The 72,089-nt window shown below is 43.8% G+C and overlaps 1 protein-coding gene across 1 annotated transcript; it reads left to right on the top strand.

Moving 5' to 3' along the window:
- The first annotated feature begins 16,714 nt into the window (after positions 1–16,714).
- LOC121693636 lies at positions 16,715–71,251 on the top strand. Its single transcript, XM_042073182.1, has 8 exons — positions 16,715–16,856; positions 16,944–17,069; positions 17,179–17,297; positions 18,600–18,804; positions 19,129–19,205; positions 19,375–19,509; positions 25,556–25,617; positions 71,110–71,251. The coding sequence occupies exons 1-8, from the start codon at positions 16,715–16,717 to the stop codon at positions 71,249–71,251; spliced, it is 1,008 nt and encodes a 335-aa protein (XP_041929116.1).
- Positions 71,252–72,089: the final 838 nt, after the last annotated feature.

The raw sequence follows: 72,089 nt of genomic DNA, 5'->3' as shown, positions 1-72,089 counted from the left end.
AGATCCGATTAATCGATTAATTGATCGATAAAGTGCTAGATTAATCGATTACAAAAAGAATCGATAGCTGCAGCCCTACTGTCATGGTAACTCTTGCCAGAACATCAACCAGCCAGAAGATAACAGGAGTGAGGAAGTGCAGGGGAGTTGAGGGATGAGGTTTGTTAAATTTTAAACTGATTAGGAAAGTTTTGTTTTGTAATTGTTCAATAAAACCACTTGTTATGGATTTTTTATGGACTTGGAGAAATTTTTACTCAAAACTAATGGCTGGGATAGATTCAGCACCCCTAAAAAACACTAGTTAGACATCTCAAAAGCTAATATTGGTCAACAAAATGTTTTCATTATTTTCGACCAGTCTCTCTGGGCACCCAAACTTGATAAATTGGGAGGTGTTACTAGACACTTATAGGAACACATAGTAAAAAAAGATTTTTTTTTGCAGATTGGCGGAAAAAAAGCCTAACTTTCCCTAACTATATGTGTTAGGGAGGATTAATAGCTTGCGGAATGTCTGAAATTAGTTGAAATAATTAAATTGCCTATTTTGAGTTCATAAAAAGGCCTACAGATGCAACACAATTCAGAAGTGGGCATATAGATTACAGTAATAAGGATAATTGAATGTTTAAGTAGCCCCCGTAGACTGATTTAGTGTATGCCTAATCCTGTGAACATTTCAGATGCAACAACATTGCCAAACGCACATGGCAGCAGGTGAAAATGAAACACAAAAACATTATTCAGAATATAGGTTTATATAGTTATAGCTTATTAATATTTCTTAATTATGAAATCATGTAGGCTAGGCCTAGTATGCTTATAGCCTTCACTTGGCCTCTGTTTTACAGCTAACAAGAAAAAGGTGTCTTTGAACACTACTGTAAGGCACCAGAGTGGTTTACAGTAGCAGAGGAATCGCAAATAATAGTGGAAGGCCGATTATGGAGGGGGTTGAGGGAGGGATTCGGTCGGATTCTGGTGCTGTGGAAATGTGTAGCCTTTATGTGCAGTGTACAAGTAATATGACATTCAATTCAACAAGTTTGTTAAAATGGTGATTTTAATTTATTAGGCCTACTGTAGGCTATGTCTGATTTATTTTCGGACAGTAGGCCTAGGCTATTCTTGCTCAGATGTTCAGCATATGTAGGCCTATGTCCGATTTATTTTCGGACATACAGTATTCTTGCTCAGATGTTCAGCATCACCGATGGAATACATGAATTGTCCACGTAAGGGCATTGCTATGACTGGTGTCTCATATCTGACAAAGATAACGAATTCCCTCAGCTGACAATCTATATCAGGGGTATTCAATTAATCTTCAGCGAGGTCCAGTTACGGAAAATCTCCTCAAGCAAAGGTCCGGAGCATCATAATATTTAACGCGCGTGTTTAGGCTATGTATGTATGTATGCATATATATATATATTAGGATGGATGGATGGAGCCTAGTTGTAGGCCCATTAAATAAGTAGCCTAAAGGCAACATTTCAAATGAGGAGAAATAAAGCAAGATAGAGTAATTGGGGAGAAAAACTGAGTAGCCTTGGCTTGAGCTGAGGCATGATATTCCACAGCTGGTTCCTTGAACCCATTAATCAGCTAGTTTAAATGCCCCAGTGGTGGCGCGACTGGCTGGGGCACGTGCGCCGGCGACCCGGGTTCAATTCCCGCTCCGAGGTCCTTTCCGGATCCCACCCCGACTCTCTCTCCCACTCGCTTCCTGTCGGTCTCCACTGTCCTATCTAGTTAAAGGCATAAAAAAAAAAAATCAGCAAGTTTAATTTTATTAAAAATTATCAGATTTCACTGGCTGAGTAGCAGCAAGCAAAATGATGGTTCCTGAAGCTCCTGAAGTAAATGCTGTTATCCTAACTGTAGAATTCTGGGGTATTCTTACTGTATTCTGATGTGTTCATATGTTACTTCTGTGTGTAGTATACAACAGGGAGAGGTCCATATTATTGTACATAACTGTGCCTTAGGCCTGTGTACCAGCAGGAAGGTCATACAGGCCGATGTTTAGGAACATCCGAGGAACATCAGTGATAACATGGGCCGAGGGAGACAGCATGTCTGCCTATTCGGGCTAGTATCTCCATCTGGCCAGGGCCGGGTTTTGTACACTGGTTGGCACCTGCCACGTTGCCATGATTGACATTTGTATGTTTTAGTATAACAGGCTTAGGTTTTGACACGGAGACGGATCGAGGAAGCAACCCAAGGAGCATCTTCTGTCGGAAGGCTCAGCAGCCGCTTCTAATAACAACCACAACTGTTAGACTCTGCACAGTTTTACTGTTTGAGACTTAGCCTGTGTTCTGTTATTCATTGTTGTACCATCTACAATAAATCATCATCTAATTGCCGATCCTGATCCCGCCGTCAAGCTTTATTGACCATCTTCAATACAGACATTAGAACTAAAACACTACGCAACAACCAGAGAATCCAACATTTGGTGCCGTGACCCTTCTCGCAAAAGGAGAAGAAAGACGACAACATTTGGTGCCGTGACCCTTCTCGCAAAAGGAGAAGAAAGACGACAACATTTGGTTATTGTGACCCGACTGCAAGGGTAGAGGAAAGACGAGAACATCCAACGGGTTTAAAGAGACTTCGGGGGCAGATCTTAGCAGCTGGAAGCCTGCTAAGAGGGGAAACACTGCTGCACTGTGCACCCTAGGGCTTTGACACCGAACTTCGTTATTCGAATATAATTCGATTATTTTAAAAATTAAAGATATTCGAACGAATTTTAGGGATCTCTTAATATTCGAACCTGTAGCCTATGGAAATATTTTTTTGTAAAAGTATTTGGTTGTAGCCTAAACGTTGTTTTCAATTCAGATTCCGAGGTTTTTTTCACGCTTTCTGAAGTGAAATCGCGAGCTCATTAGCAAGGCTATTGTTGGCCATCTGGGCTCCTGTAGGTTAGCATCCTGGCTGGTTCGCGCTTAGTGAGCAGCTCCCACATAGACATTTTTATTTTAAACTTAACCTTCCTCTGATTTTAATCACCTTAGTTATCAATCAAAGCAAATAGGGAAAAGAAATGGCAACACAATCATTAAAAACACTCAAATAAATAAATGTGCAGATAATTCTGAATGAAAAGCAGCACTGGTTGAAGCCTGGAAATATTGTAAGCAAAGTAACGTTAGCTTAATTTGCTAGTTTATCATAGTCTATGGTTAGACTGTTCAGTTTCCCCATGTGTGTTTAAGTTTCAATTGAATACTTTTTCTCCTTGGGACAGCCCGTTTGAGTCTTGGAAAATACTTTTCCATTTGCATTGGGATTGAGATGATTAGAATTTAGCAGTCAATTTGAATGCAGTAGTTTTGAACAAATTCGTGCAGCGTGCTAATGATGCTAACCGGATTTAATAGCAATTCAGCCAGTCGTCTTGCACGATTAATGTTTGGATTACATGTGCATGCTGAGGAGGGATGCGCCTGTTGAGACGGAGAGAGAGAGTGCACGGGGCAAGGAGAGTCTGTGTTGAGGTAATGTTAGGCCTACTTCTACCGCCTACTCTGGTAGAGTTTGACATACTACAATGCAAGATATATTTAGCCTATTTTATTTATGGACAACATAAGGCAGGAGGTGTGTGTTGCTTTTAATTATGAATGTTCTATCGAACTTATTTTTTATTGATATCGATTACATGTGCTATACATATCGCTATCGTTGTATCGCCCAGCCCTATGCTCAATAATAACAATTTTGACACACGCATTTACTCAGCCTTTCGTGCACGTAGTCTATTGACATTGACTGATACACTGCCCTCTGGTGGACAGAACAAATAGAACTTAAGTTTGATACCAATATCGGTCTTACGGAAGACATTTAATGGTTAAAATATTATTAATACATATTCGAATATATTCGAATTTTAATATTAATAATCAAACGAACTTCGAATATGATTTTTGGGCAAAAGTCAAAGCCCTAGCGCACCCTGCATGCAGTAGGCCTACCTACATTCTGACCAGGTGAATGCAAATCCTGATCCCGCCTTCAAGCTTTATTGACCATCTTCAATACAGACATTAGAACTAAAACACAACGCAACAACCAGAGAATCCAACATAACCAACGAAACATTTAGCGCAGCTTTGAAATCTTACGTGACAATCTAAATTAGGCTATTATGGTCCGGGTCCGGATAGGATCACGTCAGGGTCCGGACTCGGACCGCGGTCCGCCATTTGGTGACCCCTGATCTATATCTTCATAGATATCGTCCGGGTATCTCTGGCGGTCTCTAACCCCTCGCCCTGCGAATAGAGCCCCTCACGGTTTGCGCTCCAATATCGTATGGATCATCCAGGTATACGCCGACATTCTCGGGAGAAATTGTTAGTAGAGGGGTGGTACTTATAAAGGGTGTGGTTAACGGAAACCTCGGGTTAACCAAGAACATTGCCGGTTCGAGCCCCGACCAGTGGGCCGCGGCTGAAGTGCCCTTGAGCAAGGCACCTAACCCCTCATTGCTCCCCGAGCGCCGCCGTTGAAGCAGGCAGCTCACTGCGCCGGGATTAGTGTGTGCTTCACCTCACTGTGTGTTCACTGTGTGCTGTTTGTGTTTCACTAATTCACCGATTGGGTTAAATGCAGAGACCAAATTTCCCTCACGGGATCAAAAAAGTAAAAATAATAAAATAAAAAATAATGTAGCCCGTCATCTTCTAAGAGCTGTTACAACAGAGCTCGCACTTTTCTCACTGTGCAGATTTTTGACACTTCCAGATGCCGCCGTGGTGGGACGCAGCAGACGGGTTGAAAATCCATTGCACACCCTTTCTCATCATAACTTCATTGATACGAGACTGATCCAGCTCTGCTAATGCCGTAGGCAGCTCTCTTTCAGTGCTACTTCTATATAACCTGACTCTCACCAGATGAATTTTGTTCCGCCCAGCTCCACTCACATCCATCTGGGATCGCTTCCGTTGCCTAAATGCCTTGTCGGCCCGCCGCTTATCCGGTTCAACCCCTTTCCATACGTGAGGTCATGGATTGCAAAAGGACATAGAACTGTATTGGACATGAGGTGTAGAGCAGGGGTCGGCAAGTAACATTGTCCGCAGACCAGTATTTTTCATTGCCAATAGCAGGCCAGAGTAGCCTAATATTTGGTCCACACGCATCTACACGAGAAGAGATAAAAAATAATTCGTGAAAAAAATAAACCATGGATGGTCTATTGACGGCCTACTTGAGTAGGCCTAATTAAATGGTCTTGATTAACTCTGTTTTATCTCCCCGTTCAATATTGGTAATAGTAAATGCCCCAAATTAGACTAGGCTACAATTATTTTGGTGATGGACTGTTCAACATGGAGCCATAGGCTATAACTTAACCTAGCCTATTGTAATTATTTCTTTGGATAAAGTATGTTACCTTTATTCTTAAATACTTGGTTGACTAATCTTCTGACACTGACAATGTCAATGTTTATTGTTTGCCTACAAGAAGGATATTAACGTGCAGAGTGAGGAGCATAGGGGAGACCGGGGTTGGTTGCCACAATTGTTACCCATGCATGAATTGCTCATCTTCAAAAAATCTTTCAGCAGTAATTACATGAAATGAAAACTTGGGGTCTTGGCTTTAAATGTGTATATTATTTAGGCCTACTTTTAGAATGTATTGTAGGGCAATTCCACGCAAAACTGTCACATCCATAACGGCATTGAATTGTGTTGGCGTTATGGATGTGACAGTTTTGCGCGAATTGCCCTGTAATAGGAAGTCATTAACCATCAAAGACACATTTTCAGTGTTAAAACCTCTATATTATCATTTTATTATGCAAGTTGCCTAACAGCAAACAAACACAAACACAGTCTTAAAAGGTCTACATGTCCAATATTCTTAACAATCTACTATTTGCTAACATTTGGCCATAATATCTGAACTTATTTTCCTATAGCAATTATAGTTATGGTTGTAATTTATTAATCATATGTAATAGCCTACTATTAGAGACTAGACACGCTTTGGACAAAGGCCTCTGGCAAATTCCATTACCATAACCATAAAAAGAAAACATACAATAATAAGACGACCCTAAATATAGGACTACCACCGTTTTTAGGACTAATGTTTGAATTACGAGTGCATGAAAATGGAAAAATGGCTGCTGAATAAAATATTGTTGAATATTGTTTAAAATATAATCCAAGTAAAAAGATGGAGGTCAGATAGAGAAAAAAGTTTGGTGGGGAGTCATAGTTGATGACAACTGACAGTTGGAATTGCTGAACAGTTAAATAGTTGAGTAGTTTAAATAGTTAAATTATTTAATAGTGAATTATTGTATTGAGGACTTTTATTTTGAAACAGTTGTGGGCAGAGGAAACAGTTGGCAGGAGTCATAGTTGATTACAACTGAGAGTTGGAATGGCTGAACAGTTAAATAGTTGGATAGTTAAAATGGTTAAATTATTTAATATAGAATTATTGTGGTGAGGACTTTTATTTTTGGAGGGAGTCATAGTTGATGGCAACTGACAGTTCAGTTGGAATAATTAAATAGTTAGATAGTTTAAATTGTTAAATTATCCATTAGGAACTATTTGTAGTGAGGACTTTTATTTTGAAACATTTGTAGGCAGAGGAAACAGTTGGCGGGAGACATAGTTGATGACAAGTGACTGTTGTAATAGCTAAACAGTTAAATAGTTGAGTAGTTTAAACGGTTAAATTATTTAATAGGGAATAATTGTAGTGAGGAATTTTGAAACAGCTGTGAGCAGAGGAAACAGATGGTGGGAGTCATAGTTGATGACAACTGACAGTTGGAATGGTTGAACAGTTAAATAGTTGGTTAAATTATTTAATAGGGAATTATTGTAGTGGGGACTTTTATTTTGAAAGAGTTGTGGACAGAGGAAACAGTTGAACAGGATCTGTAGTCTTAAGAGAGCCAGATAAGCCTATTTCACGCCGCCATTTTGAATATCGATAAGGCGTATACTCACTTCCGGTTGACAATGGCTTATGGAGAAACTAACGTTATCGGATCTATCTACAAGATTACAAGGAATTTGCGGCATCTGCCAAAAATTAGTCTATCACAGGTGGCAGAAATTGTGGAACTTCACACGAAAACTAAGCGATCCAAACTGGATCGGGGATATAAATTGTTCCATGAACAATTTATATATAATTATGAAGGTAAAGTCAGTCAGTTAGCTAACGTTAGCAGATAGACACAACAGCTTATAATGCACTTCAATAAAGCAGTGTAACGAAATTCTGTACTTCATGTAAAAAAAGTATCCTGTATCTGAATGTATCCTGTCTGTAATTTAATTTCTAAATATAGCTGCAAGCAGCAATGAGGGGGCCAAGCAGTGAGATCAGCAGGCCAGATTTGCCATGTAAGTCAATGCCGTTGCATCAGACATATAGCCTTAAGCAGTCACAGCAAGTTCCATGCCATACAACCCAAGATTGGCTGAGTTACAAGGTCAAGTTTCACATCAAAACATAACTGATTTTGTGGGGCTGAACCAGGGCTGAGTGTCGCCGCCCCCTCCCCCAGCCAGCCCACCGCCGCAACCGCCCCTGCCCATCCCACCCCGCCCCACCCTTGCACGCACACATTAGAATGAACTAGATGGAACTTGCTGTCATCAGTTTCACATCAAAAATAAAAGATTGACTGAGATATGATCACACTTGCTGTGATTTAAACACAGAGGTCAAAAATTGACGTCATAGGGTGTGTTGAACTCGGCTTGGCCCAAGGATTCCAATGATACCTCATTTTGCCATTCGAGTCAACAGGTCAAAAGTTACGTCCGTGAACACAAGTCCAACTTTGGCCTGTTGGTGGCGCTAGAGCGCTTGAGGTGCCGGCATGAAACTTGGTGAAATGAATTATTGGACTGTCCCCAATTAGTGTGCCAAATTGTATAACTTTTTACCAGACGGTTCTATGGGCTGCCATTGACTTCCATTGCAAAATAATGCGCATCAGCAACTACTGGCCAAAATGCATTTTTGTCAATTACGGAGCCCCCTAGAGGTCAAATGTCACCAAATTTCTTGAGCGTCCTCCCGATGTGGTCTGAGGTACATGTACTAAGTTTGGTTTTGATATATGAAAGCGTTGCTGAGATATGAAATCACTTCCTGTTTGGCGGCTTCGCTGCAAATTTTGATTGGCTGGTACAGGCCAAAGCTTCTGTCAATTGTTCCAGAAAGCAATGCACTCATCAGGCATGGTCTGAAGATGGTCTCTGCCAATTTTGGTGAGGAACAGATGAAATTTGTGACCTGCCAAAACTTTTTTGTGTTTTTGATTTAATCCAATATGGCGGCCGAATCAATTACGATGACATCACAAGTTGGCTTGGGTCGGCCTAAGGACCTTCAACAGTAGTACCAGACACCACTAATGGGTTTTAATTCTAAGCACAACTGCTGCTACAGGCCAAAAGGCATGTTTCTTAATTACAGCGCCCCCTAGAGGTCAAAGGTCACCAGATTTCTTGAGCGTCCCCCTGATTGGGTCCTGAGTCCATGGACTAAGTTTGGTTATGATAGATGAATGGGTTGCTGAGATATGAGCTCACTTCCTGTTTGGCGGCTTCGCCGCAAATTTCGATTGGCTGTTACGCGCGAACGGTTTTAGTTCCGAAGACAAAAAGGAATAACTTTTGTGCGGCTTGGTCTGAAGAGCATGTGTGTCAAGTTTGGTGACGATCGGACAAAATTTGTGACCTGTGAAGTTTTAGTTTCACTTTCACTAAAATCCAATATGGCGGAAAATCCATCATGGCGGAAAATGACGTCATAGGGTGCGTTGAACTTGGCTTGGTCCAAGGATTCCAACGATACCTCATTTTTGACAATCGGGTCAACAGGTCAGAAGTTACGTGCGTGAACGCAAGTCCAACTTTGGCCTGTTGGTGGCGCTAGAGCGCTCAAGGTGCCGGTATTAAACTTGGTGAAATTAATTATGGGACTATCCCTAATCAGTGTGCCAAATTTCACAACTTTTCACCAGACGGTTCTATGGGCTGCCTTTGACTTCCATTGCAAAATAATGCGCATCAGCAACTACTGGCCAAAATGCATTTTTGTCAATTACGGTGCCCCCTAGAGGTCAAATGGCATCAAATTTCTTGAGCGTCCTCCCGATGGGGTCTGAGGTACATGTACTAAATTTGGTTTTGATACATGAAAGCATTGCTGAGATATGAAATCACTTCCTGTTTGGCGGCTTCGCCGCAAATTTCGATTGGCTGGTACAGGTCAATGCTTCTGTCAATTGTTCCAGAAAGCAATGCACTCATCAGGCATGGTCTGAAGATGGTCTCTGCCAATTTTGGTGAAGAACAGATGAAATTTGTGACCTGCGAAAACTTGTACGTGTTTTTGATTAAATCCAATATGGCGGCCGAATCAATTACGATGACATCACAAGTTGGCTTGGGTCGGCCTAAGGACCTCCAACAGTATTACCAGACACCACTAGTGCGTTTTAATTCTAAGCACAACTGCAGCTACAGGCCAAAAAGCATGTTTCTTAATTACAGCGCCCCCTAGAGGTCAAAGGTCACCAAATTTCTTGTGTGTCCTCCTGATGGGGTCATAAGTCTACCTACCAAGTTTGGTTTTGATAAATGCAAGGGTTGCTGAGATATGAGCTCACTTCCTGTTTGGCGGCTTCGCCGCAAATTTCGATAGGCTGTTACGGGAGAACGGTAATAGTTCCGAAGACGAAAAGCACGAGCTGAATGAGGCTTTGTCTGAGAATGATCTGTGTCAAATTTGGTGGGAATCAGAGAAAATATGTGACCCCTGATACATTTTAAGTGTTTTTGATGAAATCCAAAATGGCGGTTCTATGGGCTGCCATTGACTTCCATTGGCGGAAGCGTAATAATAATAAGAAAAGGTAGAAACACAATGGGTGCCTTCGCAGCTTCGCTGCTTGGCCCCCAATTATTACCTGCATGTTCTGTTCTTATAGTCTCCAATGTAGTAGATGGTAGTGTCGTTGTGAGAGCACAATGCTACCGATCTCTAAGAAAGAATGAGGAGCCTCACAAACTGGAGGTAAAAGGAAACAAGAGCGCCGAAATAACTCCAAAATAACTCTGGTTTGTATTAGTCTTTTTTTAAGAGGATACATTGGTCAAGTGGCTATGGGTTGTCTTCAAAAAACGTAGCTAGAGTATACATCAATATTCGACCAAAACAAACGCTACCTACCCTGTGTTTCGTCCTAAACGCCTCTTCCTGGCAACAGTGACTGACCTGAGCAATTTTTGTGCATCCTCCAATGTTATTAACAAACAAATGCACCGTCCTGTGTGGACTAAATCAGCGTTTCTCAAACTATGAGCTGCGGACCGGCACCGTGACGAGGAGACTGCTGGAGCCGTGGAGTAAAGTCATGCCCGGTGCTTCCGTCACTCAGTCGTCTGATAATTTGGTGCGCAATTGATCAAGGAATCGTGGACTGACAGAAAAATAATAAAATAAAATAAAACAAACGTTTCTGCAATCAGGAGGAAATACTTGCTAATTTGGTGCCATCAAACATAGAAGCACACAATTAAGTGGTAGTGGTATGAGCGTTCAATTAATGCATGCGTGTGCACCTCTGCACTGAAACCACTCGAGCAAAGCTCAGCTTAAACCCAGAGCTCTTATTTCTTTTTCCCGAAGTTCTAGTTGTTGTTTCATGAGTTCAGGTTCACTAACTTCATTGTGGACTCAGCACCATCATGTTAATGTTTTAGATGACCATACAACCTGCTTAGCCAGCTAGACTGCTGGGGTATGGCTGTTCCTGTGCTGCTGGTAGAGGATTCTGCAATCACATTGTTGCACTCCTCTACCAGACAGCACACTACAGCACCATGGGGACAGCTACCATTCCCTTACCTGTGGCTTGCACCAGCAAACCACAAGCCTGGCACAAGCCGCGTACTCAGGTAAACATAACTTAACAGCAGACTATAATGGAATAAACAGACAAAAAAGACCTCAATAAAAATAACATTTAGAGCCCTCTATAAGTAAACTTTTGCATAAGCAACATTTATTATTGTAAAAATATATTTCTTTGACACTTACCTTTATATGGCATATACAAGGTAGATTTCACTCCGCAGCTGCCTAAAGCTTTTGGATTTTTAATGACCAACAGGTCAACAGGTGTTGGTCATTAAAAATCCAAAAGCTTTAGGCAGCTGCGGAGTGAAATCTACCTTGTATATGCCATATAAAGGTAAGTGTCAAAGAAATATATTTTATTTTAAAGAAATACATATCATAGAAAATATAAATACAAAAACATAAACCAATACAATACAACACCCAAAACGCAATGAATAAACTGTAAATGAATAATTTGCTATAATATACTACATGTTTTAATCTTTGTAGGGCCCTTTCCGGTGGAGAAAGTCCAGACCCTCCACTATGGGCTACAGCAGGAGAACCCAGAGCTGCTGATTTGCCAAGCATTGTCTGGTTTGGCCACAATGTCCCTGGTGGACAGCCAATTTGGGCCAGTCCCCTTCGTCATACCAATGCCCTCCAACAAAGTCAGCAAGCCGGGAGATCTGGCATGGAGAGGGTCCAATCTTCCCCGATCGTACTCTGGCAGGGTACCGGTTTCCCCAGAGGCTTGCGGTTGTCCCCATGCTGCACCACCAGCTTCACCTCGAGTGTCTGCTGATGACCCCTGGCCTCTCTGCTCTTTTAGAAAGGGACACCAGAGAGCAGAGCAGGAGCCAGCTGTGGAGTGCTGCTTGGGAGAGCAGGCTCACAGCAAGCCGGTTCCATGATGTCTATGTGGCCAGGGGAGATGAAATCCGGCAGCGGTTGGCAGAGAGGATCCTCAAGGGAACCTGGCAATCCGCAGCTATGCGGCGGGGGTTGGAGCTGGAGCCAGAAGTGCTCCAGCGCTACGCAGAGCAATGGGAGGTCAACATGCTCCCCTGTGGCTTCATTGTGCACCCAGATGCTCCCCATCTGGGTGCAAGACCAGATGGCCGGGTGGTTGATCCTTTGCAGGATCCCCCCTTTGGACTGGTGGAGGTGAAATGTCCGGACATCAACAGCATCACCGAGGCACCTCATGTTAAGTTTGTTGGGGGGGAAACCTGTACCGAGAAGGGGTCACCACTACTTCACTCAGGTGCAAGGCCAGCTTGCGGTCACTGGCCTTCCCTGGTGTGACTTTGTCACTGACACCAGGTCAGACATGTCTGTGTAGAGGATCTGGCGGGAATGAATCTTTCATCGCAGGTCTGAAAGACAAGTTATATTTGTTTTATTATTCCACATTTATGGACGTTTTTCTAAAATAGTGTGTGATGTTATACATGTTGCTGATTGGATCATAAACGGCCACAGCAACGAAGAGGAGTGACTATAGAACTTGCCAAAGCAATTAAGAATCTCTTTTTACTAGTAGTTCAGTTGTGCTAAAGAGTTGTGCTATTTTCCCAATGTATTGCCAGTGGTAAGTATAGTTGCTAAGTGGTAAGTATAGTTACACACATAGTAAATATTCCTTTTTAGAATGTCCTGTGAAAACCGCCTTTACGGATCCCAGGTACAGCATTCGGTGCATGTTGCAGCTGTCACCAGCCAGTTGTGAGTGGTGGTTGGATCAGAATGGCAATATGCTTTTGTTTTGAATAGATGTATGTAGTAATGTTTAATTGTTAATTGAATTGTTAATCAGTTGTGAATTGTTTTCTGATATGTGTCTGTGGCGTCTGAGTTTGTCTTGTATGTTTGTCTAGTCTTCCCACTCAAGACCTGCACTTTGCTGTGGTGGGTGGGCTTTCAACAAAGACAGGTCACTTAGGTTCCTGACAGGCTCCGTGGGGGCACCCGTGATAAACCAGTCAAACGAACAAGGCTTGTGAGGACATGTGAGTATTTTCACTTTCAGCCCATGGATTTAAAAAGCTGAAAACACTCGCATACATTGGATTTCTTACGTTTTAGTACAACTGAAGCATTCATCCTCATTCATCCTCATTGACAGCGATGACAACGACCAAGAAACAGGTTCACCAGAGAGCAGAGCTGGAGCCAGCTGTGGAGTGCTGCCCGGGAGGATCCGGTGGGATGAGTCATTCATTGTATGTCTGAAAGACAAATTAGATTTGTTTTATTATTCCACATTTATGGACGTTTTTCTTAAGGAGTATGTATACTGTCTGTGTGTGTGTGCGTGCCTGTGTACCTTGTTAATCAGTGGCGCAAAAAGTGGGTATGCGCTATATGCGGCGCATAGGGGCGCAGCTCCATTGGGGCGCCAAAGCGATGGTAAAATATTTATTTATATAGATATATTTGGTATTTTCTATATGTAGCTACTGCTGTCCGTTTCTAAATCATTTCAACATTTTCTCAATGTTCTATAACATTTTAGAGGACTAACAGGCTAGAGGCGCCCTATCTCATAAGATTCCATCTAGAATTTTGACATAGAAGAGGGAGTGGGGGCGCCGTGAGCGCTGGGCGAGCAGATAGGCCTACGAGTAGTGAGTTGCCGTCTATGGAAAAAGATGGATACAGCAAAAAAAAGCTGTTGGCGACTAAAATAGAAAAAGAAAGAGGGAAAAGGAGATGGCATGTCAAGGGATGCAACAGCAGTTAAATAAGTGGACGGTGAAAGGCAACAGGTAGGATTTAAAGTGATGACGTCTGTGCTTGGAGGCTTGCAAATACGAATGTTAACAGACTAACTAGCGTTTGTTAAGCATAATGCCGATTGAAACATAGCCTATTCCATTCAGATAGCTAGGTGGCTACCATGCTCATACTGCACTTTTAATGGCCAACTGCAAACATAAATGTTACGCTAGCAGCAACTCATTACATGTTTCCATATCCTAACAATGAAGGCTCCTTGTAATAAGAGAGTAAAAAAATAAATAGAGTAGGCCTATCAGCCTTATCCATTGTGAGCAATAGCAGGCAAAAGGGCGTTATGAGAACCGTTTAGACTCCTTTAAAGTGACAATGCACCATTTATCAATACTTATCAAGTATAACATCAAGTTAAACATCAAATTGGCAGCATTTCTTTAAAAACAGATTCAATAGACACTAATGCTTTATTGGCCTTTTGTTTTGCTTTAGTTGTTTGTGTGTGTTTTTTTTGGGGGGGGGGGGGGGGGGGGGCGCCAATATTGTTGTTGCATACCCCTCAAAAATGGGTAGCTGCGCCCCTGTTGTTAATCTGTTCAAAAATTACATAAATCAGCGTGTGCATGTGCATGTGTGCCTTCTTCAAGTTGTTGTTCTGTGTGTAATTTTCTAATCAAATGAAATAAAAATAAAAAAAAACATGAGAACTAGATTTGGATTAAGTGATATTACTAACAACCTCATTGTATCTATGTCAATGTATGGAGGTGTGTGTGCACGCAGAAGAGCAGGAAAGTAAAAATTCTCACGCGTCCTCACAAGCGTTCGTTTGACTGGTCTACCAATGCACCGTAATAATAAGACTTCGGATAACAGAACAGTGCATTTTCATGCACTGTAATAATGTCCAATATAAGTATAAGTACTCTTTGATCCCGTGAGGGAAATTTGGTCTCTGCATTTATCCCAATCCGTTGAATTAGTGAAACACACTCAGCACACAATGAACACACAGTGAGGTGAAGCACACACTAATCCCGACGCAGTGAGCTGCCTGCTACAGCCGGGCTCAAGGAGCAGTGAGGGGTTAGGTGCCTTGCTCAAGGGCACTTTAGCCATTCCTACTGGTCGGGGTTTGAACCAGCAACCCTTCGGTCACAAGTCTGAAGCGCTAACCGCCACGGCTGCCACAATATATGAATATGTGTGAGAAAGATTTGTTAACCTGAGATGTGTTCGGATGTGTTTACAGTCATGAAAAAGTAAATATCTTGATAACTGAGGCAACCTTTCATATTTTTTGGAAGAGGGTACTTGAATGTGAAATTAACTGTTTTGGACAGATTCAACTAAATGTCAGCAAAATTAGCTGTAGCCGTACTAGGATACACACTAAGCCAATGTAATTCTTTGAAAGCAGCAATGAGATATTAGGTCACACAATGACAGTATCATTGTTTATACTGACACTGCTGTGGATAGAGTGGACTGCTAGAGTGTCAGTCTCCGTCAGAATATATTTTTTATCATGAATGTTCTGATAGTCTCAGGACTTTCTTTATCTGTAAGACAACGGATGCAAAGGTCTCAGCTCAAAATGTTTTTAAAAAACTGTGGCGCATGCAATGGCAGACTTGCAGAAGATTGAAGAATCACTGTACAAAGAACAGTAGGCGCCCCCTACAACAAAAACAGCAGATATGGCTGTCGCCAGAAACATTCAATCCCCATGATAAGTGATAATCCTGACGTCTTACTGTGGCTTAGGAATGTTCTGATTGACATTATGCTGTTGTCTGAAGAATGTCTGACAGATCTGGTTCTCTCCCACATAACAGGTGCATCTCAAAAAACTAGAATATTGTGTAAAAGTCCATTGGCCTGGCCAGACTGAGAGATTAAAGGCTCAGGAAACCATTGCCAGTGTTATACTCTGTTCCTTTTCACTCACTAGGACGACAGAATATCTGTTTTGAGGCCAACTGGGCAACACTTTATTAACACTGACACAGGCATGACACATACAGCATCCTAACGTGTTCAGTTTCAAATGTAACACCCAAACAAATTCCCATTGTTACAGCCAGTGCTTTGACTTAATTAGCTAATTAGAGCTCTTTTCATGTCAACATTTTTGTATTATCAGTTCTTTATTTGTTTCTAATATTTTGAGATACTGGATTTTTGATTTCCATGAGCTGTAAACTGTAATCAATCATAACAATTAGAATAATCAAGATTAAAACAAACAAAAAAAGCTTGACATTTTTCAATTTATGTGTAATGAATCTAGATTATATGGAAGATTCTCCTTGGAATTAATTTTGTTTGACACATTCAGGTCCAAATGTCCATTGTGATGCTGGTTCAACTCTGACCTATGCTCATTTCCTGATTCCATCTCATGTATCCTGGTCACTCCTCACTGTCCTATCTGAATAAAGGTTAAAAGCCCCTCAAAATATACTCCAAAAAAGCTGAAACCAACCTAATCTAAGAATCGTTTGGCACCACAGTAAGTTTTTTTTAAGGCAATGTTGCATAGAGATGTAATACACAAAGTGATTCATGACTTCTCTGTCCCCCCCAAGAAGTTAGTCCAACTAAAGAAGTTTAGTTCTGTTCCTTATCATGCAAAATGTTTGTATGTCATATGACGTTTGTGTTCTGATTACAACCCTATAGCCCTAGCTGCTCATTAGGTGGGAGTTTATCAAGCCTGGCGTTTCTGATATGAGAGTGCACTGGGTGTCTCTCCTATCTGTAGCAGATTCACTCACACTTCTCCACTGCTTCTTCTGGAACTGCAGAACAACAGAGTCTAACCTTTTATTGTTGGAAAGATATATGGGATGCTACAGTGAACACTGAGCTATCAGAGGACTTCTCTTTCGAGGAGAGCACATTCTTTGAATGAAAATGGCTGCCCGTGTTTTGTTGATCCTACCAACGCTAGTGGGTGTTTTTGGCGGAGTACTTCTGCAAGTGTTTGATGTCAATGCAACAGGAAAGGTGAGAGCACTTGAAACAGAAGAGACACCAGAGGAAATGAACCGCCACTATGCGTCATCAGATTCATCCCATCACTTCAATATCTCCAGCAAAACAGTGGTTCCTGAAGCTAACAAGAGGCAGAATTATATGATTAATGCACTTTTGAAGAAACAGCATACATGGAGGCACCTTTTGTGTAAGTATGATCCACTATATTACCAATAGTATTGGGTCACCTGCCTTGACTCGCTATTGATAAGTCTAGACTATGTTCTCTTCTCAGTGTCTTCCAAGAGTTTGGACAGTATGAAAATCAGCAACGATTCAATGCCACAGTTTCACTGTGACAACGAGTCTCTCGTCCTGAGGTTTACTGTGGCCAAGCACACCCATCAGTTCTTGTTCAACGGTCAGTAGAATATCAAAGTAAAATAGTTATGAAAGCTCTATTTAATAGAGCATTTTAGCACAGTATGTAAATATAATCCTCACAGGTGACATGTCTCTTGGTTCCACAGAGAACTTCTCACCCATCAACATCCAGCATCTCCCAGCCCACTGCAGGCACACTACAGAGAAACGTGGATCATGGATGCTACTTAAGGTCTTCTTTAAAGGCTGCTACCTTCATCATAAGGTGAGCAGCTCATAGACCAGTTTTCCCAGGCATGGTTTAAGCTACAAGAAACCTTCAAAGAAAATCTCTGTCTAAACCTTTGAGCCTAACAACAACAATTTGCATTTTATATAGCCATTATAGACATACTAAGCGCTTCACAATAAAGGGGGACACTCACTAACCACCACCAATAGCACCCACCTGGCTGATGCACAGCAGCCATTATTCACCAGACACTCACACTCGCCACACACCAGCTTGAAGTGGAGAGTGAGGGAATGAATGAATGAACCAATTGGCCTGGCCAGACTGAGAGATTAAAGGCTCAGGAAACCATTGCCAGTGTTATACTCTGTTCCTTTTCACTCACTAGGACGACAGAATATCTGTTTTGAGGCCAACTGGGCAACACTTTATTAACACTGACACAGGCATGACACATACAGCATCCTAACGTGTTCAGTTTCAAATGTAACACCCAAACAAATTCCCATTGTTACAGCCAGTGCTTTGACTTAATTAGCAAATTAGAGCTCTTCTCATGTCAATTACACTGGGGGATTAGGGGGTCAGGTTGAATGAGCCAGGTTTGGAATTTGACCAGGACAATGGGGAACCCCCTACTCTTTGCCATGGGATCTTTAATGATCACAGTGAGTCAGGACCTCGATTTAACATTTCATCCGAAGGACGGCATCTACTGCTGTACATTGTCCCTGTAACTGCACTCGAGCATTGAGATAGATTTTACGGCCAGAGAGAAGAGTGCCACCTACTGGCCACCCACAAACACCACTTCCAGCAGCAACTTCCAAGGAGTTCTCCCATTCAAGTAATAACCAAGCCCACACCTGCTTAGCTTCAGTGATTCAGCAGAGACTGGGTATCCGTTGGTCTGGCTGCTGGCATACCCTAAGAGGCCTGATGGATGAAGTATATTGGTCTGTGTGCATCACAGGTGTTCTGACCTCTAATTATTTGTTTAAGAAATTAATATAAAATCGTGGAAATAAAGCCTGATTTTCAGACACTACTTTGTGAAGAGAGTCTGGCCTCTCATGATTGGGAACTCTTTCATAACAGGTATAAACGTTGCATTCACCTTGAAATCATTGGTCCAGGATAACCAATCATGTTGATCAGGGATTTCTAATGTTACTTCTTACTTAGATTTGAGTTTTTCTTAATAGTATTGGGTCATATAACCATTCCAATGACTCTGAAGCTGTTAAATGAAGGTAAATTAAGTTAAAAAAATTGCATATTAAGCTAAAAAACCTGCATAGTGTGCCTTTAAGTCTTGTAACATTTCTTCTCCAGGTGATGGAGTGGATGCAGCTCCACTCGGTGACAGTGCAGTACTTTGACCGCGAGCTGATGCGCAATGTAACAGCGGCGGCGTCGTGCCTCGAGCTCACGCCATCACGCGCAGCTTCAAGGACTGTAGCTCCCGTGGTGAAGTGTGAGAAGAATGAAATGACAGTGAAGCTGCTTGGACGCACTCTGAAGCACGTTTTAGTGTCTGGTGAGTGTACTGCAAATAACCTCCACTAGGCCCAAAGCAAGGTTGTCAACCTCACACATTTGCCATATCACACACTTATGTTCTGTCACACTAGCAAGGAAAAAGTCTGACTTTCAAGCCAGCCTTGAAAGTCATCAACTCTTCTTTTCTACTTCTTTTCTGTATTTTTCTATTTATTTGTTAGACAACATGATGAGATACATGATTTTGAATGTGTCGATACCAGCAGCTCAGCAAAATTTGAGGGTTTATCAGAAGATCTGATGGAAATTTTAGATATTACAGTGTCATTCTAAATTGAATATTACAATTTTACCATTCAAGATCTCCATGTTGATCAAGGAAAGGATGTCAAACAATGGACAAACAATTGGTTTCTGTATGTCAAAATGAATATTGAGGTAAGATCCCTTTCAATTAATGACTCTCCATTTTAATAGAATAAACCATGCACAAATGTAAAATATTCAGTGTGGTATTCATTACCATGTCATTTTTATATTCATTACCATGAAGTTATACCATTTTTATTACATGGTTTTAACTGTATCTCTTTATTTCTCTCTGCAGAAAGAGCAAGCGTTAACTCTGATTTATCTTGATCTTTTTGGAAAACTTAAAAAAGTGAAAGTCTCTTGCACCCAGAAAAATAGGTCACGTTTACCTAGAGCCACCTTTGACATTTACTGGGAAGATATTTCTGAAGTTCCATTTGAACCATACATGCCCGCAGACATCTCTACAGAAACAGCTCCAGCAGACACAGAGACAGACACAGCAGACACAGACACAGACACAGAGACAGACACAGGCTCAGGCACAGGCACAGACATGGAGACATTGTCAACAAGCCCCCTTGAGGAGTTTGGGCGCTTTGGGGAGTTTTGGGGATTCCCAGACATTCCATCAGGGCCCTACAGACCACCTGGAGTTACGGAAGCAACTGAGTTAACTACAGAGTCTCCTGCAACAGAGCCTGTGACAACAGCACAGGATCCCACTACTAGCATCACAACTACTGTAACTACTGTAGCTGACACTACAACATTGGCTGCTACAACTACAGCTGTAACTACTACCACCATAGCTGATACTACAACATTGGCTGCTACAACTACAGCTGTTCTTACCACCACCATAGCTGATACTACAACAATGGCTGCTACAACTACAACTGCTACCACCCTAGCTGATACTACAACATTGGCTGCTACAACTACAGCTATTCTTACCACCACCATAGCTGATACCACAACAATGGCTGCTACAACTACAGCTGCTACCACCCTAGCTGATACTACAACATTTGCTGCTACAACTACAGCTGTTCCTACCACCACCATAGCTGATACTACAACATTGGCTGCTACAACTACAGCTGTTCTTACCACCACCATAGCTGATACTACAACATTGGCTGCTACAACTACAGCTGCTACCACCCTAGCTGATACTACAACATTGGCTGCTACAACTACGGCTGTTCCTACCACCACCATAGCTGATACTACAACACTGGCTGTTACAACTACACCTGTTCTTACCACCACCCTAGCTGATACTACAACATTGGCTGCTACAACTACAGCTGTTCCTACCACAACACTGGCTGCTACAAATACAGCTCTTCCTACCACCACCCTAGCTGATACTACAACATTGGCTGCTACAACTACAGCTGTTCCTACAACCACCCTAGCTGATACTACAACACTGGCTGTTACAACTACACCTGTTCTTACCACCACCCTAGCTGATACTACAACATTGGCTGCTACAACTACAGCTGTTCCTACCACAACACTGGCTGCTACAACTACAGCTGTTCCTACCACCACCCTAGCTGATACTACAACATTGGCTGCTACAACTACACCTGTTCCAACCACCACCATAGCTGATACTACAACACTGGCTGCTACAACTACACCTGTTCCTACCACCACCCTAGCTGATACTACAACACTGGCTGCTACAACTACAGCTGTTCCTACCACCACCCTAGCTGATACTACAACACTGGCTGTTACAACTACACCTGTTCCTACTACAACTACACCTGTTCCTACCACCACCATAGCTGATACTACAACACTGGCTGCTACAACTACAGCTGTTCCTACCACCACCCTAGCTGATACTACAACACTGGCTGCTACAACTACAGCTGTTCCTACCATCACCATTGCTGATACTACAACACTGGCTGTTACCACTACACCTGTTCCTACTACAACTACAGCTGTTCCTACCACCACCGTAGCTGATACTACAACACTGGCTGCTACAACTACAGCTGTTCCTACCACCACCCTAGCTGATACTACAACACTGGCTGTTACAACTACACCTGTTCCTACTACAACTACACCTGTTCCTACCACCACCACAGCTGATACTACAACTCTGGCTGCTACAACTACAGCTGTTCCTACCACCACCCTAGCTGATACTATAACACTGGCTGCTACAACTACAGCTGTTCCTACCATCACCATTGCTGATACTACAACACTGGCTGTTACAACTACACCTGTTCCTACTACAACTACAGCTGTTCCTACCACCACCGTAGCTGATACTACAACACTGGCTGCTACAAATACACCTGTTCCTACCACCACCGTAGCTGATATTACAACACTGGCTGTTACAACTACACCTGTTCCTACATCCACCCTAGCTGATACTACAACACTGGCTGCTACAACTACAGCTGTTCCTACCACCACCATAGCTGATACTACAACATTAGCTGCTACAACTACAGCTGTTCCTACCACCACCCTAGCTGATACTACAACACTGGCTGTTACAACTACACCTGTTCCTACCACCACCGTAGCTGATACTACAACACTGGCTGCTACAACTACACCTGTTCCTACCACCACCGTAGCTGATATTACAACACTGGCTGTTACAACTACACCTGTTCCTACATCCACCCTAGCTGATACTACAACACTGGCTGCTACAACTACAGCTGTTCCTACCACCACCATAGCTGATACTACAACATTAGCTGCTACAACTACAGCTGTTCCTACCACCACCCTAGCTGATACTACAACACTGGCTGTTACAACTACACCTGTTCCTACCACCACCGTACCTGATACTACAACAATGGCTGCTACAACTACACCTGTTCCTACCACCACCGTAGCTGATACTACAACACTGGCTGTTACAACTACACCTGTTCTTACCACCACCCTAGCTGATACTACAACACTGGCTGTTACAACTACACCTGTTCTTACCACCACCCTAGCTGATACTACAACATTGGCTGTTACAACTACACCTGTTCTTATCACCACCCTAGCTGATACTACAACATTGGCTGCTACAACTACAGCTGTTCCTACCACCACCCTAGCTGATACTACAACATTAGCTGCTACAACTACAGCTGTTACAACTACACCTGTTCCTACCACCACCCTAGCTGATACTACAACACTGGCTGCTACAACTACAGCTGTTCCTACCACAACCCTAACTGATACTACGACACTGGCTGTTACAACTACACCTGTTCTTACCACCACCCTAGCTGATACTACAACATTGGCTGCTACAACTACAGCTGTTCCTACCACCACCATAGCTGATACTACAACACTGGCTGCTACAACTACACCTGTTCCTACCACCACCCTAGCTGATACTACAACACTGGCTGCTACAACTACACCTGTTCCTACCACCACCCTAGCTGATACTACAACATTGGCTGCTACAACTACAGCTGTTCCTACCACCACCATAGCTGATACTACAACACTGGCTGTTAAAACTACACCTGTTCTTACCACCACCATAGCTGATACTACAACACTGGCAGCTGTTCTTACCACCACCATAGCTGATACTACAACACTGGCTGCTACAACTACACCTGTTCCTACCACCACCGTAGCTGATACTACAACACTGGCTGTTACAACTACACCTGTTCCTACTACAACTACAGCTGTTCTTACCACCACCGTAGCTGATACTACAACACTGGCTGCTACAACTACACCTGTTCCTACCACCACCCTAGCTGATACTACAACACTGGCTGCTACAACTATAGCTGTTCCTACCACCACCCTAGCAGATACTGCAACATTGGCTGCTACAACTACAGCTGTTCCTACCACCACCCTAGCTGATACTGCAACACTGGCTGCTACAACTACGGCTGTTCCTACCACCACCCTAGCTGATACTATAACACTCGCTGCTACAACTACAGCTGTTCCTACCACCACCGTAGCTGATACTACAACATTGGCTGCTACAACTACACCTGTTCCTACCACCACCATAGCTGATACTACAACACTGGCTGCTACAACTACACCTGTTCCTACCACCACCCTAGCTGATACTACAACACTGGCTGCTACAACTACAGCTGTTCCTACCACCACCCTAGCTGATACTACAACACTGGCTGCTACAACTACAGCTGTTCCTATCACCACCATAGCTGATACTACAACACTGGCTGCTACAACTACAGCTGTTCCTACCACCACCCTAGCTGATACTACAACACTGGCTGCTACAACTACAGCTGTTCCTACCATCACCATTGCTGATACTACAACATTGGCTGTTACAACTACACCTGTTCTTACCACCACCATAGCTGATACTACAACACTGGCTGTTACAACTACACCTGTTCCTACTACAACTACAGCTGTTCCTACCACCACCGTAGCTGATACTACAACACGGGCTGTTACAACTACACCTGTTCCTACCACCACCCTAGCTGATACTACAACACGGGCTGTTACAACTACACCTGTTCTTACCACCACCCTAGCTGATACTACAACATTGGCTGTTACAACTACACCTGTTCTTACCACCACCCTAGCTGATACTACAACATTGGCTGCTACAACTACAGCTGTTCCTACCACCACTGTAGCTGATACTACAACATTGGCTGCTACAACTACAGCTGTTCCTATCACCACCCTAGCTGATACTACAACACTGGCTGTTACAACTACACCTGTTCCTACTACAACTACACCTATTCCTACCACCACCATAGCTGATACTACAACACTGGCTGCTACAACTACACCTGTTCCTACCACCACCGTAGCTGATACTACAACACTGGCTGCTACAACTACACCTGTTCCTACCACCACCGTAGCTGATATTACAACACTGGCTGTTACAACTACACCTGTTCCTACCACCACCATAGCTGATACTACAACATTGGCTGTTACAACTACACCTGTTCTTACCACCACCATAGCTGATACTACAACACTGGCTGTTACAACTACACCTGTTCGTACTACAACTACAGCTGTTCCTACCACCACCGTAGCTGATACTACAACACTGGCTGCTACAACTACACCTGTTCCTACCACCACCGTAGCTGATACTACAACACTGGCTGCTACAACTACACCTGTTCCTACCACCACCGTAGCTGATATTACAACACTGGCTGTTACAACTACACCTGTTCTTACCACCACCATAGCTGATACTACAACATTGGCTGTTACAACTACACCTGTTCTTACCATCACCATTGCTGATACTACAACATTGGCTGCTACAACTACAGCTGTTTCTACGAACACCCTAGCTGATACTACAACATTGGCTGCTACAACTACACCTGTTCCTACCACCACCGTAGCTGATATTACAACACTGGCTGTTACAACTACACCTGTTCCTACCACCACCCTAGCTGATACTACAACACTGGCTGCTACAACTACAGCTGTTACTACCACCACCATAGCTGATACTACAACATTGGCTGCTACAACTATAGCTGTTCCTACCACCACCCTAGCTGATACTACAACATTAGCTGCTAAAACTACAGCTGTTCCTACCACCACCCTAGCTGATACTAAAACACTGGCTGTTACAACTACACCTGTTCCTACCACCACCATAGCTGATACTACAACACTGGCTGCTACAACTACAGCTGTTCCTACCACCACCCTAGCTGATACTACAACACTGGCTGTTACAACTACACCTGTTCTTACCACCACCCTAGCTGATACTACAACATTGGCTGCTACAACTACAGCTGTTCCTACCACCACCATAGCTAATACTACAACACAGGCTGCTACAACTACGCTTGTTCCTACTACAACATCAATTGATACAACTACAAACATTCATTCAACTTCAGCAAGTACTGCAGTTACCACAACTACAGGTATAACACAACTAACAAAGTACAAACATAATTGCTTAAAAATGTTTTCAACAAATTTTGTTTAAATTGAAAAATCCAGTCCTAACAATAATGGACTGAAACAAATGCACTTTTCTGGCCCCATCTCTGGCAGCAGACTGATTCCTTATACTACCTTTGTTTCATTAGTTATTAAATTCTGTTTCATTTGTGCCCCTTAGTCATGACATTATATAATTGCAGGTAGTATCTCCTCAACTATGATTAGGGTGAATCTGAACGCCACTTTCAATGACAGCCTGTCAAACTCATCATCTCCGGAGTATAGACAGTTGGCTCAACAAGTTGAGACGGAGGTAAGACTTGTCTTGACTCTGATCAAACAAAATCACTAACTAATGCATGACAATAAATAACAATGACCCTCAAATTGTTATATTTGGCCTATTAAGTTTATTGTTATATTTGGCCTTTTTAAGTTTTACTATTTTTCTTATGTATTGTCAGGTTTGCTTATATTTTTTTATCTTGTTCCTACAGCTCTCACCATTTTTTGACCAAGCTTTTCCAACATTTCTTGGATTGGAGGTGGAAAGGTTCAGGTTAGTGTCATCCTTACACACTTCCTCTATACGTGTCTTCAATGAGTTTGAAAATTAAATTCTGTCATTTCTTTGTATTCCTCCCATTTTTTGGTGGACAGCTCAGGATCAGTCATCGCAGATATCAAAATCACCTTCAGTTCTACCTCACCACCTGATGTTGCCGACATTGGCAGAGTTATTCAAACTGCAATAGATACTGACAATTTAGTAGTCGACATTATATCCTTTGCATTTCCCGGTATGTGACAAACTTTCTGAAATTGGTTTGATGGATATGAAAGAAGTGAATGACTACTGCTAAAAGACAAAGTACATATATTTGTATATGTCCATAGATACAGAAAATCATAATCATTATCATAATAATACATAGAATTAAATGTTGTAAAATATCAGTAGAGGAGTGGTACTGTTCAGCAAAAGTTTGACAGCAAAGGCACATTCCCATTTGTTTCATACAAAATGATTTTTAATTTGCATATTGCGTCCGTACTAACTACCTTCTTTCTTCTTTTGTACTCATACTACTACTTCATAAAGTGTGTGTTTGTGTGTGTGTTTTGTTGTAGCAGCCACACACTGGTTGAACAGTACCACAACTACTACTACTGATAATAATAAAATAATTAAATAAAATAATAATAATAATAAATAATAATAAAATAATAATAATAATCATAATTATTATCATGATTCTTACCACCACCATAGCTGATACTACAACATTGGCAACTACAACTACAGCTGTTCCTACCACCACCGTAGCTGATACTACAACACTGGCTGCTACAACTACACCTGTTCCTACCACCACCCTAGCTGATACTACAACATTGGCTGCTACAACTACACCTGTTCCTACCACCACCCTAGCTGATACTACAACATTGGCTGCTACAACTACAGCTGTTCCTACCACCACCCTAGCTGATACTACAACACTGGCTGCTACAACTACAGCTGTTCCTACCACACCTGTTCCTACCACCACCATAGCTGATACTACAACATTTGCTGCTACAACTACAGCTGTTCCTACCACCACCCTAGTTGATACTACAACACTGGCTGTTACAACTACACCTGTTGCTACCACTACCATAGCTGATACTACAACACTGGCTGCTACAACTACAGCTGTTCCTACCACCACCCTAGCTGATACTACAACACTGGCTGCTACAACTACAGCTGTTCCTACCATCACCATTGCTGATACTACAACATTGGCTGTTACAACTACACCTGTTCTTACCACCACCATAGCTGATACTACAACACTGGCTATTACAACTACACCTGTTCCTACTACAACTACAGCTGTTCCTACCACCACCGTAGCTGATACTACAACACTGGCTGTTACAACTACACCTGTTCCTACCACCACCCTAGCTGATACTACAACACTGGCTGTTACAACTACACCTGTTCTTACCACCACCCTAACTGATACTACAACATTGGCTGTTACAACTACACCTGTTCTTATCACCACCCTACCTGATACTACAACATCAGCTGCTACAACTACAGCTGTTCCTACCACCACCATAGCTGATACTACAACACTGGCTGCTACAACTACACCTGTTCCTACCACCACCGTAGCTGATACTACAACACTGGCTGTTACAACTACACCTGTTCCTACCACCACCCTAGCTGATACTACAACACTGGCTGCTACAACTACAGCTACAGCTGTTCCTACCACCACCCTAGCTGATACTACAACATTGGCTGCTACAACTACAGCTGTTCCTATCACCACCCTAGCTGATACTACAACACTGGCTGTTACAACTACACCTGTTCCTACTACAACTACACCTATTCCTACCACCACCATAGCTGATACTACAACTCTGGCTGCTACAACTACAGCTGTTCCTACCACCACCCTAGCTGATAATACAACACTGGCTGCTACAACTACAGCTGTTCCTACCATCACCATTGCTGATACTACAACACTGGCTGTTACAACTACACCTGTTCCTACTACAACTACAGCTGTTCCTACCACCACCCTAGCTGATACTACAACACTGGCTGTTACAACTACACCTGTTCCTACCACCACCGTAGCTGATACTACAACACTGGCTGCTACAACTACACCTGTTCCTACCACCACCGTAGCTGATACTACAACACTGGCTGTTACAACTACACCTTTTCTTACCACCACCCTAGCTGATACTACAACATTGGCTGTTACAACTACAGCTGTTACAACTACACCTGTTCCTACCACCACCCTAGCTGATACTACAACACTGGCTGCTACAACTGCTGCTACAACTACAGCTGTTCCTACCACAACCCTAGCTGATACTACAACACTGGCTGCTACAACTACACCTGTTCCTACCACCACCCTAGCTGATACTACAACACTGGCTGCTACAACTACACGTGTTCCTACCACCACCCTAGCTGATACTACAACATTGGCTGTTACAACTACACCTTTTCTTACCACCACCCTAGCTGATACTACAACATTGGCTGCTACAACTACAGCTGTTCCTACCACCACCATAGCTGATACTACAACACTGGCTGCTACAACTACACCTGTTCCTACCACCACCCTAGCTGATACTACAACACTGGCTGCTACAACTATACCTGTTCCTACCACCACCCTAGCTGATACTACAACATTGGCTGCTACAACTACAGCTGTTCCTACCACCACCCTAGCTGATACTACAACACTGGCTGCTAAAACTACACCTGTTCTTACCATCACCATTGCTGATACTACAACATTGGCTGCTACAACTACAGCTGTTCCTACCACCACCATAGCTGATACTACAACACTGGCTGTTACAACTACACCTGTTCTTACCACCACCATAGCTGATACTACAACACTGGCAGCTACAACTACAGCTGTTCTTACCACCACCATAGCTGATACTACAACACTGGCTGTTACAACTACACCTGTTCCTACTACAACTACACCTGTTCCTACCACCACCGTAGCTGATATTACAACACTGGCTGCTACAACTACAGCTGTTCTTACCACCACCATAGCTGATACTACAACATTGGCTGTTACAACTACACCTGTTCTTACCACCACCATAGCTGATACTACAACACTGGCTGTTACAACTACACCTGTTCGTACTAAAACTACAGCTGTTCCTACCACCACCGTAGCTGATACTACAACACTGGCTGCTACAACTACACCTGTTCCTACCACCACCCTAGCTGATACTACAACACTGACTGCTACAACTACAGCTGTTCCTACCACCACCATAGCTGATACTACAACATTGGCTGCTACAACTACAGCTGTTCCTACCACCACCCTAGCTGATACTACAACAGTAGCTGCTACAACTACACCTGTTCCTACCACCACCATAGCTGATACTACAACACTGGCTGCTACAACTACAGCTGTTCCTACCACAACCCTAGCTGATACTACAACACTGGCTGTTACAACTACACCTGTTCTTACCACCACCCTAGCTGATACTACAACACTGGCTGCTACAACTACACCTGTTCCTACCACCACCCTAGCTGATACTACAACATTGGCTGCTACAACTACAGCTGTTCCTTCCACCACCCTAGCTGATACTACAACACTGGCTGCTACAACTACACCTGTTCTTACCACCACCATTGCTGATACTACAACATTGGCTGCTACAACTACAGCTGTTCCTAACACCACCATAGCTGATACTACAACACTGGCTGTTACAACTACACCTGTTCCTACCACCACCATAGCTGATACTACAACACTGGCTGTTACAACTACAGCTGTTCTTACCACCACCATAGCTGATACTACAACATTGGCTGTTACAACTACACCTGTTCTTACCACCACCATAGCTAATACTACAACACTGGCTGTTACAACTACACCTGTTCCTACTACAACTACAGCTGTTCCTACCACCACCGTAGCTGATACTACAACACTGGCTGCTACAACTACACCTGTTCCTATCACCACCATAGCTGATACTACAACATTGGCTGCTACAACTACAGCTGTTCCTACCACCACCCTAGCTGATACTACAACACTGGCTGCTACAACTACAGCTGTTCCTACCACCACCGTAGCTGATACTACAACACTGGCTGTTACAACTACACCTGTTCCTACCACTACCATAGCTGATACTACAACACTGGCTGCTACAACTACAGCTGTTCCTACCACCACCCTAGCTGATACTACAACACTGGCTGCTACAACTACAGCTGTTCCTACCATCACCATTGCTGATACTACAACATTGGCTGTTACAACTACACCTGTTCTTACCACCACCATAGCTGATACTACAACACTGGCTGTTACAACTACACCTGTTCCTACTACAACTACAGCTGTTCCTACCACCACCGTAGCTGATACTACAACACGGGCTGTTACAACTACACCTGTTCCTACCACCACCCTAGCTGATACCACAACACGGGCTGTTACAACTACACCTGTTCTTACCACCACCCTAGCTGATACTACAACATTGGCTGTTACAACTACACCTGTTCTTACCACCACCCTAGCTGATACTACAACATTGGCTGCTACAACTACAGCTGTTCCTACCACCACTGTAGCTGACACTACAACACTGGCTGCTACAACTACACCTGTTCCTACCACCACCGTAGCTGATACTACAACACTGGCTGCTACAACTACACCTGTTCCTACCACCACCATAGCTGATACTACAACATTGGCAGCTACAACTACAGCTGTTCTTACCACCGCCATAGCTGATACTACAACATTGGCTGTTACAACTACACCTGTTCTTACCACCACCATAGCTGATACTACAACACTGGCTGTTACAACTACACCTGTTCGTACTACAACTACAGCTGTTCCTACCACCACCGTAGCTGATACTACAACACTGGCTGCTACAACTACACCTGTTCCTACCACCACCGTAGCTGATACTACAACACTGGCTGCTACAACTACACCTGTTCCTACCACCACCGTAGCTGATATTACAACACTGGCTGTTACAACTACACCTGTTCTTACCACCACCATAGCTGATACTACAACATTGGCTGTTACAACTACACCTGTTCTTACCATCACCATTGCTGATACTACAACATTGGCTGCTACAACTACAGCTGTTTCTACGAACACCCTAGCTGATACTACAACATTGGCTGCTACAACTACACCTGTTCCTACCACCACCGTAGCTGATATTACAACACTGGCTGTTACAACTACACCTGTTCCTACCACCACCCTAGCTGATACTACAACACTGGCTGCTACAACTACAGCTGTTACTACCACCACCATAGCTGATACTACAACATTGGCTGCTACAACTATAGCTGTTCCTACCACCACCCTAGCTGATACTACAACATTAGCTGCTAAAACTACAGCTGTTCCTACCACCACCCTAGCTGATACTACAACACTGGCTGTTACAACTACACCTGTTCTTACCACCACCCTAGCTGATACTACAACATTGGCTGCTACAACTACAGCTGTTCCTACCACCACCATAGCTAATACTACAACACAGGCTGCTACAACTACGCTTGTTCCTACTACAACATCAATTGATACAACTACAAACATTCATTCAACTTCAGCAAGTACTGCAGTTACCACAACTACAGGTATAACACAACTAACAAAGTACAAACATAATTGCTTAAAAATGTTTTCAACAAATTTTGTTTAAATTGAAAAATCCAGTCCTAACAATAATGGACTGAAACAAATGCACTTTTCTGGCCCCATCTCTGGCAGCAGACTGATTCCTTATACTACCTTTGTTTCATTAGTTATTAAATTCTGTTTCATTTGTGCCCCTTAGTCATGACATTATATAATTGCAGGTAGTATCTCCTCAACTATGATTAGGGTGAATCTGAACGCCACTTTCAATGACAGCCTGTCAAACTCATCATCTCCGGAGTATAGACAGTTGGCTCAACAAGTTGAGACGGAGGTAAGACTTGTCTTGACTCTGATCAAACAAAATCACTAACTAATGCATGACAATAAATAACAATGACCCTCAAATTGTTATATTTGGCCTATTAAGTTTATTGTTATATTTGGCCTTTTTAAGTTTTACTATTTTTCTTATGTATTGTCAGGTTTGCTTATATTTTTTTATCTTGTTCCTACAGCTCTCACCATTTTTTGACCAAGCTTTTCCAACATTTCTTGGATTGGAGGTGGAAAGGTTCAGGTTAGTGTCATCCTTACACACTTGCTCTATACGTGTCTTCAATGAGTTTGAAAATTAAATTCTGTCATTTCTTTGTATTCCTCCCATTTTTTGGTGGACAGCTCAGGATCAGTCATCGCAGATATCAAAATCACCTTCAGTTCTACCTCACCACCTGATGTTGCCGACATTGGCAGAGTTATTCAAACTGCAATAGATACTGACAATTTAGTAGTCGACATTATATCCTTTGCATTTCCCGGTATGTGACAAACTTTCTGAAATTGGTTTGATGGATATGAAAGAAGTGAATGACTACTGCTAAAAGACAAAGTACATATATTTGTATATGTCCATAGACACAGAAAATCATAATCATTATCATAATAATACATAGAATTAAATGTTGTAAAATATCAGTAGAGGAGTGGTACTGTTCAGCAAAAGTTTGACAGCAAAGGCATATTCCCATTTGTTTCATACAAAATTATTTTTAATTTGCATATTGCGTCCGTACTAACTACCTTCTTTCTTCTTTTGTACTCATACTACTACTTCATAAAGTGTGTGTTTGTGTGTGTATTTTGTTGTAGCAGCCACACACTGGTTGAACAGTACCACAACTACTACTACTGATAATAATAAAATAATTAAATAAAATAATAATAACAAATAATAATAAAATAATAATAATAATCATAATTATTATCATGATTCTTACCACCACCATAGCTGATACTACAACATTGGCAACTACAACTACAGCTGTTCCTACCACCACCGTAGCTGATACTACAACACTGGCTGCTACAACTACACCTGTTCCTACCACCACCCTAGCTGATACTACAACATTAACTACTACAACTACAGCTGTTCCTACCACCACCATAGCTGATACTACAACACTGGCTGCTACAACTACAGCTGTTCCTACCACCACCCTAGCTGATACTACAACACTGGCTGCTACAACTACAGCTGTTCCTACCATCACCATTGCTGATACTACAACATTGGCTATTACAACTACACCTGTTCCTACTACAACTACAGCTGTTCCTACCACCACCGTAGCTGATACTACAACACTGGCTGTTACAACTACACCTGTTCCTACCACCACCCTAGCTGATACTACAACACTGGCTGTTACAACTACACCTGTTCTTACCACCACCCTAACTGATACTACAACATTGGCTGTTACAACTACACCTGTTCTTATCACCACCCTAGCTGATACTACAACATTGGCTGCTACAACTACAGCTGTTCCTACCACCACCATAGCTGATACTACAACACTGGCTGCTACAACTACACCTGTTCCTACCACCACCGTAGCTGATACTACAACACTGGCTGTTACAACTACACCTGTTCCTACCACCACCCTAGCTGATACTACAACACTGGCTGCTACAACTACAGCTGTTCTTACCACCGCCATAGCTGATACTACAACATTGGCTGTTACAACTACACCTGTTCTTACCACCACCATAGCTGATACTACAACACTGGCTGTTACAACTACACCTGTTCGTACTACAACTACAGCTGTTCCTACCACCACCGTAGCTGATACTACAACACTGGCTGCTACAACTACAGCTGTTCCTACCACCACCCTAGCTGATACTACAACATTGGCTGCTACAACTACACCTGTTCCTACCACCACCCTAGCTGATACTACAACACTGGCTGCTACAACTACACCTGTTCCTACTACCACCATAGCTGATACTACAACACTGGCTGCTACAACTACAGCTTTTCCTACCACCACCCTAGCTGATACTACAACACTGGCTGTTACAACTACACCTGTTCTTACCACCACCCTAGCTGATACTACAACATTGGCTGCTACAAATACAGCTGTTCCTACCACCACCATAGCTGATACTACAAAATTGGCTGCTACAACTACACCTGTTCCTACCACCACCTTAGCTGATACTACAACACTGGCTGCTACAACTACAGCTGTTCCTACCACCACCATAGCTGATACTACAACATTGGCTGCTACAACTACACCTGTTCTTACCATCACCTTTGCTGATACTACAACACTGGCTGCTACAACTACAGCTGTTCCTACCACCACCGTAGCTGATACTACAACACTGGCTGTTACAACTACACCTGTTCTTACCACCACCGTAGCTGATACTACAACATTGGCAGCTACAACTACAGCTGTTCTTACCACCACCGTAGCTGATACTACAACATTGGATGTTACAACTACACCTGTTCTTACCACCACCGTAGCTGATACTACAACACTGGCTGTTACAACTACACCTGTTCCTACCACCACCGTAGCTGATACTACAACACTGGCTGCTACAACTACAGCTGTTCCTACCACCACCCTAGCTGATACTACAACATTAACTACTACAACTACAGCTGTTCCTACCACCACCGTAGCTGATACTACAACACTGGCAGCTACAACTACACCTGTTCCTACCACCACCGTAGCTGATACTACAACACTGGCTGCTACAACTACACCTGTTCCTACCACCACTCTAGCTGATACTACAACACTGGCTGTTACAACTACACCTGTTCCTACCACCACCCTAGCTGATACTACAACACTGGCTGTTACAACTACACCTGTTCTTACCACCACCCTAGCTGATACTACAACACTGGCTGCTTCAACTACACCTGTTCCTACCACCACCATAGCTGATTCTACAACACTGGCTGCTACATCTACACCTGTTCCTACCACCACCCTAGCTGATACTACAACACTGGCTGCTACAACTACAGCTGTTCCTACTACCACCCTAGCTGATACTACAACATTGGCTGCTACAACTACAGCTGTTCCTACCACCACCCTAGCTGATACTACAACACTGGCTGCTACAACTACAGCTGTTCCTACCACCACCATAGCTGATACTACAACATTGGCTGCTACAACTACAGCTGTTCCTACCACCACCCTAGCTGATACTACAACACTGGCTGTTACAACTACACCTGTTCTTACCACCACCCTAGCTGATACTACAACATTGGCTGCTACAACTACACCTGTTCCTACCACCACCCTAGCTGATACTGCAACATTTGCTGCTACAACTACAGCTGTTCCTACCACCATCCTAGCTGATACTACAACATTGGCTGCTACAACTACAGCTGTTCCTACCACCACCATAGCTGATACTACAACATTGGCTGATACTACAACATTGGCTGCTACAACTACAGCTGATACCACCCTAGTTGATACTACAACATTGGCTGCTACAACTACAGCTGTTCCTACCACCATCATAGCTGATACTACAACACTGGCTGTTACAATTACACCTGTTCTTACCACCACCCTAGCTGATACTACAACATTTGCTGCTACAACTACAGCTGTTCCTACCACAACTATAGCTGATACTACAACACTGGCATCTACAACTACAGCTGTTCCTACCACCACCATAGCTGATACTACAACATTGGCTGCTACAACTACACCTGTTCTTACCACCACCATAGTTGATACTACAACATTGGCTGCTATAACTACAGCTTTTCCTATCACCACCCTAGCTGATACTACAACACTGGCTGCTACAACTACACCTGTTCCTACCACCACCATAGCTGATACTACATCACTGGCTGTTACAATTAAACCTGTTCTTACCACCACCCTTGCTGATACTACAACATTTGCTGCTACAACTACAGCTGTTCCTACCACAACTATAGCTGATACTACAACACTGGCATCTACAACTACAGCTGTTCTTACCACCACCATAGCTGATACTACAACATTGGCTGCTACAACTACAGCTATTCCTACCACCACCCTAGCTGATACTACAACATTGGCTGCTACAACTACACCTGTCCCTACCACCACCATAGCTGATACTATAACATTGGCTGCTACAACTACAGCTGTTCCTACCACCACCATAGCTGATACTAAAACATTGGCTGCTATAACTACAGCTGATACCACCCTAGCTGATACTACAACATTGGCTGCCACAACTACAGCTGTTCCTACCACCACCATAGCTGATACTACAACATTGGCTGCTACAACTATAGCTGTTCCTACCACCACCATAGCTGATACTACAACATTGGCTGATACTACAACAATGGCTGCTACAACTACAGCTGTTCCTACCACCACCATAGCTGATACTACAACATTGGCTGCTACAACTACAGCTGATACCACCCTAGCTGATACTACAACATTGGCTGCTACAACAACAGCTGTTCCTACCACCACCCTATCTGATATTACAACATTGGCATCTACAACTACAGCTGTTCCTACCACCACCATAGCTGATACTACAACACTAGCTGCTACAACTACACCTGTTCCTACCACCACCGTAGCTGATACTACAACACTGGCTGTTACAACTACACCTGTTCTTACCACCACCATAGCTGATACTTCAACACTGGCTGCTACAACTACAGCTGTTCCTACCACCACCCTAGCTGATACTACAACACTGGCTGTTACAACTACACCTGTTCCTACCACCACCGTAGCTGATACTACAACACTGGCTGCTACAACTACACCTGTTCCTACCACCACCGTAGCTGATACTACAACACTGGCTGTTACAACTACACCTGTTCTTACCACCACCCTAGCTGATACTACAACACTGGCTGTTACAACTACACCTGTTCTTATCACCACCCTAGCTGATACTACAACACTGGCTGTTACAACTACACCTGTTCTTATCACCACCCTAGCTGATACTACAACATTGGCTGCTACAACTACAGCTGTTCCTACCACCACCCTAGCTGATACTACAACATTAGCTGCTACAACTACAGCTGTTACAACTACACCTGTTCCTACCACCACCCTAGCTGATACTACAACACTGGCTGTTACAACTACACCTGTTCTTACCACCACCCTAGCTGATACTACAACATTGGCTGCTACAACTACAGCTGTTCCTACCACCACCATAGCTGATACTACAACACTGGCTGCTACAACTACACCTGTTCCTACCACCACCCTAGCTGATACTACAACACTGGCTGCTACAACTACACCTGTTCCTACCACCACCCTAGCTGATACTACAACACTGGCTGCTACAACTACACCTGTTCTTACCATCACCATTGCTGATACTACAACATTGGCTGCTACAACTACAGCTGTTCCTACCACCACCATAGCTGATACTACAACACTGGCTGTTACAACTACACCTGTTCTTACCACCACCATAGCTGATACTACAACACTGGCAGCTGTTCTTACCACCACCATAGCTGATACTACAACATTGGCTGTTACAACTACACCTGTTCTTACCACCACCATAGCTGATACTACAACACTGCCTGTTACAACTACACCTGTTCCTACTACAACTACAGCTGTTCCTACCACCACCGTAGCTGATACTACAACACTGGCTGCTACAACTACAGCTGTTCCTACCACCACCGTAGCTGATACTACAACATTGGCTGCTACAACTACAGCTGTTCCTACCACCACCCTAGCTGATACTACAACACTGGCTGCTACAACTACAGCTGTTCCTACCACCACCCTAGCTGATACTACAACACTGGCTGCTACAACTACAGCTGTTCCTACCACCACCGTAGCTGATACTACAACACTGGCTGCTACAACTACACCTGTTCCTACCACCACCGTAGCTGATACTACAACATTGGCTGCTACAACTACAGCTGTTCCTATCACCACCCTAGCTGATACTACAACACTGGCTGTTACAACTACACCTGTTCCTACTACAACTACACCTGTTCCTACTACCACCATAGCTGATACTACAACTCTGGCTGCTACAACTACAGCTGTTCCTACCACCACCCTAGCTGATACTACAACACTGGCTGCTACAACTACAGCTGTTCCTACCATCACCATTGCTGATACTACAACACTGGCTGTTACAACTACACCTGTTCCTACTACAACTACAGCTGTTCCTACCACCACCCTAGCTGATACTACAACACTGGCTGTTACAACTACACCTGTTCCTACCACCACCGTAGCTGATACTACAACACTGGCTGCTACAACTATACCTGTTCCTACCACCACCGTAGCTGATACTACAACACTGGCTGTTACAACTACACCTGTTCTTACCACCACCCTAGCTGATACTACCACATTGGCTGCTACAACTACAGCTGTTCCTACCACCACCCTAGCTGATACTACAACATTAGCTGCTACAACTACAGCTGTTACAACTACAGCTGTTCCTACCACCACCATAGCTGATACTACAACACTGGCTGCTACAACTACACCTGTTCCTACCACCACCCTAGCTGATACTACAACACTGGCTGCTACAACTACACCTGTTCCTACCACCACCCTAGCTGATACTACAACATTGGCTGCTACAACTACAGCTGTTCCTACCACCACCCTAGTTGATACTACAACACTGGCTGCTACAACTACACCTGTTCTTACCATCACCATTGCTGATACTACAACATTGGCTGCTACAACTACAGCTGTTCCTACCACCACCATAGCTGATACTACAACACTGGCTGTTAGAACTACACCTGTTCTTACCACCACCATAGCTGATACTACAACACTGGCAGCTACAACTACAGCTGTTCTTACCACCACCATAGCTGATACTACAACATTGGCTGTTACAACTACACCTGTTCCTACTACAACTACAGCTGTTCCTACCACCGCCGTAGCTGATACTACAACACTGGCTGCTACAACTACACCTGTTCCTACCACCACCGTAGCTGATATTACAACACTGGCTGTTACAACTACACCTGTTCCTACCACCACCCTAGCCGATACTACAACACTGGCTGCTACAACTACAGCTGTTCCTACCACCACCATAGCTGATACTACAACATTGGCAGCTACAACTACAGCTGTTCTTACCACCACCATAGCTGATACTACAACATTGGCTGTTACAACTACACCTGTTCTTACCACCACCATAGCTGATACTACAACACTGGCTGTTACAACTACACCTGTTCGTACTACAACTACAGCTGTTCCTACCACCACCGTAGCTGATACTACAACACTGGCTGCTACAACTACACCTGTTCCTACCACCACCCTAGCTGATACTATAACACTGGCTGCTACAACTACAGCTGTTCCTACCACCACCATAGCTGATACTACAACATTGGCTGCTACAACTACAGCTGTTCCTACCACCACCCTAACTGATACTACAACAGTAGCTGCTACAACTACAGCTGTTCCTACCACCACCATAGTTGATACTACAACACTGGCTGTTACAACTACAGCTGTTCCTACCACAACCCTAGCTGATACTACAACACTGGCTGTTACAACTACACCTGTTCTTACCACCACCCTAGCTGATACTACAACATTGGCTGCTACAACTACAGCTGTTCCTACCACCACCATAGCTGATACTACAACACTGGCTGCTACAACTACACCTGTTCCTACCACCACCCTAGCAGATACTACAACACTGGCTGCTACAACTACAGCTGTTCCTACCACCACCCTAGCTGATACTACAACATTGGCTGCTACAACTACAGCTGTTCCTACCACCACCCTAGCTGATACTACAACACTGGCTGCTACAACTACAGCTGTTCCTACCACCACCATTGCTGATACTACAACACTGGCTGCTACTACACCTGTTCTTACCACCACCATTGCTGATACTACAACACTGGCAGCTACAACTACAGCTGTTCTTACCACCACCATAGCTGATACTACAACATTGGCTGTTACAACTACACCTGTTCTTACCACCACCATAGCTGATACTACAACACTGGCTGTTACAACTACACCTGTTCCTACTACAACTACAGCTGTTCCTACCACCACCGTAGCTGATACTACAACACTGGCTGCTACAACTACAGCTGTTCCTACCATCACCATTGCTGATACTACAACATTTGCTGTTACAACTACACCTGTTCTTACCACCACCATAGCTGATACTACAACACTGGCTGTTACAACTACACCTGTTCCTACTACAACTACAGCTGTTCCTACCACCACCATAGCTGATACTACAACACGGGCTGTTACAACTACACCTGTTCCTACCACCACCCTAGCTGATACTACAACACTGGCTGTTACAACTACACCTGTTCTTACCACCACAGTAGCTGATACTACAACACTGGCTGCTACAACTACACCTGTTCCTACCACCACCGTAGCTGATACTACAACACTGGCTGCTACAACTACACCTGTTCCTACAACCACCCTAGCTGATACTACAACACTGGCTGCTACAACTACAGCTGTTCCTACCACCACCATAGCTGATACTACAACATTGGCAGCTACAACTACAGCTGTTCTTATCACCTCCATAGCTCATACTACAACATTGGCTGTTACAACTACACCTGTTCTTACCACCACCATAGCTGATACTACAACACTGGCTGTTACAACTACACCTGTTCGTACTACAACTACAGCTGTTCCTACCACCACCGTAGCTGATACTACAACACTGGCTGCTACAACTACACCTGCTCCTACCACCACCGTAGCTGATACTACAACACTGGCTGCTACAACTACACCTGTTTCTACCACCACCGTAGCTGATACTACAACATTGGCTGTTACAACTACACCTGGTCTTACCATCACCATTGCTGATACTACAACATTGGCTGCTACAACTACAGCTGTTTCTACGACCACCCTAGCTGATACTACAACATTGGCTGCTACAACTACAGCTGTTCCTTCCACCACCGTAGCTGATACTACAACACTGGCTGCTACAACTACACCTGTTCCTACCACCACCGTAGCTGATATTACAACACTGGCTGTTACAACTACACTTGTTCCTACCACCACCCTAGCTGATACTACAACACTGGCTGCTACAACTACAGCTGTTCCTACCACCACCATAGCTGATACTACAACATTGGCTGCTACAACTACAGCTGTTCCTACCACCACCCTAGCTGATACTACAACATTAGCTGCTACAACTACAGCTGTTCCTACCACCACCCTAGCTGATACTACAACACTGGCTGTTACAACTACACCTGTTCCTACCACCACCATAGCTGATACTACAACACTGGCAGCTACAACTACAGCTGTTCCTACCACCACCCTAGCTGATACTACAACACTGGCTGTTACAACTACACCTGTTCTTACCACCACCCTAGCTGATACTACAACATTGGCTGCTACAACTACAGCTGTTCCTACCACCACCATAGCTGATACTACAACACAGGCTGCTACAACTACGCTTGTTCCTACTACAACATCAATTGATACAACTACAAACATTCATTCAACTTCAGCAAGTACTGCAGTTACCACAACTACAGGTATAACACAACTAACAAAGTACAAACATAATTGCTTAAAAATGTTTTCAACAAATTTTGTTTAAATTGAAAAATCCAGTCCTAACAATAATGGACTGAAACAAATGCACTTTTCTGGCCCCATCTCTGGCAGCAGACTGATTCCTTATACTACCTTTGTTTCATTAGTTATTAAATTCTGTTTCATTTGTGCCCCTTAGTCATGACATTATATAATTGCAGGTAGTATCTCCTCAACTATGATTAGGTTGAATCTGAACGCCACTTTCAATGACAACCTGTTAAACTCATCATCTCCGGAGTATAGACAGTTGGCTCAACAAGTTGAGACGGAGGTAAGACTTGTCTTGACTCTGATCAAACAAAATCACTAACTAATGCATGACAATAAATAACAATGACCCTCAAATTGTTATATTTGGCCTATTAAGTTTATTGTTATATTTGGCCTTTTTAAGTTTTACTATTTTCTTATGTATTGTCAGGTTTGCTTATATTTTTTTATCTTGTTCCTACAGCTCTCACCATTTTTTGACCAAGCTTTTCCAACATTTCTTGGATTGGAGGTGGAAAGGTTCAGGTTAGTGTCATCCTTACACACTTCCTCTATACGTGTCTTCAATGAGTTTGAAAATTAAATTCTGTCATTTCTTTGTATTCCTCCCATTTTTTGGTGGACAGCTCAGGATCAGTCATCGCAGATATCAAAATCATCTTCAGTTCTACCTCACCACCTGATGTTGCCGACATTGGCAGCGTTATTCAAACTGCAATAAATACTGACAATTTAGTAGTCAGCATTATATCCTTTGCATTTCCCGGTATGTGACAAACTTTCTGAAATTGGTTTGATGGATATGAAAGAAGTGAATGACTACTGCTAAAAGACAAAGTACATATATTTGTATATGTCCATAGATACAGAAAATCATAATCATTATCATAATAATACATAGAATTAAATGTTGTAAAATATCAGTAGAGGAGTGGTACTGTTCAGCAAAAGTTTGACAGCAAAGGCACATTCCCATTTGTTTCATACAAAATGATTTTTAATTTGCATATTGCGTCCGTACTAACTACCTTCTTTCTTCTGTTTCCCATTTCTTCCCCAACTTCAACAACAACTACAGCTAGACCACCATCAAATCCAGCTTTTACAATAGCAATTGGGTTTGTCCTCGACATACAATTTCAGCCAGGTCTTACTAACCCACAGAGTGTAAAGTTCCAGCAACAAGCAAGAGCTATTGAAAGTCCAGTAAGTATTCCACACACAGAGTCAGACATGACACATGAAATAAATGTACCTCCAGTCATTAGTTGCTCACAAAACAAGGACATGCAGATGACACAAAAAGGAAGTTTAAAGTCAAACAATAAATCCCAAGTTTGTGTATTGCAAGGAATGACAGCTGGTTGCTTTTTTTTAATTGAAATGTAAAGGTTAAATTAAGTAAGATTTAATTGAGAATTAAGATTTAAAAAATCATGCAATGTCACACACATTGTAACCACACGTAAACAAAGATGTAAATGTAAACAAGGAAAATGCATCAAATATAGCCTATATGATTATGAGACATATTGTTTAAAGAACATTTTCTTTCAAATTCTTCTCTGTTTCTCTGTTTGTGAACAGTGTGACTTAATCTTTCGACAACGCTATCAAAGCCGATTTCTGCGAACCGTTGTGAAAGCATTCAGGTAAATCCATCTTATCAACAACAACATGTTGCATTTATGTAGTGCTTTTCTAGGCACTGAAAGCGCTTCAGAGTCAACGGGGAACCTCACTAACCACCACCAATGTGTAGAACCCACCTGGCTGATGCATGGCAGCCATTATGCGCCAGAACGCTTACCACACACCAGCTTGAGGTGGAGAGTGAAGGAGTGAATGAACCGATTTAACTGGTGGATGATTACGGGGCCAGATTGAATGAGCCAGTTTGGGAATTTAGCCATGACACCGGGGAACACCTACTCTTTGCGATAAGTGCCATGCGATCTTTAATGACCACAGTGAGTCAGGACCTCGGTTTTAACGTCTCATCCAAAGGACGGATGTCTCATCTCATGAGTTAAACAACAGTGACAAAGCAAGGTACTTGTTGAGATGGATACAAATGTTTTGACAATTTTACAGGCTGTCTAAAATGAACAAAGTTAAGGCAGATGTCGACCTTGTGTTCAATGATGCTTCACCTGAACCCCTCCCTGAAAGCAGCGATGTTGTTGAAACCTTGACTGAAGCCATAAACAACCCAACTTCAGGCTTGAATCAGATTGTGGTTCCTGGTTCCATATCTGTGACAAGTGAGAAAATTATTATTCTTTCAAGATTAATAATAGAGCGTTTAGAACAATGAATGAACAATAATACATCTGGTTCAGATTTTGGTCCAGCCTGTACTCATACTACTACTTCATAAAGTGTGTGTTTGTGTGTGTGTTTTGTTGTAGCAGCCACACACTGGTTGAACAGTACCACAACTACTACTACTGATAATAATAAAATAATAAAATAAAATAATAATAATAAATAATAATAAAATAATAATAATAATCATAATTATTATCATGATTCTTACCACCACCATAGCTGATACTACAACATTGGCAGCTACAACTACAGCTGTTCCTACCACCACCGTAGCTGATACTACAACATTGGCTGCTACAACTACACCTGTTCCTACCACCACCCTAGCTGATACTACAACATTGGCTGCTACAACTACAGCTGTTCCTACCACCACCATAGCTGATACTACAACACTGGCTGCTACAACTACAGCTGTTCCTACCACCACCCTAGCTGATACTACAACACTGGCTGCTACAACTACAGCTGTTCCTACCACCACCGTAGCTGATACTACAACACTGGCTGCTACAACTACACCTGTTCCTACCACCACCCTAGCTGATACTACAACACTGGCTGCTACAACTACAGCTGTTCCTACCACCACCCTAGCTGATACTACAACATTTGCTGCTACAACTACAGCTGTTCCTACCACCACCCTAGCTGATACTACAACACTGGCTGTTACAACTACACCTGTTGCTACCACCACCATAGCTGATACTACAACACTGGCTGCTACAACTACAGCTGTTCCTACCACCACCCTAGCTGATACTACAACATTGGCTGTTACAACTACACCTGTTCTTACCACCACCATAGCTGATACTACAACACTGGCTGTTACAACTACACCTGTTCCTACTACAACTACAGCTGTTCCTACCACCACCGTAGCTGATACTACAACACTGGCTGTTAAAACTACACCTGTTCCTACCACCACCCTAGCTGATACTACAACACTGGCTGTTACAACTACACCTGTTCTTACCACCACCCTAGCTGATACTACAACATTGGCTGTTACAACTACACCTGTTCTTATCACCACCCTAGCTGATACTACAACATTGGCTGCTACAACTACAGCTGTTCCTACCACCACCATAGCTGATACTACAACACTGGCTGCTACAACTACAGCTGTTCCTACCGCCACAGTAGCTGATACTACAACACTGGCTGCTACAACTACACCTGTTCCTACCACCACCGTAGCTGATATTACAACACTGGCTGTTACAACTACACCTGTTCCTACCACCACCCTAGCTGATACTACAACACTGGCTGCTACAACTACAGCTGTTCCTACCACCACCATAGCTGATACTACAACATTGGCAGCTACAACTAAAGCTGTTCTTACCACCGCCATAGCTGATACTACAACATTGGCTGTTAAAACTACACCTGTTCTTACCACCACCATAGCTGATACTACAACACTGGCTGTTACAACTACACCTGTTCGTACTACAACTACAGCTGTTCCTACCACCACCATAGCTGATACTACAACACTGGCTGCTACAACTACACCTGTTCCTACCACCACCGTAGCTGATACTACAACACTGGCTGCTACAACTACACCTGTTCCTACCACCACCGTAGCTGATATTACAACACTGGCTGTTACAACTACAGCTGTTCCTACCACGACCATAGCTGATACTACAACACTGGCTGCTACAACTATAGCTGTTCCTACCACCACCCTAGCTGATACTACAACACTGGCTGCTACAACTACACCTGTTCCTACCACAACCATAGCTGATACTACAACACTGGCTGCTACAACTACAGCTTTTCCTACCACCACCCTAGCTGATACTACAACACTGGCTGTTACAACTACACCTGTTCTTACCACCACCCTAGCTGATACTACAACATTGGCTGCTACAACTACAGCTGTTCCTACCACCACCATAGCTGATACTACAAAATTGGCTGCTACAACTACACCTGTTCCTACCACCACCTTAGCTGATACTACAACACTGGCTGCTACAACTACAGCTGTTCTTACCACCACCATAGCTGATACTACAACATTGGCTGCTACAACTACACCTGTTCTTACCATCACCTTTGCTGATACTACAACACTGGCTGCTACAACTACAGCTGTTCCTACCACCACCGTAGCTGATACTACAACACTGGCTGTTACAACTACACCTGTTCTTACCACCACCGTAGCTGATACTACAACATTGGCAGCTACAACTACAGCTGTTCTTACCACCACCGTAGCTGATACTACAACATTGGCTGTTACAACTACACCTGTTCTTACCACCACCGTAGCTGATACTACAACACTGGCTGTTACAACTACACCTGTTCCTACCACCACCGTAGCTGATACTACAACCCTGGCTGCTACAACTACAGCTGTTCCTACCACCACCATAGCTGATACTACAACATTAGCTGCTACAACTACAGCTGTTCCTACCACCACCCTAGCTGATACTACAACATTAACTACTACAACTACAGCTGTTCCTACCACCACCGTAGCTGATACTACAACACTGGCAGCTACAACTACACCTGTTCCTACCACCACCGTAGCTGATACTACAACACTGGCTGCTACAACTACAGCTGTTCCTACCACAACCATAGCTGATACTACAACACTGGCTGTTACAACTACACCTGTTCTTACCACCACCCTAGCTGATACTACAACATTGGCTGCTACAACTACACCTGTTCCTACCACCACCCTAGCTGATACTACAACACTGGCTGCTACAACTACAGCTGTTCCTACCACCACCCTAGCTGATACTACAACACTGGCTGCTACAACTACAGCTGTTCCTACCACCACCCTAGCTGATAGTACAACACTGGCTGCTACAACTACAGCTGTTCCTACCACCACCGTAGCTGATACTACAACATTGGCTGCTACAACTATAGCTGTTCCTACCACCACCCTAGCTGATACTACAACACTGGCTGTTACAACTACACCTGTTCCTACCACCACCGTAGCTGATACTACAACATTGGCTGCTACAACTACAGCTGTTTCTACCACCACTATAGCTGATACTACAACACTGGCTGCTACAACTACAGCTGTTCCTACCACCACCATAGCTGATACTACAACATTGGCTGCTACAACTACAGCTGTTCCTACCACCACCCTAGCTGATACTACAACATTGGCTGCTACAACTACAGCTGATACCACCCTAGCTGATACTACAACATTGGCTGCTACAACTACAGCTGTTCCTACCACCACCATAGCTGATACTACAACACTGGCTGTTACAATTACACCTGTTCTTACCACCACCCTAGCTGATACTACAACATCGGCTGCTACAACTACAGCTGTTCCTACCACCACCCTAGCTGATACTACAACATTGGCTGCTACAACTACAGCTGTTCCTACCACCACCATAGCTGATACTACAACATTGGCTGCTACAACTACAGCTGTTCCTACCACCACCATAGCTGATACTACAACATTGGCTGATACTACAACATTGGCTGCTACAACTACAGCTGTTCCTACCACCACCCTAGCTGATACTACAACATTGGCTGCTACAACTACAGCTGTTCCTACCACCACCATAGCTGATACTACAACTACAGCTGATACCACCCTAGCTGATAGTACAACATTGGCTGCTACAACTACAGCTGTTCCTACCACCACCATAGCTGATACTACAACACTGGCTGATACTACAACATTGGCTGCTACAACTACAGCTGTTCCTACCACCACCCTAGCTGATACTACAACATTGGCTGCTACGTTTACGGCTGATGCCACCCTAGCTGATACTACAACATTGGCTGCTACAACTACAGCTGTTCCTACCACCACCATAGCTGATACTACAACATTGGCTGCTACAACTACACCTGTTCTTACCACCATAGCTGATACTACAACATTGGCTGCTACAACTACAGCTGTTCCTACCACCACCATAGCTGATACTACAACATTGGCTGCTACAACTACAGCTGTTCCTACCACCACCCTAGCTGATACTACAACATTGGCTGCTACAACTACAGCTGTTCCTACCACCACCATAGCTGATACTACAACTACAGCTGATACCACCCTAGCTGATACTACAACATTGGCTTCTACAACTACAGCTGTTCCTACCACCACCACAGCTGATACTACAACACTGGCTTTTACAACTATAACTGTTCTTACCACCACCCTAGCTGATACTACAACATTGGCTGCTACAACTACAGCTGTTCCTACCACCACCATAGCTGACACTACAACATTGGCTGCTACAACTACAGCTGTTCCTACCACCACCCTAGCTGATACTACAACATTGGCTGCTACAACTACAGCTGTTCCTACCACCACCATAGCTGATACTACAACATTGGCTTCTACAACTACACCTGTTCCTACCACCACCATAGCTGATACTACAACATTGGCTGCTACAACTACAGCTGTTCCTACCACCACCATAGCTGATACTATAACATTGGCTGCTACAACTACAGCTGTTCCTACCACCACCCTAGCTGATACTACAACATTGGCTGCTACAACTACAGCTGTTCCTACCACCACCATAGCTGATACTACAACATTGGCTGCTATAACTACAGCTGATACCACCCTAGCTGATACTACAACATTGGCTCCTACAACTACAGCTGTTCCTACCACCACCATAGCTGATACTACAACATTGGTTGCTACAACTACAGCTGTTCCTACCACCATCCTATCTGATACTACAACATTGGCTGCTACAACTACAGCTGTTCCTACCACCATCCTATCTGATACTACAACATTGGCTGCTACAACTACAGCTGTTCCTACCACCACCATAGCTGATACTACAACATTGGCTGCTACAACTACAGCTGTTCCTACCACCACCATAGCTGATACTACAACATTGGCTGCTACAACTACAGCTGTTCCTACCACCACCATAGCTGATACTACAACATTGGCTGCTACAACTACAGCTGTTGCTACCACCATCATAGCTGATACTACAACACTGGCTGATACTACAACATTGGCTGCTACAACTACAGCTGTTTCTACCACCACCCTAGCTGATACTACAACATTGGCTGCTACAACTACAACTGTTCCTACCACCACAATAGCTGATACTACAACATTGGCTGCTACGTTTACGGCTGATGCCACCCTAGCTGATACTACAACATTGGCTGCTACAACTACAGCTGTTCCTACCACCACCCTATCTGATACTACAACATTGGCTATTACAACTACAGCTGTTCCTACCACCACCATAGCTGATACTACAACATTGGCTGCTACAACTACACCTGTTCTTACCACCATAGCTGATACTACAACATTGGCTGCTACAACTACAGCTGTTCCTACCACCACCATAGCTGATACTACAACATTGGCTGCTACAACTACACCTGTCCCTACCACCACCCTAGCTGATACTACAATATTGGCTTCTACAACTACACCTGTTCCTACCACCACCATAGCTGATACTACAACATTGGCTGCTACAACTACAGCTGTTCATACAACCACCTTAGCTGATACCACAACATTGGCTGAAACAACTACAGCTGTTTCTACCACCACCATAGCTGATACTACAACATTGGCTGCTACAACTACAGCTGTTCCTACCACCACCCTAGCTGATACTACAACATTGGCTGCTACAACTACAGCGGTTCCGACCACCACCATAGCTGATACTACAACATTGGCTGATACTACAACATTGGCTGCTACAACTATAGCTGTTCCTACCACCACCCTCGCTGATACTACAACATTGGCTGCTACAACTACAGCTGTTCCTACCACCACCATAGCTGATACTACAACATTGGCTGCTAAAACTGCAGCTGTTCTTACCACCACTCTAGCTGATACTACAACACTGGCTGCTACAACTACAGCTGTTCCTACCACCACCATAGCTGATACTACAACACTGGCTGTTACAACTACACCTGTTCTTACCACCACCATAGCTGATACTACAACATTGGCTGCTACAACTACAGCTATTCCTACCACCACCATAGCTGATACTACAACATTGGCTGATACTACAACATTGGCTACTACAACTACAGCTGATACCACCCTAGTTGATACTACAACATTGGCTGCTACAACTACAGCTGTTCCTACCACCACCATAGCTGATACTACAACATTGGCTGCTACAACTACAGCTGTTCCTACCACCACCCTATCTGATACTACAACATTTGCTGCTACAACTACAGCTGTTCCTACAACAACTATAGCTGATACTACAACACTGGCATCTACAACTACAGCTGTCCTTACCACCACCATAGCTGATACTACAACATTGGCTGCTACAACTACACCTGTCCTTACCACCACCATAGCTGATACTACAACATTGGCTGCTACAACTACAGCTGTTCCTACCACCACCCTAGCTGATACTACAACATTGGCTGCTACAACAACACCTGTCCCTACCACCACCATAGCTGATACTACAACATTGGCTGCTACAACTACAGCTGTTCCTACCACCACCATAGCTGATACTACAACATTGGCTGCTACAACTACAGCTGATACCACCCTAGCTGATACTACAACATTGGCTGCCACAACTACAGCTGTTCCTACCACCACCATAGCTGATACTACAACATTGGCTGCTACAACTACAGCTGTTCCTACCACCACCATAGCTGATACTACAACATTGGCTGATACTACAACAATGGCTGCTACAACTACAGCTGTTCCTACCACCACCCTAGCTGATACTACAACATTGGCTGCTACAACTACAGCTGATACCACCCTAGCTGATACTACAACATTGGCTGCTACAACTACAGCTGTTCCTACCACCACCCTATCTGATACTACAACATTGGCATCTACAACTACAGCTGTTCCTACCACCACCATAGCTGATACTACAACATTGGCTGCTACAACTACACCTGTTCTTACGACCACCATAGCTGATACTACAACATTGGCTGCTACAACTACAGCTGTTCCTACCACCACCATAGCTGATACTACAACATTGGCTGCTACAACTACAGCTGTTCCTACCACCACCATAGCTGATACTACAACATTGGCTGCTACAACTACAGCTGTTCTTACCACAACCCTAGCTGATACTACAACATTGGCTGCTACAACTACAGCTGTTTCTACCACCACTACAGCTGATACTACAACACTGGCTGCTACAACTACAGCTGTTCCTACCACTACTATAGCTGATACTACAACATTGGCTGATACTACAACATTGGCTGCTACAACTACAGCTGTTCCTACCACCACCCTAGCTGATACTACAACATTGGCTGCTACAACTACAGCTGATACCACCCTAGCTGATACTACAACATTGGCATCTACAACTACAGCTGTTCCTACCACCACCATAGCTGATACTACAACATTGGCTGCTACAACTACACCTGTTCTTACCACCACCATAGCTGATACTACAACATTGGTTGCTACAACTACAGCTGTTCCTACCACCACCCTAGCTGATACTACAACAGTGGCTGCTACAACTACAGCTGTTCCTACCACCACCATAGCTGATACTACAACATTAGCTGCTACAACTACAGCTGAAACCACCCTAGCTGATACTACAACATTAGCTGCTACAACTACAGCTGTTCCTACCACCACCCTAGCTGATACTACAACATTGGCTGCTACAACTACAGCTGTTCCTACCACCACCATAGCTGATACTACAACATTGGCTGCTACAACTACAGCTGTTCCTACCACCTTCCTATCTGATACTACAACATTGGCTGCTACAACTACAGCTGTTCCTACCACCACCATAGCTGATACTACAACATTGGCTGATACTACAACATTGGCTGCTACAACTACAGCTGTTCCTACCACCACCCTAGCTGATACTACAACATTGGCTGCTACAACTACAGCTGTTCCTACCACCTTCCTATCTGATACTACAACATTGGCTGCTACAACTACAGCTGTTCCTACCACCACCATAGCTGATACTACAACACTGGCTGATACTACAACATTGGCTGCTACTACAACATTGGCTGCTACAACTACAGCTGTTCCTACCACCACCCTAGCTGATACTACAACATTGGCTGCTACAACTACAACTGTTCCTACAACCACAATAGCTGATACTACAACATTGGCTGCTACGTTTACGGCTGATGCCACCCTAGCTGATACTACAACATTGGCTGCTACAACTACAGATGTTCCTACCACCACCCTATCTGATACTACAACATTGGCTGCTACAACTACAGCTGTTCCTACAACCACCATAGCTGATACTACAACATTGGCTGCTACAACTACACCTGTTCTTACCACCATAGCTGATACTACAACATTGTCTGCTACAACTACAGCTGTTCCTACCACCACCATAGCTGATACTACAACATTGGCTGCTACAACTACAGCTGTTCCTATCACCACCCTAGCTGATACTACAACATTGGCTGCTACAACTACAGCTGTTCCTACCACCACCATAGCTGATACTACAACTACAGCTGATACCACCCTAGCTGATACTACAACATTGGCTTCTACAACTACAGCTGTTCCTACTACCACCATAGCTGATACTACAACACTGGCTTTTACAACTACAACTGTTCTTACCACCACCCTAGCTGATACTACAACATTGGCTGCTACAACTACAGCTGTTCCTACCACCACCATAGCTGATACTACAACATTGGCTGCTATAACTACAGCTGATACCACCCTAGCTGATACTACAACATTGGCTCCTACAACTACAGCTGTTCCTACCACCACCATAGCTGATACTACAACATTGGCTGCAACAACTACAGCTGTTCCTACCACCATCCTATCTGATACTACAACATTGGCTGCTACAACTACAGCTGTTCCTACCACCACCCTAGCTGATACTACAACACTGGCTGCTACAACTACAGCTGATACCACCCTAGCTGATACTACAACATTGAATGCTACAACTACAGCTGTTCCTACCACCACCATAGCTGATACAACAGTGGCTGCTACAACTACAGCTGTTCCTACCACCACCATAGCTGATACTACAACTACAGCTGATACCACCCTAGCTGATACTACAACATTGGCTGCTACAACTACAGCTGTTCCTACCACCACCCTAGCTGATACTACAACATTGGCTGCTACAACTACAGCTGTTCCTACCACCACCATAGCTGATACTACAACATTAGCTGCTACAACTACAGCTGATACCACCCTAGCTGATACTACAACATTAGCTGCTATAACTACAGCTGTTCCTACCACCACCCTAGCTGATACTACAACATTGGCTGCTACAACTACAGTTGTTCCTACCACCACCATAGCTGATACTACAACATTGGCTGCTACAACTACAGCTGTTCCTACCACCTTCCTATCTGATACTACAACATTGGCTGCTACAACTACAGCTGTTCCTACCACCACCATAGCTGATACTACAACATTGGCTGCTACAACTACAGCTGTTCCTACCAGCACCCTAGCTGATACTACAACATTGGCTGCTACAACTACAGCTGTTCCTGCCACCACCATAGCTGATACTACAACTACAGCTGATACCACCCTAGCTGATACTACAACATTGGCTGCTACAACTACAGCTGTTCCTACCACCACCATAGCTGATACTACAACACTGGCTGATACTACAACATTGGCTGCTACAACTACAACTGTTCTGACCACCACCCTAGCTGATACTACAACATTGGCTGCTACGTTTACGGCTGATGCCACCCTAGCTGATACTACAACATTGGCTTATACAACTACAGCTGTTCCTACCACCACCATAGCTGATACTACAACACTGGCTGTTACAACTACACCTGTTCTTACCACCACCCTAGCTGATACTACAACATTGGCTGCTACAACTACAGCTGTTCCTACCACCACCATAGCTGATACTACAACATTGGCTGCTACAACTACAGCTGTTCCTACCACCACCCTAGCTGATACTACAACATTGGCTGCTACAACTACAGCTGTTCCTACCACCACCATAGCTGATACTACAACATTGGCTGCTACAACTACAGCTGTTCCTACAACCACCCTAGCTGATGCTACAACACTGGCTGTTACAACTACACCTGTTCTTACCACCACCCTAGCTGATACTACAACATTGGCTGCTACAACTACAGCTGTTCCTACCACAACACTGGCTGCTACAACTACAGCTGTTCCTACCACCACCCTAGCTGATACTACAACATTGGCTGCTACAACTACACCTGTTCCTACCACCACCATAGCTGATACTACAACACTGGCTGCTACAACTACACCTGTTCCTAACACCACCCTAGCTGATACTACAACACTGGCTGCTACAACTACAGCTGTTCCTTCCACCACCCTAGCTGATACTACAACATTGGCTGCTACAACTACAGCTGTTCCTACCACCACCCTAGCTGATACTACAACACTGGCTGTTACAACTACACCTGTTCCTACTACAACTACACCTGTTCCTACCACCACCATAGCTGATACTACAACACTGGCTGCTACAACTACAGCTGTTCCTACCACCACCCTAGCTGATACTACAACACTGGCTGCTACAACTACAGCTGTTCCTACCGTCACCATTGCTGATACTACAACACTGGCTGTTACAACTACACCTGTTCCTACTACAACTACAGCTGTTCCTACCACCACCGTAGCTGATACTACAACACTGGCTGCTACAACTACAGCTGTTCCTACCACCACCCTAGCTGATACTACAACACTGGCTGTTACAACTACACCTGTTCCTACTACAACTACAGCTGTTCCTACCACCACCGTAGCTGATACTACAAAACTGGCTGCTACAACTACAGCTGTTCCTACCACCACCCTAGCTGATACTACAACACTGGCTGTTACAACTACACCTGTTCTTACCACCACCCTAGCTGATACTACAACATTGGCTGATACAACTACAGCTGTTCTTACCACCACCCTAGCTGATACTGCAACATTGGCTGCTACAACTACACCTGTTCCTACCACCACCCTAGCTGATACTGCAACATTTGCTGCTACAACTACAGCTGTTCCTACCACCACCCTAGCTGATACTACAACATTTGCTGCTACAACTACAGCTGTTCCTTCCACCACCATAGCTGATACTACAACATTGGCTGCTACAACTACAGCTGTTCCTTCCACCACCATAGCTGATACTACAACATTGGCTGCTACAACTACAGCTGTTCCTACCACCACCATAGCTGATACTACAACATTGGCTGATACTACAATATTGGCTGCTACAACTACAGCTGATACCACCCTAGTTGATACTACAACATTGGCTGCTACAACTACAGCTGTTCCTACCACAACTATAGCTGATACTACAACACTGGCATCTACAACTACAGCTGTTCCTACCACCACCATAGCTGATACTACAACACTGGCTGTTACAATTACACCTGTTCTTACCACCACCCTAGCTGATACTACAACATTTGCTGCTACAACTACAGCTGTTCCTACCACAACTATAGCTGATACTACAACACTGGCATCTACAACTACAGCTGTTCCTACCACCACCATAGCTGATACTACAACATTGGCTGCTACAACTACACCTGTTCTTACCACCACCATAGCTGATACTACAACATTGGCTGCTATAACTACAGCTGTTCCTACCACCACCCTAGCTGATACTACAACATTGGCTGCTACAACTACATCTGTTCCTACCACCACCATAGCTGATACTACATCACTGGCTGTTACAATTACACCTGTTCTTACCACCACCCTTGCTGATACTACAACATTTGCTGCTACAACTACAGCTGTTCCTACCACAACTATAGCTGATACTACAACACTGGCATCTACAACTACAGCTGTCCTTACCACCACCATAGCTGATACTACAACATTGGCTGCTACAACTACACCTGTTCTTACCACCACCATAGCTGATACTACAACATTGGCTGCTACAACTACAGCTGTTCCTACCACCACCCTAGCTGATACTACAACATTGGCTGCTACAACTACACCTGTCCCTACCACCACCATAGCTGATACTACAACATTGGCTGCTACAACTACAGCTGTTCCTACCACCACCATAGCTGATACTACAACATTGGCTGCTACAACTACAGCTGATAACACCATAGCTGATACTACAACATTGGCTGCCACAACTACAGCTGTTCCTACCACCACCATAGCTGATACTACAACATTGGCTGCTACAACTACAGCTGTTCCTACCACCAGCATAGCTGATACTACAACATTGGCTGATACTACAACAATGGCTGCTACAACTACAGCTGTTCCTACCACCACCCTAGCTGATACTACAACATTGGCTGCTACAACTACAGCTGATACCACCCTAGCTGATACTACAACATTGGCTGCTACAACAACAGCTGTTCCTACCACCACCCTATCTGATACTACAACATTGGCATCTACAACTACAGCTGTTCCTACCACCACCATAGCTGATACTACAACATTGGCTGCTACAACTACACCTGTTCCTACCACCACCATAGCTGATACTACAACATTGGCTGCTACATCTACAGCTGTTCCTACCACCACCCTAGCTGATACTACAACATTGGCTGCTACAACTACAGCTGTTCCTACCACCACCATAGCTGATACTACAACACTGGCTGCTACAACTACAGCTGTTCCTACCACCACCATAGCTGATACTACAACATTGGCTGATACTACAACATTGGCTGCTACAACTACAGCTGTTCCTACCACCACCCTAGCTGATACTACAACATTGGCTGCTACAACTACAGCTGTTCCTACCACCACCATAGCTGATACTACAACACTGGCTGTTACAATTACACCTGTTCTTACCACCACCATAGCTGATACTACAACATTGGCTGCTACAACTACAGCTGTTCCTACCACCACCCTAGCTGATACTACAACATTGGCTGCTACAACTACAGCTGTTCCTACCACCACCATAGCTGATACTACAACACTGGCTGTTACAATTACACCTGTTCTTACCACCACCATAACTGATACTACAACATTGGCTGCTACAACTACAGCTGTTCCTACCACCACCCTAGCTGATACTACAACATTTGCTGCTAAAACTATAGCTGTTCCTACCACGACTATAGCTGATACTACAACACTGGCATCTACAACTACAGCTGTTCCTACCACCACCATAGCTGATACTACAACATTGGCTGCTACAACTACACCTGTTCTTACCACCACCATAGCTGATACTACAACATTGGCTGCTACAACTACAGCTGTTCCTACCACCACCCTAGCTGATACTACAACATTGACTCATACAACTACAGCTGTTCCTACCACCACCATAGCTGATACTACAACATTAGCTGCTACAACTACAGCTGATACCACCCTAGCTGATACTACAACTACAGCTGCTACAACTACAGCTGTTCCTACCACCACCCTAGCTGATACTACAACATTGGCTGCTACAACTACAGCTGTTCCTACCACCACCATAGCTGATACTACAACATTGGCTGCTACAACTACAGTTGTTCCTACCACCTTCCTATCTGATACTACAACATTGGCTGCTACAACTACAGCTGTTCCTACCACCACCATAGCTGATACTACAACATTGGCTGATACTACAACATTGGCTGCTACAACTACAGCTGTTCCTACCACCACCCTAGCTGATACTACAACATTGGCTGCTACAACTACAGCTGTTCCTACCACCACCATAGCTGATACTACAAATACAGGTGATACCACCCTAGCTGATAGTACAACATTGGCTGCTACAACTACAGCTGTTCCTACCACCACCATAGCTGATACTACAACACTGGTTGATACTACAACATTGGCTGCTACAACTACAGCTGTTCCTACCACCACCCTAGCTGATACTACAACATTGGCTGCTACAACTACAACTGTTCTTACCACCACAATAGCTGATACTACAACATTGGCTGCTACGTTTACGGCTGATGCCACCCTACCTGATACTACAACATTGGCTTCTACAACTACAGCTGTTCCTACCACCACCCTATCTGATACTACAACATTGGCTGCTACAACTACAGCTGTTCCTACCACCACCATAGCTGATACTACAATATTGGCTGCTACAACTACACCTGTTCTTACCACCATAGCTGATACTACAACACTGGCTGCTACAACTACAGCTGTTCCTACCACCACCATAGCTGATACTACAACATTGGCTGCTACAACTACAGCTGTTCCTACCACCACCCTAGCTGATACTACAACATTGGCTGCTACAACTACAGCTGTTCCTACCACCACCATAGCTGATACTACAACTACAGCTGATACCACCCTAGCTGATACTACAACATTGGCTTCTACAACTACAGCTGTTCCTACCACCACCATAGCTGATACTACAACACTGGCTTTTACAACTACAACTGTTCTTACCACCACCATAGCTGACACTACAACATTGGCTGCTACAACAACAGCTGTTCCTACCACCACCCTAGCTGATACTACAACATTGGCTGCTACAACTAAAGCTGTTCCTACCACCACCATAGCTGATACTACAACATTGGCTGCTATAACTACAGCTGATACCACCCTAGCTGATACTACAACATTGGCTCCTACAACTACAGCTGTTCCTACCACCACCATAACTGATACTACAACATTGGCTGCAACAACTACAGCTGTTCCTACCACCATCCTATCTGATACTACAACATTGGCTGCTACAACTACAGCTGTTCCTACCACCACCAAAGCTGATACTACAACATTGGCTGATACTACAACATTGGCTGCTACAACTACAGCTGTTCCTACCACCACCCTAGCTGATACTACAACATTGGCTGCTACAACTACAGCTGATACCACCCTAGCTGATACTACAACATTGGCTGCTACAACTACAGCTGTTCCTACCACCACCATAGCTGATACTACAACATTGGCTGCTACAACTACAGCTGTTCCTACCACCACCCTAGCTGATATTACAACATTGGCTGCTACAACTACAGCTGTTCCTACCACCACCATAGCTGATACTACAACTACAGCTGATACCACCCTAGCTGATACTACAACATTGGCTGCTACAACTACAGCTGTTCCTACCACCACCCTAGCTGATACTACAACATTGGCTGCTACAACTACAGCTGTTCCTACCACTACCATAGCTGATACTACAACATTAGCTGCTACAACTACAGCTGATACCACCCTAGCTGATACTACAACATTGGCTGCTACAACTACAGCTGTTCCTACCACCACCATAGCTGATACTACAACATTGGCTGCTACAACTACAGCTGTTCCTACTACTTTCCTATCTGATACTACAACTACAGCTGTTCCTACCACCACCATAGCTGATACAACAACATTGGCTGATACTACAACATTGGCTGCTACAACTACAGCTGTTCCTACCACCACCATAGCTGATACTACAACTACAGCTGATACCACCCTAGCTGATACTACAACATTGGCTGCTACAACTACAGCTGTTCCTACCACCACCATAGCTGATACTACAACACTGGCTGATACTACAACATTGGCTGCTACAACTACAGCTGTTCCTACCACCACCCTAGCTGATACTACAACATTGGCTGCTCCAACTACAACAGTTCCTACCACCACAATATCTGATACTACAACATTGGCTGCTACGTTTACGGCTGATGCCACCCTAGCTGATACTACAACATTGGCTGCTACAACTACAGCTGTTCCTACCACCACCATAGCTGATACTACAACACTGGCTGTTACAATTACACCTGTTCTTACCACCACCCTAGCTGATACTACAACATTGGCTGCTACAACTACAGCTGTTCCTACCACCATCATAGCTGATACTACAACATTGGCTGCTACAACTACAGCTGTTCCTACCACCACCCTAGCTGATACTACAACATTGGCTGCTACAACTACAGCTGTTCCTACCACCACCATAGCTAATACTACAACATTGGCTGCTACAACTACAGCTGTTCCTACCACCACCATAGCTGATACTACAACATTGGCTGCTACAACTACAGCTGTTCCTACCACCACCATAGCTGATACTACAACATTGGCTGCTATAACTACAGCTGATACCACCCTAGCTGATACTACAACATTGGCTCCTACAACTACAGCTGTTCCTACCACAACCATAGCTGATACTACAACATTGGCTGCTAAAACTACAGCTGTTCCTACCACCATCCTATCTGATACTACAACATTGGCTGCTACAACTACAGCTGTTCCTACCACCACCATAGCTGATACTACAACATTGGCTGCTACAACTACAGCTGTTCCTACCACCACCATAGCTGATACTACAACTACAGCTGATACCACCCTAGCTGATACTACGACATTGGCTGATACTACAACATTGGCTGCTACAACTACAGCTGTTCCTACCACCACCCTAGCTGATACTACAACATTGGCTGCTACAACTACAGCTGTTCCTACCACCACCCTAGCTGATACTACAACATTGGCTGCTACAACTACAACTGTTCCTACCACCACAATAGCTGATACTACAACATTGGCTGCTACGTTTACGGCTGATGCCACCCTAGCTGATACTACAACATTGGCTGCTACAACTACAGCTGTTCCTACCACCACCATAGCTGATACTACAACATTGGCTGCTACAACTACACCTGTTCTTACCACCATAGCTGATACTACAACATTGGCTGCTACAACTACAGCTGTTCCTACCACCACCATAGCTGATACTACAACATTGGCTGCTACAACTACACCTGTCCCTACCACCACCCTAGCTGATACTACAACATTGGCTTCTACAACTACACCTGTTCCTACCACCACCATAGCTGATACTACAACATTGGCTGCTACAACTACAGCTGTTCCTACCACCACCATAGCTGATACTACAACATTGGCTGCTACAACTACAGCTGTTCCTACCACCACCATAGCTGATACTACAGCTGTTCCTACCACCACCATAGCTGATACTACAACATTGGCTGCTATAACTACAGCTGATACCACCCTAGCTGATACTACAACATTGGCTCCTACAACTACAGCTGTTCCTACCACCACCATAGCTGATACTACAACATTGGCTGCTACAACTACAGCTGTTCCTACCACCATCCTGTCTGATACTACAACATTGGCTGCTACAACTACAGCTGTTCCTACCACCACCATAGCTAATACTAAAACATCGGCTGCTACAACTACAGCTGTTCCTACCACCACCATAGCTGATACTACAACATTGGCTGCTACAACTACAGCTGTTCCTACCACCACCATAGCTGATACTACAACTACAGTTGATACCACCCTAGCTGATACTACAACATTGGCTGCTACAACTACAGCTGTTGCTACCACCACCATAGCTGATACTACAACACTGGCTGATACTACAACATTGGCTGCTACAACTACAACTGTTCCTACCACCACAATAGCTGATACTACAACATTGGCTGCTACGTTTACGGCTGATGCCACCCTAGCTGATACTACAACATTGGCTGCTACAACTACAGCTGTTCCTACCACCACCATAGCTGATACTACAACATTGGCTGCTACAACTACAACTGTTCTTACCACCATAGCTGATACTACAACATTGGCTGCTACAACTACAGCTGTTCCTACCATCACCATAGCTGATACTACAACATTGGCTGCTACAACTACACCTGTCCCTACCACCACCCTAGCTGATACTACAACATTGGCTGCTACAACTACAGCTGTTCCTACCACCACCATAGCTGATACTACAACATTGGCTGCTACAAGTACAGCTGTTCCTACCACCACCCTAGCTGATATTACAACATTGGCTGCTACAACTACAGCTGTTCCTACCACCACCATAGCTGATACTACAACTACAGCTGATACCACCCTAGCTGATACTACAACATTGACTGCTACAACTACAGCTGTTCCTACCACCACCCTAGCTGATACTACAACATTGGCTGCTACAACTACAGCTGTTCATACAACGACCTTAGCTGATACCACAACATTGGCTGCTAAAACTACAGCTGTTCCTACCACCACCATAGCTGATACTACAACATTGGCTGCTACAACTACAGCTGTTCCTACCACCACCCTCGCTGATACTACAACACTGGCTATTACAACTACAGCTGTTCCTACCACCACCATAGCTGATACTACAACATTGGCTGCTACAACTACAGCTGTTCCTACCACCACCATAGCTGATACTACAACATTGGCTGCTAAAACTACAGCTGTTCTTACCACCACTCTAGCTGATACTACAACATTGGCTGCTACAACTACAGCTGTTCCTACCACCACCATAGCTGATACTACAACACTGGCTGTTACAACTACACCTGTTCTTACCACCACCATAGCTGATACTACAACATTGGCTGCTACAACTACAGCTGTTCCTACCACCACCATAACTGATACTACAATATTGGCTGATACTACAACATTGGCTGCTACAACTACAGCTGATACCACCCTAGTTGATACTACAACATTGGCTGCTACAACTACAGCTGTTCCTACCACCACCATAGCTGATACTACAACACTGGCTGTTACAATTACACCTGTTCTTACCACCACCCTAGCTGATACTACAACATTTGCTGCTACAACTACAGCTGTTCCTACCACAACTATAGCTGATACTACAACACTGGCATCTACAACTACAGCTGTTCCTACCACCACCAAAGCTGATACTACAACATTGGCTCCTACAACTACACCTGTTCTTACCACCACCATAGCTGATACTACAACATTGGCTGCTATAACTACAGCTGTTCCTACCACCACCCTAGCTGATACTACAACATTGGCTCCTACAACTACACCTGTTCCTACCACCACCATAGCTGATACTACATCACTGGCTGTTACAATTACACCTGTTCTTACCACCACCCTTGCTGATACTACAACATTTGCTGCTACAACTACAGCTGTTCCTACCACAACTATAGCTGATACTACAACACTGGCTGCTACAACTACAGCTGTCCATACCACCACCATAGCTGATACTACAACATTGGCTGCTACAACTACACCTGTTCTTACAACCACCATAGCTGATACTACAACATTGGCTGCTACAACTACAGCTGTTCCTACCACCACCCTAGCTGATACTACAACATTGGCTGCTACAACTATACCTGTCCCTACCACCACCATAGCTGATACTACAACATTGGCTGCTACAACTACAGCTGTTCCTACCACCACCATATCTGATACTACTACATTGGCTGCTACAACTACAGCTGATACCACCCTAGCTGATACTACAACATTGGCTGCCACAACTACAGCTGTTCCTACCACCACCATAGCTGATACTACAACATTGGCTGCTACAACTACAGCTGTTCCTACCACCACCATAGCTGATACTACAACATTGGCTGATACTACAACAATGGCTGCTACAACTACAGCTGTTCCTACCACCACCCTAGCTGATACTACAACATTGGCTGCTACAACTACAGCTGTTCCTACCACCACCCTATCTGATACTACAACATTGGCATCTACAACTACAGCTGTTCCTACCACAACCATAGCTGATACTACAACATTGGCTGCTACAACTACACCTGTTCTTACGACCACCATAGCTGATACTACAAAATTGGCTGCTACAACTACAGCTGTTCCTACCACCACCATAGCTGATACTACAACATTGGCTGCTACAACTACAGCTGTTCCTACCACCACCATAGCTGATACTACAACATTGGCTGCTACAACTACAGCTGTTTCTACCACCACTATAGCTGATACTACAACACTGGCTGCTACAACTACAGCTGTTCCTACCACCACCATAGCTGATACTACAACATTGGCTGAAACTACAACATTGGCTGCTACAACTACAGCTGTTCCTACCACCACCCTAGCTGATACTACAACATTGGCTGCTACAACTACAGCTGATACCACCCTAGCTGATACTACAACATTGGCTGCTACAACTACAGCTGTTCCTACCACCACCATAGCTGATACTACAACACTGGCTGTTACAATTACACCTGTTCTTACCACCACCCTAGTTGATACTACAACATTTGCTGCTAAAACTACAGCTGTTCCTACCACGACTATAGCTGATACTACAACACTGGCATCTACAACTACAGCTGTTCCTACCACCACCATAGCTGATACTACAACATTGGCTGCTACAACTACACCTGTTCTTACCACCACCATAGCTGATACTACAACATTGGCTGCTACAACTACAGCTGTTCCTACCACCACCCTAGCTGATACTACAACATTGGCTGCTACAACTACAGCTGTTCCTACCATCACCATAGCTGATACTACAACATTAGCTGCTACAACTACAGCTGATACCACCCTAGCTGATACTACAACATTAGCTGCTACAACTACAGCTGTTCCTACCACCACCCTAGCTGATACTACAACATTGGCTGCTACAACTACAGCTGTTCCTACCACCTTCCTATCTGATACTACAACATTGGCTGCTAGAACTACAGCTGTTCCTACCACCACCATAGCTGATGCTACAACATTGGCTGATACTACAACATTGGCTGCTACAACTACAGCTGTTCCTACCACCACCCTAGCTGATACTACAACATTGGCTGCTACAACTACAGCTGTTCCTACCACCACCATAGCTGATACTACAACTACAGCTGATACCACCCTAGCTGATAGTACAACATTGGCTGCTACAACTACAGCTGTTCCTACCACCACCATAGCTGATACTACAACACTGGCTGATACTACAACATTTTCTGCTACAACTACAGCTGTTCCTACCACCACCTTAGCTGATACTGCAACATTGGCTGCTACAACTACAACTGTTCCTACCACCACAATAGCTCATACTACAACATTGGCTGCTACGTTAACGACTGATGCCACCCTAGCGGATACTACAACATTGGCTGCTACAACTACAGCTGTTCCTACCACCACCCTATCTGATACTACAACATTGGCTGCTACAACTACAGCTGTTCCTACCACCACCATAGCTGATACTACAACATTGGCTGCTACAACTACACCTGTTCTTACCACCATAGCTGATACTACAACATTGTCTGCTACAACTACAGCTGTTCCTACCACCACCTTAGCTGATACTACAACATTGGCTGCTACAACTACAGCTGTTCCTACCACCACCCTAGCTGATACTACAACATTGGCTGCTACAACTACAGCTGTTCCTACCACCACCATAGCTGATACTACAACTACAGCTGATACCACCCTAGCTGATACTACAACATTGGCTTCTACAACTACAGCTGTTCCTACCACCACCATAGCTGATACTATAACACTGGCTTTTACAACTACAACTGTTCTTACCACCACCCTAGCTGATACTACAACATTGGCTGCTACAACTACAGCTGTTCCTACTACCACCATAGCTGACACTACAACATTGGCTGCTACAACTACAGCTGTTCCTACCACCACCCTAGCTGATACTACAACATTGGCTGCTACAACTACAGCTGTTCCTACCACCACCACCATAGCTGATACTACAACATTGGCTGCTACAACTACAGCTGTTCCTACCACCACCATAGCTGATACTACAACATTGGCTGCTATAACAACAGCTGATACCACCCTAGCTGATACTACAACATTGGCTCCTACAACTACAGCTGTTCCTACCACCACCATAGCTGATACTACAACATTGGCTGCAACAACTACAGCTGTTCCTACCACCATCCTATCTGATACTACAACATTGGCTGCTACAACTACAGCTGTTCCTACCACCACCATAGCTGATACTACAACATTGGCTGATACTACAACATTGGCTGCTACAACTACAGCTGTTCCTACCACCACCATAGCTGATACAACAACATTGGCTGCTACAACTACAGCTGTTCCTACCACCACCCTAGCTGATACTACAACATTGGCTGCTACAACTACAGCTGTTCCTACCACCACCATAGCTGATACTACAACTACAGCTGATACCACCCTAGCTGATACTACAACATTGGCTGCTACAACTACAGCTGTTCCTACCACCACCATAGCTGATACTACAACATTGGCTTCTACAACTACAGCTGTTCCTACCACCACCATAGCTGATACTACAACATTAGTTGCTACAACTACAGCTGATACCACCCTAGCTGATACTACAACATTAGCTGCTACAAGTATAGCTGTTCCTACCACCACCCTAGCTGATACTACAACATTGGCTGCTAAAACTACAGCTGTACCTACCACCACCATAGCTGATACTACAACATTGGCTGCTACAACTACAGCTGTTCCTACCACTTTCCTATCTGATACTACAACATTGGCTGCTACAACTACAGCTGTTCCTACCACCACCATAGCTGATACTACAACATTGGCTGATACTACAACATTGGCTGCTACAACTACAGCTGTTCCTACCAGCACCATAGCTGATACTACAACTACAGCTGATACCACCCTAGCTGATACTACAACATTGGCTGCTACAACTACAGCTGTTCCTACCACCACCATAGCTGATACTACAACACTGGCTGATACTACAACATTGGCTGCTACAACTACAGCTGTTCCTACCACCACCCTAGCTGATACTACAACATTGGCTGCTACAACTACAACTGTTCCTACCACCACAATATCTGATACTACAACATTGGCTGCTACAACTACAGCTGTTCCTACCACCACCATAGCTGATACTACAACTACAGCTGATACCACCTTAGCTGATACTACAACATTGGCTTCTACAACTACAGCTGTTCCTACCACCACCATAGCTGATACTACAACACTGGCTGTTACAACTACACCTGTTCTTACCACCACCCTAGCTGATACTACAACATTGGCTGCTACAACTACAGCTGTTCCTACCACCACCATAGCTGATACTACAACATTGGCTGCTACAACTACAGCTGTTCCTACCACCACCCTAGCTGATACTACAACATTGGCTGCTACAACTACAGCTGTTCCTACCACCACCATAGCTGATACTACAACATTGGCTGCTACAACTACAGCTGTTCCTACCACCACCATAGCTGATACTACAACATTGGCTGCTATAACTACAGCTGATACCACCCTAGCTGATACTACAACATTGGCTGCTACAACTACAGCTGTTCCTACCACCACCCTAGCTGATACTACAACATTGGCTGCTACAACTACAGCTGTTCCTACCACTACCATAGCTGATACTACAACATTAGCTGCTACAACTACAGCTGATACCACCCTAGCTGATACTACAACATTGGCTGCTACAACTACAGCTGTTCCTACCACCACCCTAGCTGATACTACAACATTGGCTGCTACAACTACAACTGTTCCTACCACCACAATAGCTGATACTACAACAATGGCTGCTACAACTACACTTGTTCTTACCACCATAGCTGATACTACAACATTGGCTGCTACAACTACACCTGTCCCTACCACCACCATAGCTGATACTACAACAATGGCTGCTACAACTACAACCGTTCTTACCACCATAGCTGATACTACAACATTGGCTGCTACAACTACAGCTGTTCCTACCACCACCATAGCTGATACTACAACATTGGCTGCTACAACTACACCTGTTCCTACCACCACCATAGCTGATACTACAACATTGGCTGCTACAACTACAGCTGTTCCTACCACCACCATAGCTGATACTACAACATTGGCTGCTACAACTACAGCTGTTCCTACCACCACCATAGCTGATACTACAACATTGGCTGCTTTAACTGCAGCTGATACCACCCTAGCTGATACTACAACATTGGCTCCTACAACTACAGCTGTTCCTACCACCACCATAGCTGATACTACAACATTGGCTGCTACAACTACAGCTGTTCCTACCACCATCCTATCTGATACTACAACATTGGCTGCTACAACTACAGCTGTTCCTACCACCACCATAGCTGATACTACAACATTGGCTGCTACAACTACAGCTGTTCCTACCACCACCATAGCTGATACTACAACACTGGCTGATACTACAACATTGGCTGCTACAACTACAGCTGTTCCTACCACCACCCTAGCTGATACTACAACATTGGCTGCTACAACTACAACTGTTCCTACCACCACAATAGCTGATACTACAACATTGGCTGCTACGTTTACGGCTGATGCCACCCTAGCTGATACTACAACATTGGCTGCTACAACTACAGCTGTTCCTACCACCACCATAGCTGATACTACAACATTGGCTGCTACAACTACACCTGTCCCTACCACCACCCTAGCTGATACTACAACATTGGCTTCTACAACTACACCTGTTCCTACCACCACCATAGCTGATACTACAACATTGGCTGCTACAACTACAGCTGTTCATACAACCACCTTAGCTGATACCACAACATTGGCTGCTACAACTACAGCTGTTCCTACCACCACCATAGCTGATACTACAACATTGGCTGCTACAACTACAGCGGTTCCGACCACCACCATAGCTGATACTACAACATTGGCTGATACTACAACATTGGCTGCTATATCTACAGCTGTTCCTACCACCACCGTAGCTGATACTACAACATTGGCTGCTACAACTACAGCGGTTCCGACCACCACCATAGCTGATACTACAACATTGGCTGCTACAACTACAGCTGTTCCTACCACCACCCTCGCTGATACTACAACACTGGCTGTTACAACTACACCTGTTCTTACCACCACCCTAGCTGATACTACAACATTGGCTGCTACAACTACACCTGTTCCTACCACCACCATAGCTGATACTACAACATTGGCTGCTACAACTACAGCTGCTCCTACCACCACCATAGCTGATACTACAACATTGGCTGCTACAACTACAGCTGTTCCTACCACCACCATAGCTGATACTACAACACTGGCTGTTACAACTACACCTGTTCTTACCACCACCCTAGCTGATACTACAACATTGGCTGCTACAACTACGCTTGTTCCTACTACAACATCAATTGATACAACTACAAACATTCATTCAACTTCAGCAACTACTGCAGTTGCCACAACTACAGGTATAACACAACTAGGGACTAATTTATTAATTATTACCAGGGCTCCAAACCGGTTCAAGGAACGAAAGCGAAAAACGAAAACGAACAGAATTTTACGGAATTGTACGAGGAGCGGAAACGGAAACGAAAACAAAATGGTCTTCAACTGTTCCGGAACAGAAACGTTATTCTGAAATCCACAAAACCGGTTAATAACGTTTTTTTTTCGTTCTCTCTATAACAGCCTAATAATTTGATTTCTGCACCTTTGGTCCAAATGTGTATATTTTGTCTTGCTGTTGTAATGTAACCTATCCGTCTGCCACTTCGGATCTTAGGCCAGCTCGTAGCGTAGGCTACTGAAACTGATTTGGAAATTGTTTGTAGCCTATTTTGCCTGTCCACGCCTTGTCGTTTTAAAGTCGGGATTTGAAATGTTAGCACAATTATAGCCTATTCTATGTAGAAGAGTTAAACGGGAAATTTGAGATAGGCCTTGTCAGCAAGACAGGTTCGTTTATAAACAGGGTTAGAATTATAGCGCAAGCCTTTGAAGATCTCCATATGGATAAAACTTAGGCTACAACCAGGTAAGGAGTTTAGCAGGTATCCAGAAATATTTTTGATAAGAAATTATTTATAGGCATAGGTTAGGCCTACAGTAAGTCTGCAGGCTATGGGATGGATAGCCCATCTGAATGTTTTTGGATGCCGCCTGTGATTTATTATTTTTGGGCATAGCTACGGTATAGGCTAAATCAAGGGGAAATAATGAGTGTAATAATTATGAATTATTAATTAATTAATATTAATTAAGAGAATAATAAGGTAAAGTCCACAAAAATAGACTTGATAGGCCCGCCAAACACTGCTGGAACTTTAAGAACGAACGATATTTTGTGTTCCGAACCGGTTCAGGACCGATATGTTGGTGGCGGAACGCATGCAAGAACGAAAACGTTAAACATAGGCCTACCTGAACCGTTCGGAACGGAACGTTTGAAAAATAATTTCGTTTTCAAGCCCTGATTATTACATTTTTAACACACAGGGTAACTTGTTACATATATTATGTACCTATTACATTTCAAATGAAACTAGTTACCGGTATATCTTGTAGGCTATTTCAACTACATTCATATTTTCTTAGTTTTTTGCCCATTTCTACTAACAATTTTGGGCTGGAAAAAATTGACACTCTTTGCAATTCATTTAATCTATTTCTTGGTTTATCTATGACATGCACAGTTCACAAAAGAGTATACGATACAATATACAACACACTTATTTAATCTATTGTTGCAAGAAACTAGCCTGGCTATCACCAGACCCGTTCTCAAAAGATAATTGGTCTAGGAATGCTTTTTTCTCTTCTGCTTTTCAAGGGCCGTAACCAGCAGTGTGAAATTAAACTCCAGCAATGGGCAGCTAGTGACAAACTGAGACGTCTCCCTCTTGTTACATATGGCACGAAAATAATGTTCATAACGACTGCTTGAGGCCTTTTCCGTCAGATTTTATTCCGTTTATGCCGATTTAAATTAAATTAATTTCTGATCAATATTGTGTGCAAATTTAAACCTGTCGGTTGCTCTTTAACGCCAAGTCTGTGCCCGTCTGCTAGAGTTAAAAATGGTTCCCAATCATGAGAGGCCAGGCTCTCTTCATGAAGTGAAACGAAGTAGTGAGTCTGGTATTATCAGGCTAGTATATTGCCATTCAACTAAGAATATCGAGATATGACTTTTGGTCCATTTTGGCCAGCTCTACTTTTTCAGATTGGCCCATTTTTAGTTGGTAATTAAAAGTTCAAGATTTGCATATGAAGGAGGAAATAACCTTATGTCCGGTTCACGGTAGGATTTTGGCCATGCACCGAACTCTCCATATTTAACAAAGCCAAGATAAAAATGTTTTTCAATTCTATGCCATCTTTAATTCATGCTGTAATACAGTACACTGCAATGCACAAAAATGAACCTTCATCATTCACCACTAACACTACAGCAGTAACATGTTCTCTTCCTGTTACAGCACCATGACCACCACCACCATCTACATCAGCAGCTGCTACAACTTCTGGTCCAATAACTTCATCAGCATCCGTCACAACTGTAATCCTTGCAACAACAGCAGATACCACCACACATGCACCTTTGACAACAACAGTCACTGACATAACTGCCACAATGTCAGCAGCTACAACTACATTAGCAGATGCTACATCTACCCCTATTGCTACATCAACAGCTAATACAGAGGCAACATCTAAATCTACGACAAATGCACCCTCTACATACCCTGTTACAACATCTGAATCTAAACAAAAGGAGAAACAACAACAGTATGAATTGTTACTGCATGATTCTACTGTATCAGTATCTTTTAAGTATACAGTGGGCATTACTTCAAATTGGCCAGCTTCCCTCGAGGTTCGCACTTTATTTTGTATTTCTCCAGTGACGCTGCAACGACGCTGCAACAACCCAAACAACCGGCAGATCGCTCTTGTGAGCAGGGTGTCTCGTAAAAAGAAATGGAGCCTGGAAAACCCCACACAGACTTCACTACAGACTTGTTTAGAAATAATTTAATAGCCAGAAATATACCTGCCCTGCCCTAATAAAGAAATATTTGGTTAACTGTGAGTGAATCCCGTTTGCAGCCGTAGAAGAAATGCCATGGCTGTCAGTAGACGGATGAGGAGCGCACAGTCTACGAACACCCGATGCTGCAGCTCAGGTGATATAAAATGGCTCAAAACCACTATGTATTAAGTTTTAATGACTCAAAAATGACATTTTTAGAATCAGAGAATGAAGAACGCGTCAGATTCAACAAAAAGTAATTTATATGTGTCACGAAAGGCTTCAGAGGGTGGGTTACAGTTAACACGATATATCTAAATTTCAATAGCCACAGAATGGACTTCGTATATATTTTAGGAATCATTAGTCTACATGCTTTAGGCTACTTCAGGGAATGGCCTCCGTCTCCAGTATTGCGACGGCAAT

Source organism: Alosa sapidissima, chromosome 19, assembly GCF_018492685.1.
Source record: "Alosa sapidissima isolate fAloSap1 chromosome 19, fAloSap1.pri, whole genome shotgun sequence".
Taxonomy (NCBI): domain Eukaryota; kingdom Metazoa; phylum Chordata; class Actinopteri; order Clupeiformes; family Clupeidae; genus Alosa; species Alosa sapidissima.
The sequence above is the reverse complement of the archived record's forward strand: the minus strand, read 5'-3'. Positions and strand labels throughout refer to the sequence as shown.

Bases quoted from the DNA above. Each gene is read 5' to 3' on its own strand.
- LOC121693636 (XM_042073182.1), top strand. From the start codon at position 16,715: ATGAACCGCCACTATGCGTCATCAGATTCATCCCATCACTTCAATATC. The intron at 16,857-16,943 runs GTAAGTATGATC...TTCTCTTCTCAG, and splicing joins TACATGGAGGCACCTTTTGT to TGTCTTCCAAGAGTTTGGAC. The intron at 18,805-19,128 runs GTGAGTGTACTG...TTACCATTCAAG, and splicing joins GAAGCACGTTTTAGTGTCTG to ATCTCCATGTTGATCAAGGA.